This window comes from Phyllostomus discolor, chromosome 4 (assembly GCF_004126475.2).
Source record: "Phyllostomus discolor isolate MPI-MPIP mPhyDis1 chromosome 4, mPhyDis1.pri.v3, whole genome shotgun sequence".
In the NCBI taxonomy this organism is placed as follows: Eukaryota; Metazoa; Chordata; class Mammalia; order Chiroptera; family Phyllostomidae; genus Phyllostomus; species Phyllostomus discolor.
Window position 1 is genome coordinate 103,207,486 of NC_040906.2, and position 63,526 is coordinate 103,271,011.

The window sequence follows — 63,526 nt, forward strand, 5'->3', positions numbered from 1 at the left end:
GGAAGGAAGGAAGGAAAAGAAAAGAAAAATGGGTCGAGGATCTGTATATTCAGAGGACTGAGAGATGGACAACAGACATATGAAACATTTCTATTCATCATAAAAATGCAAATTAAACCACAATGAGATATCCCCTCACAGCTGTCAGAATGATTATCATCAATAAATCAACAAATAACAAGTTCTGTTGAAGAAGTGTGGAACAGGAAACTCAAATTCACTGTTGCTGTGGTTGTAAATGGGTGTGGTCACTAGGAAAACAGTATGGAGGTTCCTGTAAAAATTAACAATTTGCCATCTGTGACAACATGAATGGATGTGCAGAGCATTATGCTAAGTAAAATAAGTTAAACAGAGAAAGACAAATGTATATTTCACTTATATGTGGAATCTATGAGACAAAGTAAACAAACAAAATAGAAGCAAATCTCATATTAGATACAGAGAACGTTTTGAGTACCACAAGATGGGAGAGGGGTTGAGGGGATGGGTGAAACCTAATTGTAATTAAGCAGAGTTAAAAAGTACAAGTTTCCAGTTATAAAAATAGTCATGGGGGAAGGAAAATGGTGTTGGAGTAGGAAGGAGCAGATTTGGCTTTTCTCTGCACTTGGGAGAGAATCCTGGCCGATCTACGGAGTGGAGGAGCAAGCAACCAACACACCTCAGCCTATGTGAAAAGGGGAATTTCTGAGATTTTCCTGCCTGTGTTTTCCTCTAGGACTTTCACATAGGGGACCAAGGATTGTGGCGGAACCGAAAAACCAGTCAGTGAGAGGAGTGCTGCAATACGGTAGGGTCCCAGGGACCAGCACAGGGTCAGAGGGCTGCAGCCCCAGGCCCAGCGCCTGTGCCGGGTTTGCCACAGAGTCCTGGGAGAGAGCCAGGACAACTCCCTCCCCAACCAAACAGGGTCTGTGTGGCACCGAGAGGAACCCAGTTGCTAGCAAACACACAAGGGCTGTGAGCACCCTCAGAGTCTATGGACACTGGCGGGGTTGGGTTGCACAATGGGCCCTGACCCCCAACCCCATGGTCACTGGCCTGGCTAGAAAGTTGGGCTGTGGAAGAAGCCAGGCTGCAGTGTGGAGGGGTAGGCTTGAATAGGAGGAATTTCTAAAGAGGGTGGAGTGAAAAGACAGACACCATTTGGGGAATTCTCCTACAGCAATCACTGGCCTCCCGGCCACCCAGCCAGGCAGCAATCCTGAGTTTTCAGAGAGGGTTGTGCTTGTGTGGAGGACTATGCACACCCCCACAGCACTAGGAAAGGTGAGGCGGTTGGCCGAGGGTGCACACGCACGCACTCGCGCGTAGGAGTGCATCACTGCACCACAATCCACAGCAGTAACCCTGCAGAAAGACCTGATTCCCACACCCAGGGTGCAGGGCCCAGGAGCCACTATAGCTCCCCAGAGAGTGTGCACCACTGACCGAATGCAAATTCCGAAGGAAGAAAAGCCATACCAACCACCCCTCAGCCTGCCGCAGCCAGCAAGACCAGAAAAACCAGTTTGGCCACTTTGTGTTGGGAACCGCCCTGACTGGTATCAGAAGCTGAAACCCCCGCCTAGGCTAAGGCTAAGGGGGACGCCCTTGGAACCGTAAGCCAGCAAGGAGACAAAAGCTTATCTCCCTGGCAGGAATGCTGCTTCTGCTGCTTCATTCATAACTGAACCCCAAAGCTTGGTAGGTTAGCCAAAGACAGGTAAGATTCCCCAAGGGGGAAACAATCTCAGACAGGCACGATCACGTGGGAGGCCCCCCAAAAGAAGGACTTTGGGGGCTGCAGCAAAAGGGGGTGATGGACCCTCGCTCCTCGGCTTTGACATAGCCTGAGTTCTCATCCTCTGGGAGAAAATCTCCTTATCTCTTGGTTGCCTTATTTCCCTAGCTCCACCTAAGCCTGAAACAATGACAGGGTGGTGCAGCTCTGTGCTGAAAAGGGCCAATTCCCCAGGTGATCAGGCCTAAGAAAGAACATGTAAATTACTGTGAAACCTTCTTTGTTTAGAATGCTCTCAGATGAATGAGAAGGGTCCAAGGAGGAAGTTAGTTTGTTCCTCAAAGTCTTACAGCTCTTTGACCCCGACTCAAAATAGACCCTCAGACTTCCTTGTTTTCTATGGTTCCTTACTTCCCCCTAATGAATAACGTACTTTACCTGAATTATTATGCAAAACGAGCCCAATAAAAGCAGGTTTGGATGGTAAATCGACGCGATCCCCACTAGAGGGGGTGGCCATTCTGTCCCTACTTCTCCACAGAAACTAGTTTGTCTCTGTGCATGTTTTTTCTTGCGTATCATCGAGCCATCCACAGCATTCCGTGATCACTGCTGGCCGGTGACCCACGCATCAACTTTGAAACCAAGAGACTTTTTAATTTTATTCTATTTTTTTAAAAATTCTTAATTTTTAAATTTTTATTAGTTTTATTATCTTAATTTTTTTCCTCTTTCCTGATTTCTTGTTTTTTTCCTTCCTCCTTTCTTTCCTCCAATTTTATCTCTTCTTCTTTCATCTGCCTTTTTTACTGTTATTTTTTAAATACCTACAAGTGAGAGAAAAACCTGGATCTGTGAAAAGACCAGAGTTGAACCCAAAGAAGGGGAATCACAACAGCTGTGACAGTGAGACAAATTTCATTCTGCTATTAGAGAACCTGCAAGTTATTGCATATTTGTATTATTATTATTTTTCTATTATTCTTACATCTTTTATTAATAGTATTTTTTTATTCCTCTTTTTTCTGTATAGTATGTTTTGCTAGGCTGGTATATTGTATCACCTGACAGGATTCCCCTGATATCTCTTTTATAGTGTATTGCTAATGTACTGTCCTTCACTTCACCTGTGTCCCATTAGCACACTATTCAAGATTCTATACTCCCTATTCTTGTTATCCAGATCTCATAGATTCTGTCATATGATTGTTTCTCTAACATTATTGTAAATAATTGCTGTTCCATGCAATTGTAAATACTTCACAACACCCCTCCCAGATCTTAGCCCACTTCAAAATTTCCTGAACTCTATTATTGTAGTGGTTAACTCTATTCTCTCACACACTACATGTATTTACTATCCTTTACTCTCACCTTACCTCAAAATCTGACCTTCCACAACATCACTGCTTTCTAGATCCAACTCACAATCCTTCCTTCCCCAACAATAGTCTTATCTTCTTTCCATCCTTTCTAAAAATTAGCTAGCTGGGTGGAAAATCACAGTTAATACTATACATAGCCAAGGGATCCCCTATCTCTTCTCTTCTGGCTGCTACTGTAAATATCATAGAATACTCTCTTGCTGTCTTAAACTATTTTGCCCTCCCCTTCCAATAGATCACAAAAAAGTGTAGGTGGAAGCAGTGAACACCAGGATACCCACTGGAAGAGGGGACCCAACAACAAAGAAACCACTAACAGATAACAACAGAGGAAGGTGAAGGAGGGAGTGGAAACCACGCAAACCTCAATCCAGGACCTATCTGGAATACAACTAAACAGTAGAGACAGTACCCAGTACAAATAACTGAACAAGAGCAAGAGAGAAACCTCAAAACCTTATACACACAGAAGAACCAGCTTCAACACAACCTGCCCTCACCAGCACAACAAAATACAAGAGGTGGTGGGCAGAGTGACCTTCACTTAATCAGCTGGTGGGAAGGAACCACCAAAGAAAGACCCAACAACAATCAAAACCCAAAGACAAACACAGAGCCTACTTAAATGACAGCCCAAGACCAGTGAGCTCGGGAGATCAAGGAAACTGCACCACTGAAACTCACTGGTATTCTACTACAGAAGTTCACACCACAAGCCCAGGGAGCCAGAACAGATCAATTTAAGAAGCTGGGGCTAACAAGAAGAGTCTCACAAACACTGGGAAGACAAAGAAACAATCCCCAAATGAAAAGAAAGGAGGAAGCCTCAGAAAGAATGCTAAATGAAATAGAGGCAACTCAACTATCAGATATTGAGTTCAAAGCAATGGTTATCAGGAAGCTCAATGAGCTCAAAATGAGCTACCAGAAACTAGAGGGAAGCTACAATGAGCTCACTGCAAACTATATCAACATGAAAAAGGAAATACAAACTATCAACAAGGGACAAGAGGAAATGAAGAATACAATTTCTGAACTGAAAAACAAAGTAGAAGGAATGAAAAGCAGGATGGATGAAGCAGAAGATTGGATCAGCAAGCTAGAGGACAAAGTAGAAGAAATCACCCAGAAGGAACAACAAAAGAAAAAGAGGCTCAAAAAGAATGAAGAGGGATTAAGAGAAATGCAAGACAATAAGAAATGTAATAATATCTGTATAATAGGGATACCAGAAGGAGAAGAGGAACAGCAAGGGATAGAAAACCTATTTAAAAAAGCAATGATGGAAAACTTCCCTAATTCGATGAGAGAAAAAGTCACACAAATCCAGGAAACAGAGAGTTCCAATCAGGAGGAATCCAAAGAGGGTCACTTCAAGGCATATCATAATTAAAATGGCAAAATACCAAGACAAAGAGAGAATCTTAAAGGCAGCAAGGGAGAAACAGGAAACAACATACCAGGGAGCCCCAATGAGGTTAGCAGCTGACTTCTCAATGGAAACACTCCAAGCCAGAAGAGAATGGCAAGAAATATTCCAAGTAATGAGAACCACAGGTCTCCAACCAAGGCTACTTTACCCAGCAAGGCTCTCAGTCAAGATAGGAAGCCAAATAAGAAGCTTCCCAGATAAAAGAAGTCTAAAAGAATACACTTCCACCAAACCAGCTCCCCAAGAGATGCTAAAGGGCCTGCTTTAAGGAAAAGAAGAGAGGGAGGGAGGGAAAGAGAGAGAGAAACACAGGTATGAAAATGGCAATGAATAAGTACCTATCAGTAATAACCTTAAACGTAAATGGATTAAATGCTCCAATCAAACGACATAGAATAGCTGAATGGATAAGAAAGCATGACCCACACATACGCTGCCTACAAGAGACCCACCTCAAGACAAAAGATATACACAGGCTAAAAGTGAAGGGCTGCAAAGAAATTTTCTAAGCAAATGGACAGGAAAAAAAAGCCGGGGTAGCAATACTCATATCAGAGAAAATAGACTTCAAAAAAAGGACCATAAAAAGAGACCAGGAAGGTCACTTCATAATATTCAAGGGAAGAGTCCACCAAGAAGACTTAAACATTGTAAATATATATACACCCAACATAGGAGCACCCAAATACATAAAGAAATCTTAGAGGACTTCAAGAAAGGTACCTACAGTAACACAATTACAGTAGGGGATTTTAACACTCCACTGTCAAAAATGGACAGATCTTCCAAAAAAAATATATCAACAAAGATATTGTGGCATCGAATAATGCCCTAGAGGAAAATGGACTTAACTGATACATATAGAGCCCTTCATCCCAAAGAAGCAAAATACACATTCTTTTCAAACACACATGGAACAGTTTCAAAGATAGACCACATGATAGGACACAAAGCAAGACTCAACAAATTCAAGAAAATTGAAATTATACCAAGCATTTTCTCTGACCACAAAGGACTGAAACTAGAATCCAACCCCAAGGGAAGAAAGTCAAGACACTCAAAATCATGGAGATTGAATAACACGCTATTAAATAATGAATAGGTCAAGAATGAAATAGAGGAAGAAATCAAAAAGTTTCTGGAAACAAACCCAAATGAACTCACAACAACCCAAAACTTATGGAACACAGCCCAGGCAGTCCTGAGAGGGAAGTTCATAGCGATACAGGCCTACCTTAAAAAGATAGAAATATTTCAAACAACCTAACCTGATGTCTGCAAGAATTCGAGGAACAACAACAAAGACAGCCCAGAGCAAGCAGAAGGAAGGAAATCACCAAGATCAGAGCAGAATTAAATGACATAGAGACTAAAAGCATAATTCTAAGGATCAATGAATCCAGAAGCTGGTTCTTTGAAAAGATAAACAAAATCGACAAGCCTTTAAGCAGGCTCATCAAGAAAAAAAGAGAAAGGATCCAAATAAACACAATCAGAAATGAAAGAAGATAGATTACAACAGATACCACAGAAACACAAAGGATTGTAAGAAATTACTACAAAGAACTGTATGCCAAGAAATTTGAAAACCTAGGTGAAATGGACAAATTTCTAAAAATATATAATCTTCCAAAACTCAATAAAAAAGAAGCAGAAAGCCTGAACAGACCAATAACAGCAGATGAAATTGAAGCAGTAATCAAAAAACTCCCAACACACAAAAGACCTGGACCAGATGGTTTCACAGGAGAATTCTGCAAAGCATTTAAGGAAGAGCTAACCCCTATCCTCCACAGACTATTCCAAAAAATCCAGAATGATGGAAGACTCCCAAGTTCTTGTTATGAAGCCAGCATCATCCTAATCTCCAAACCAGATAAAGACATAACAAAGAAAGAAAACTTCAGGACAATAGCACTGATGAACATAGACACTAAAATCCTCAACAAAATATTGGCAAACCGCATCCAACAATATATTAAAAAGGTCATACACCATTACCAAGTGGGATTCATCCCAGAAATGCAAGAATGGTTCAATATTCACAAATCAGTAAATGTAATATATCACATAAACAAAAGCAAAGGCAAAAATCACATGATCATATCAATAGATGTAGAAAAATAATTTGATAAGGTACAGCACCCATTCATGATAAAAACACTCAGCAAAGAGGGAATAGAGGGAGCATTCCTCAACATAATAAAGGCCATATATGAAAGACCTACAGCCAACATCGTACTCAATGGGCAAAAACTAAAATCTTTTCCACTAAGGTCAGGAACAAGACAAGGTTGTCCACTTTCACCACTTTTATTCAATATAGTATTGGAAGTTTTAGCCACAGCAATCAGACAAGAAAAGGAAATAAAAAACATCCAAATCAGAAAGGAGGAAACAAAACTGTCATTGGTTGAAGATGACATGATAGTGTACATAGAAAATCCTACAGATTCTGCCTAAAAACTGCTTGACCTAATAAATGAATTTGGCAAAACAGTGAGATACAAAGTCAATATCCAGAAATCAAAGGAATTTTTGTATACCAACAATGAAACAGCAGAAGCAAAAATCAAGAAAAAAATCCCATTTGATATAGCAAAAAGAAAAATAAAATACCTAGGAATAAATCTAATCAAGGAAGTAAAAGACCTGTATACAGAAAACTACACCACACTGAAGAACGAAATCAAGGAAGACACAAACAAATGGAAACATATACCATGGTCATGGGTTGGAAGAATTAACATTATCAAAATGTCCATACTACCCAAAGCAATTTATAGATTCAATGCAATACCTATTAAAGTACCAATGGCATATTTCACAGACATAGAACAAACATTTTAAAAATTTATATGGAACCACAAACGACCCCAAATAGTTGCTGCAATTTTGAGAAAGAAAAGTGAAGTAGGAGGGATCACAATATCTGATATCAAACTGTATTACAAGGCCACTGTAACCAAAACAGCCTGGTACTGGCATAAGAACAGACATATGGACCAATGGAACAGAACAGAGAGCCCAGAAATAAGCCCAAGTCTCTACGGCCAATTAATATTTGACAAAGGGGGCAGCAACATAAAATGGAGTAAAAACAGTCTCTTCAACAAATGGTGTTGGGAGAACTGGACAGCTACATGCAAAAAAACGAAACTTGAGCACCAACTTACATCATACACAAAAATAAATTCAAGGTGGATAAAATACTTAAATATAAGCCATGTCACCATTAAAGTCCTAGAGAAGAACATAGGCAGGAAAATCTCAGATATTTCACGCAGAAACTTTTTTACTGATTCGTCCCCCAGAGCAAGGGACATAAAGGAGAGAATAATCAAATGCAATCTCATCAAAATAAAAAGCTTCTGCACAGCTAAAGAAAACAGTATTAAAATAAAAAGAGAATCAACCATATGGAAAAACAGATTTGCCAATGATACCTCAGACAAGGGTTTAATCTCCAAAATATATAAAGAACTTACACGAGTACACTCTAAAAAGACAAGCAACCCAATTAAACAATGGGCAAAGGACTTGAACAGACACTTCTCCAAGGAGGACATACAGAAAATCCAAAGACACATGAAAAGATGTTCAATATCGCTAGCTACCAGAGAGATGCAAATTAAAACCACAATGAGATACCACTTCATACCAGTCAGAATGGCCATCATAAACAAAGCAACAAACAAGTGTTGGAAAGGTTGTGGAGAAAAGGGGACCCTAGTGCACTGTTGGTGGGACTGCAGACTGGTACAACCACTATGGAAAACAGTATGGAATTTTCTCAGAAAACTAAAAATGGATCTGCCTTTTGACCCAGCAATTCCACTGCTAGGATTATATCCTAAGAACTCTGAAACACCAATCCAAAAGAACCTATGCACCCCAATGTTCACAGCAGCACAATTTACAATAGCCAAGTGTTGGAAGCAACCTAGATGCCCATCAGTAAATGAATGGATCAAAAAACTATGGTACATTTCCACAATGGAATTCTATGCAACAGAAAGAAAGAAGGAACTCCTACCCTTTGCAACAGCATGGATGCAACTGGAAAGCATTATGCTAAGCGAAATAAAGCAGGCAGTGAAAGACAAATACTATATGATCTCACCTTTAACAGGGTAGGAATCTAAACAACAAAATAAAGAAACAAGCAAAATATAACCAAAGACACTGAAATAGAGGACAGGCTGACAGTGACCAGAGGGGAGAGAAGAGAGAATTTCAAGGGAGAATGGGAAGGGTTTACAGGAACAAATTTAAAGCACACATGGACAAAAACTAGGAGGTGGGTGGAAATGGGAGGAGGGGAGGGTTGGGTGGGTGGGTTGGGATGGGAGTAAAAGAAAGAAAATTGTACTGCAACAACCATTAAAGTAAAAAATATTTAAAAAAATAAAAATAAAAATAGTCATGGGAATGTAAAGTACAGCACAGGGAATATAGACATCAATATTTCCATAACTATGTATGGTATCAGATGAGTAGTTAACTAATTGGAATAATCACTTTGTACTATTTATAATTGTCCAATGACTATGTTGTACACCTGAAACTAGTATAATTTTGTATGTAAAATTAAATTATTGGAAAATAAATTGATTTTATGGAAATGAAGTCTGCTTTTTTTTAGACACTTCTCTCTTTAGCAGGTTGGTAAGAGTGATCTTTCTTTTGATTTCCTGTAGGTGGCACTGAAGCACTTGTTTTTATTTTTTTGTACTGCTGGGGCATCAGGGATCTCTGTGAAGTGTCACCTTGACCATGGATAACACCCTGTATCTCCTGGGACTATGGGTGTCTCCTCTGTGACCAGGTCACCTCAGTCTCAGGGCACCACCCCTGTAGGGAAATGTGGTAGGTGATGTGGTTTCAGGTCCACAAGATTTTAGCACTGTTTCCCACAATAAATGCAGGAGGTGCTATCTGAGTTGTCCCAGGTGCTTCCACTGGGCCCTGCTACAATGAGTGGGAGCTGGGTGGGCTAAATGAGGCTGGATTATGTATTTGTGGCTTTGTTATTTTCCCAGTAATGGCGGTTGCTACAGTTTTGTATATCAGCCCCAGTCACTAGAATTAGCTGGAGTGTGAGTTTGCTACTTAGGTAGAAAAGTTTCTGCTTCTACAGTTCTTAGGGCTGCAGATACTGTCCTCTGTAATCCAACACTTCCAATGCAATAGTTTCTAATTAGACCCACTGCTACCTCTGGGAAAATGAGGAAATGGGAGCTCTGGGAGGGTACTGGGGGCACTGCTATGCCTATGTGGCTTTATTTTCTGCCTGGTAATGATGGCTGCTAGATCACAGTTGCTATACCTGCTCCTACTCTGCTCCTGTCCCTGGGTTCGGCTGTAGTATGTACTGACATGGTACATGCTGCAGTCTCAGGCAAAAATATTGATTCTACCCTGCTGCTTCTTAGGGCTGCAGATTTTACATGCTAAAATCTGACTCCTCCCCTGCTACCGAGTGCTGCAGTGATCTGTAGGCTGAATCTTTGGCACTTGTCTCTGTCCTTCCACCTTCCCTCCTCTCCTGTTCACTTCAATAAACCTCCCTTCAGATGTTTTGATGTAAGAATCTCTTAGATGTGTTTGTGTGTTGATCAGGGAATCCTTTGTTGAATTATAGCTGTCCAACTTCAAGTAGAATTATAGCTGTGTAACTTCAAGTAGAGAGACCTGGAGAACTTCTCACACTGACATGCTGCTGACATCACCCTGGAAAATAAATTAATTTTTAAAAAACTTAAAATGACACGGTTAAAGATCTGGTTACAATGTAATTGACAAAGAAATTTTTTTTCTCCAAAACATACAACATTTTAAGAAAATAACCATAATTACAAGAGATGACATTATACCAGAACACATCAGAATTTTAGGAACTTCATACAATTTTGGAGTACTCATATTAGTAATATTTACCCATACATTATACCCTAGAAGTTTATCATCATTTATTTTACAATGCTCTTTATATAATTTAACATGCCAAATAATTCTAATCAGCTTAATATTTCTCTTTTATAAAGAGAGAGGACAAATCTTTTGAGGTATTCCAGGTCAAGAAAAAGTTATACTCAAAATTCAAATTTTAGGAAGTTTGTCAAACATATAAAAACATTTGGACATTTTACTAAAAAAATCACAGGTCATTATGAAACAATTCTTAATTATTCATTTAACCAAAGTGACAATAAAAGAATTCAGAGACAAATACAAAAGGTTACATAATTGTTAGGAAAGATTTTGTTCTTATTATTGAAAAGATTCGATTTTCTTAAGTCATCAAGGACCTGATTAAGACAACATAAAACACAGGAAAGTTTGATAAAATATGGGATCTTTGCTTTCTAGGCAAAAAACTTTTCATAATATCTTATCAGGAACAAACCAACAGTACAGGAAAACTTAGATCTTTTACCAGAAAGAAAGCCAACCTTTAATTCTACATCACCTTACATTTTGATATTTAAGTTTTACTTAATTTAATTTATCTCAATCTTATTCAGCTTGGCCACTTACAAAATTTCTCTTTCACAATTCCTTTTTACAAACTTTCTACAATTTTCCTTGTCCAATTTAGTTTGTCTGTTGTTCTCTTACCCATTCAGAAATACCCAACTTTTTTAACAGGAGAAAATATCTAAATTTAATATGTATATATACATGGGGTTGCCATAAGTATGTAAAACCTGGCCCTGGCTGGTATAGCTCAGTGGATTGAGTGTGGGCTGAGAACCAAATAGTTGTAGGTTCGATTCCCAGTCAGGGCACATGCCCAGGTTGTGGGCCAGGTCCCCAGTAGGGGGCACGCAAGAGGCAACAACATAAAGAGGGGGAGATACTTCTCTCCCTCTCTCTCCTCTTCCCTTCCCCTCTGTCTAAAAATAAAAAATAATAAAAAAGAGAATTAAGATCTGACAACATATGGGCAGTTAAGAGTTACATGAGCTAAGGAAAATGGGGAATTTGTGATTTGTGACTTCAAAGGACAGAAAGGCAATTCAAATGGAGATAGGAAAGCAAATGTTTGGTAAATAAATATTTATTGGGCCATCTTTAACAAAGGGACATGAGAGGACTTTGAACAATGGGCCTTGCTAGGTTCCTCCCTATTACACACTAGTTCATTTTTTCAATATATTTTATTGATTATGCTATTACAGTTGTCCCATTTCCCCTCTTCATACCCCTCCACCCTGCACACCCTCTCCCACCCACATTTCCCCCCTTTAGTTCATGTCCATGTGTCATAAGTTCTTTAGCTTCTACATTTCTCATACTGTTCTTGCCTTCCCCTTGTCTATTTTCTACCTACCATCTATGCTACTTATTCTCTGTACCTTTTCCCTCTCTCCTCCTTGCACTCCCCTGTTGCTAACCCTCCATGTGATCTCCATTTCTGTGGTTCTTTTCCTGTTCTAGTTGTTTGCTTAATTTGTTTTTGTTTTTGTTTTTGTTTTTGTTTTAGGTGTGGTTATTAGTAATTGTGAGTTTGCTGTCATTTTACTATACATGTTTTTTAATCTCCTTTTCTTAGATAAGACCCTTTAACATTTCATATACTAAGGGCTTGGTGATGATGAACTCCTTTAACTTGACCTTATCTGGGAAGCACTTTATCTGCCCTTCCATTCTAAATGAAAGCTTTGCTGGATAGAGTAGTCTGGGATATAGGTCCTTGTCTTTCATGACTTGGAATACTTCTTTCCAGCCCCTTCTTGCCTGCAAGGTCTCTTTTGAGAAATCAGCTGACAGTCTGATGGAAACTCCTTTGTAGGTGACTGTCTCCTTATCTTTTACTGCTTCTAGGATTCTCTCCTTTGTTTTTATTTTGGGTAGTGTAATTATGATGTGCCTTGGTGTGTTTCTTCTTGGGTCCAACTTCTTTGGGACTCTCTGAGCTTCATGGAATTCCTGGAAGTCTATTTCCTTTGCCAGATGGGGGAAGTTCTCTTTTATTATTTGTTCAAATAACTTTTCCACTTGTTGTTCTTCCTCTTCCCCTTCTGGTACCCCTATAATTTGGATGTTGGAAGGTTTAAAAATGTCCTGGAGGTTCCTAAGCCTCTTCTCATTTTTTGAATTCTTCTTTCTTCCTTCTTTTCTGTTTGATTGTTTATTTCTTCTTTCTGGTCTACTCCATTGATTTGAGTCCCAGTTTCCTTCCCATCATTATTGGTTCCCTGTGCATTTTCCTTCATTTCACTTAGCATACCCTTCATTTTTTCACCTAATTTGTGACCAAATTCAACCAATTCTGTGAGCATCCTGATCACAACGCTTTGAAGTGTGCATCTGATAGGTTGGCTATCTCTTCGTCACTCAGTTGTATTTGCTCTGGAGCTTTGATATGTTCTTTAGTTTGGGCTATTTTTTTTTTTGTCTTGTCGTGCCTGTTGCATTTGAGGGGCTGAATCTTAGGTGTTCACCAGGGTGGGGCAACCCACATCGCTGGGTTGTGACACTGTATGTGGGGGCGGGGTCCGAGAGAGAATAATGGTGCTTGCTCCACTCCGTCGGATTTCAGTCCCTTCTACCACTTCCCCCAAGCAAACTGGGCCTTTCTGGTGCTAATTCCCATGTGGGTGGGCTTGTGCATAATCTAGGACCCTGTGGGTCTCTCCAGCGAACTCTCCCATGAGGCTAGGAGTCTCTCCCTGCACCTCAACCCCCACAGGTGTCACCAATCAGTGTCTTGAGGCTTTATTTCCCAACAATGGGACCCTGAGTTGCATGGTCTGTCTCACTCCCCAACCTTGCCTGGTTTATCTGTGCATGAACGTGGGACTGCCCAGTCAGCCAGCCACCTTGCACAGTGCCTCACTTCACAATTGTCGCCTCACTGGGTCTGCCCATTGCCACCCCGTGCCCAGGGTCTGCCCGCTGCAGTCTTACGTGCCTGGTGCGACCACTTTTTGTGCTGCGACCCCTCTCTGCCCACCTACTGGTCTGGATGAATATGTCTATTTTAACTCCTTGGTTGTCGGACTTCAATACAGTTCAATTTTCTGTCAGTTCTGGTTGTTATTTTGTTTTTAAATTATTGTTGTCCTTATTTTGGTTGTGTGAGGAGACACAGTGTGTCTACCTATGCCTCCATCTTGGCCAGAAGTTCCACTAGTTCATATTAAGCTACAGTTATCTATGATAATAACCCTTACTGGAACAGGTACTCTAAATTTCTTTTAGGCAGTTAGGGGGAAACTCAAAGGGTTTTCCTGAGTCATTTCTTAAATATAACCAACTTAAATCATTAATGTCCCAAAAGGCATATTTGGGGGGTGGCAAATTCTGCTTCCTCTCACTAATTAATGAGTCCACATTTTATATCAGCCTCAATTACACTCAGCCTGTCAGTCTGCAGTACCAGTGTGAGCTCCATCTGTTTTCCAGCACACTCATGGTTTCTTCACTTTCTATTAGATATTTGACCAGAAGGAACAAAGGAAAAGAAGAGCTACTGCATGGTGATGTACCTGGGAAAGAGAGGCTAAGTGAGAGAAAAAGGAAGAGAAATGTCCACCTGGTATGACTTGACAAGCACCCACAGTGAGTTTTCATAAGACAGGTTAGACCTCACTGATTTGACAGCTCTCATCCCTCTAGGTCTGGGCAGGAACAAGACATGGTCAGCCAGGGATCCCCAGGGAGTGTCCCTCTTCTGGGTTTCTCTGCATATCCAGGATCTGAAAGAATCCTTTTTATGGTTGTCTTGATTTCTTACCTCCAGGTAACACTCTGGTGGGCAACACACTCATCATCCTGCCCTCTATGCTAAACCCCAGCTTCTACTCTCCAATGTATATTTTACTCTCCAATCTCTCCTTCTTGGACATCTGATTCACCACAAACTGTGTCACCTAGATGTTCATCATCCCCTAGGGACCAAAGAAAGCTATCATCCTCCTTGGCTATTCTGTTCAGCTCTCTAGGTTCTTGTTTCTGGGAGCAAGAGTGCATCCTCCTGACAGGGATGCCCTTTAACCTCTACGTGGCTGTCTGTCAGCCCCTCCACTAGGCCACCATCATCCACCCTCACCTGTGCTGGCTGGCTGCTGGCAGCTGTGGCCTGGGTCACCAGGCTGCTGGAGTCAGTGGTCCAGACATCACTTACTCTCCACCTGCCATTCTACCCTCACCAGCAAATGGATGGTTTTGCGGGTGAGGTCCTAATAGGTTAAAGGGACATTGAGAATTCTCCCTGTTTATGCCCAAGCTGTGGGCTTTTATTGTAAGAATGAAATATAGGCATGCTGTCTCCCAGGGAGAACTGGCCCTTCTCCCTGGGAGATTACTACTTTTAATATTTAACTGTTCCTTTGAAAAGAACTGTCCCTTCTCCCAGAGGGACCTGTTGGTTAGCTAAATCACACAAGGCCCTTGGCACATAGCCACTTTTGTCTAAAACATATTTAAGCATAGCCCCCAAAGTGAGACTTTGGAATCTCACCTGAGGGAAGGATGCTTCACTTGGAACTTTCCCAGTGGGACCTGAATGCTGTCTCCAAGATTCCCCAGCATCTATGTTCAGGTATTGGTGATTTCCTGTCTGGTGATATATGCTCTTGATTCTTGTTTTCTCTTTGCTTTTCCTTAATAAAGTGCTTAACTATTCAACTTTGACTTGGGGTTTTTATTGTCTGTGAATCTGAACCTCTAAATTAAGTGCTCACAATCCATATGTGCCCCCTAATGGCACAGGTACTGGTTTAAATTTGACTCTCCAGTAGGGACTCCACCTACAATGAGATTTGCACTGTTGTCAGTGTCTTCATCTTAGTTGTGCCCCTCAGCCTCATCCTTGTTTCTTACAGTTCCATTGCCCAGGCAGTGCTGAGGATTAACTCTGCAAAAGGGTGGAAGAAGGATTCAGAACCTGCTCCTCTTATCTCACAGTGGTTACCCTGTCTTTGTTGTCTACCTTCTTCCCCAAAATCCCTATGCCCATGAAAGGAGCAAGTTCTTTGGTCTCTTCTATCCAGTGGGCACTCTTTCACTTGACCCTCTCAAATACACCCTGAGGAATGGGGAGGTAAAGAGGTCATTTGGAGGATTGCTGGAGAAGAACAAGAATTCCAGGAGAGTGCTTTAATGTGCTTTCAAATTGAGAGGAGATTATTCATGCTTCTGTCAAAGAGTATGTATTCCTCACACCTCTGCCTTCCTCATACCCATCATGCCACAGTAATGAATGATAGCCACATGTATGTGCATGTGTATGTTTACGAGTATGCACGCATGTGTATGAGAGACAGACTGAAAAGTTGATAAGAGGAGGAATATATCACTATATAAAACATTATATGGAGGCAACATATCAGGCTGCAAAGGTGGCAAGAAGTCTTTAAAGCAGCCCAAGAAGCAAAGAAGATGAATGAGATAAGGCATTAAAGCAGAGAGAGGGAGGGAAAAAAAACTCAGACCATGAGGAAGGTCTCCTTGGCCACAGACAGAATGAAGAAAACTGGCCAAAAGTGAACTGTTCCTTGTGCCTGGGGCAATGGTAACTCTTAATTCCACTTCTGTTTCAACATCTGGGTTCCCTGTTATCACATCTGTTTGCCACCTACAGCTAGAATAAAATGTTGTCTTGGAGTCCATTGTAGATCTAGAGGTAAGTTTTTGTAAAAATAATGATAATAATCATTAAACAGCTCATCTCTTTAGTTCTCCTCACTCTGAGGCCAGCACAGAATCCTGCCAAAGTGTGTTCTTCAGTCTTTGTTCTATCCTGAATTCTGGAATTAAGCCAACTTTTGGGGGGAAATAATTATATGAATCAAATTGAATATTTTCTTTCTTCTGTCTTATTTTAATGGTCTTTGCCTCCATGATGATGTGATTATTTTTATCATTTCTATTTCTAACTCATCTCCCCTGACATATCATCACTATTTCTTCACCTCCGTTTCTAATATCTACCATTTGATCTTTGCTTTTCTTTTGAGTCTTTTTCTACTTTCTTATATGTCTGTTTTGCATTTTTGTTCTATTTTATCCCCATAAATGACAGCAAGGAGGGACACAACTGAAACTGTTCAGAAAGCCATAACTTCCTGTCAGGTAACCTCTCAAATATACCCTCTTGCTTTCATGCCACAATCAAATTTCCCAGTATCCTTAGGCCTGAAGCCAGATAGACCTCATGGAGAAAGTTTAAATTCTTTAATCCCAGTATTTCTTTTACAGTGGACACAAAATGTAGGTAAACAAACAGCTGGGAGACCAAAATGTCTTAATGTCCAGGCTGTCAGGACAATTTTGACAATGGGGACCTTGGTGCCATCTCCTGGCAAAACATGGCATTGAGCATAGCATCCCTGACTCCTGACCTAAGACTTCTCTTTAAGGTCATCCGTCTTGTACTCTGCTCAGAAAGGTAATTATTATTTTATTGTTATTATTGAGTATTTATATAATGACTATGATATTCCAGTACCATTTAAAAGTAATTTACACACATTGACTCATTAATCCCTTTAACAACACTATGAAGCATATATTATTCTTCCAGATACAAAAACAGTTTAAGTAGATTTAAAATGTCAGAGATTTAGACCCAAAAGGACTAATTCAAGTCTCCATGCTATTAACCTTGGCTTTTGGTACAAATAGTGCCTTCCCAGCCCAACTGAGGGGTCTCAACCTTTCAATAAACTTGGAGGGAATCATCCCAATCTAGAAATGCATCTAATTCAATCATCCAGCCAAAGGAAGTTTGCTTCCTTAGAATAAGAGTTTATTAAATGTCTGAAAGCATCCTATGGACACGAAAAAATAGCCCACTTGAAAGAAGTTCTATGACACCTCATGGTATGTGTTCCTGGCTTAGTTCCACCACTAGATTTCATACTTCCCTAAGGAAAGAATCAGATTTATGCAGAAAAATTGGCACCCAGTTACTTCTATAAATTAAGGAGTGAGTGAATAGATGAATGACTGAAGGAATGAATGAATCTTTCCAAAGAATGTGGAGCTCTGGAGGTCTTGATCCCATAGTTGTCTTTTCTAACTTTTCCATGGCAATGGCAATAATACCAAGTTCTCTTTGGGTATATTTTTCTCTTTGAGACAAAATAAGAAAAAGGAAAATCCTAGCTTTATTGTAGTCTGAATACAAAATGTCTTTGACTCAACACTTAACATGGCATCAGCACAGAACATCAGCTTAACTCTCTTTTTTAATTCTAATCTTCATTTTAGCCATCCATGTACTAATCTTATCTCCTCAGCCTCATTTTTTGTGCCCTGATCTTAATATAGACCCTCATTTTATATTTGATAACCCTAATCTCACCCTATGAATAATACTAACCCTAATTTCACTTTTTAAATCACTTATGTAATACCTTTTTCTCATGACCACTTCTATTCCCTCTTTCTGAGTGACCCGAAAACCTCTATTGTTTTTGCCTATTTATCAGTTCCCTAAGCCCAGAGACCCTAACATTTATGTAAAGTCCTTTCGTCACATATTCTAAAGGAAATACAACAGACAATTAAATTAAGCAATCTAATAGAATCTGTTGTAATAAAACCTAATTTGTTGAATAAATTACTTAACTTTAGAACTAAAGTGACTTAGATGCATTTACATCAACTTTAGAACTAAAATGTTATTCCTAATTTATTCTATGTGGAGAGTTATCTATTGGATGTTCTAGGAGAAAATCCAACAGAAGTTTACCCAGTCTCAATCTTCAACATGTCTGAAGAAGACAGAGATAGTCACAGACATATTTCCAGCATTACACAGCTTAGCTGAAAACAAATAAGAGGCCAGAGGAATACAGGATGTGTTAAGGGAAAAAAATTCATTCTTCTTGTCAATGCAGTAAAGAATTACAGATCAGCCTGTCTATTGTCATACAAGCCAAGTTCATTAGTGATACATTCTCACAGAAGATAATAGGAGGAAAAAAAAGAGAATGCACCTTGCCAGGCTTGGGAAGAAAGGCACAGGGCACAAGTAAATGCAAGGCAAGGGCAGCAAAAAGCATCAGGTCCTTTGTCCTGAAGACATATAATTGTGGGATACAGTGACAGAGTTACATATGGATTGGTGGGTAAAGGTGGTACCAGCTTCCTCTGGGGAACATGACTATCTAAATGTAGGTATGTGTGGAGGGTTGTTAGCCCAGATTCTTGCTCGACCACATTCATTCATCTTATTGGCAGCAGTTAAAGTTAAGGTAGTTACACAAAGTTATTTATGGGCTCTTTCTGTAAGCACCAGGGGCCCCATAGTAAAACAGATAGTGACCAAAGGCAGGCAATTAACCAACTGTAGTAAGCAGCTGTTTTATGGGCTTCTTCTTTGGACACTGTTGACATCCTCCTTTTCCCCTTTCCAGGCCTTGGGATAAATACAAAAGTTCAAAGGCTTTCTCTCAGATAGTGGAAATGATACATACAAAATTTCAAGGGTTCCCTTCCTCCTGTGCTTCTTGGTGTTTCTTGAGATGTTGGAACACCCAGCAATCTTATCCCACCAGGATGAGGACTGCTGAGTTACTGAGACATGTCTCCCTCCTTCTCCCTGCCTTGGTTTACTATGTATCCTACCAGCAAAAGAATAAAGTGTGTAAGTCCTTGGGTGATGTGGTGATCAGAGAATTGGATTCTTTTAACCCTCACCCAAAGATATGTTTATTGATTTTAGAGAGAGGGGAAGGTAGGAAGAGAGGGAGAGAGGGAGAAAAACATCCATCATTTGTCTCTCCTACATGCCTTGACTGTGGACCCACAACCCAGGCATGTGCTCTGACCTGGAGTCAAATCTGAGGGACGATACTCCAAGCAACTGAGCCACACTGGCCAGGGGGCAATCAGAGAATTCTTGCTAGAGGTTTAAGCCACGGCAGAGGGAAAATAATGTGAAATATTTGCTGATTTACTGTGTGGAAAGAGCTAAAGTATGCTGTGCATTAAGAATGGGAAGATATGGAGGAAGGAGTTACATCAGTGAAGTCTGAGAAGTAATACTCTGAGAAAAAAATATATTTAATACAAAATAGGTTGGTGAGCTAATTTGGACTAATAGCCACAAAAAGGAAGTCATATAGCATCCTTTTAACCAATATAAAAATTACTTAGCCTAGAGCCTGTTGGAGTGCAGGAAAAATAAATAACCAAGACAGCAGAAATAATAACAGCATACAATGAGTAAGGGTAACAGATGTATAGCTTCTACTCCTGCAGAAGCTATAGAAGCTACTAAGATAACCTAATGGCACACAATAAGGCTTTTTCGCCCACAAAGTGAATGACCAACCCCAAAACTAGACAAGGTGATTCCAGGAGGGAAGCAGATTACTAGAAGATAAAAATTAACTCGTTACCTAATCAAGAACAATCAGTTACTCATGATTGCTTGTAATTTTTGCTCTATAAAACCTTTTGTCTGTAAGCCATTGAGGAGTTTGAGCTTTTGAGAATGAACATTTCCCATCTCCTAGATGATACCATTCATAATATAGCCCATCTTTCTCTACTGTGAAGCCTGGTGTCAGCTCTCATTGTAGACTATTTAAGAAATATATAGGACTCCTGATCAAGATGGACACATAGATAGTTACACTTTGCTTCCTCACACAACCAAAAGAAGTATAAAAACCAATATATATATATAAAAAACAGAACTGCCAGAACTGTATAGAAGTTCAACATTCAAGGAGTGAAAGAAGAAACATTCATTCAGAGAGGTACAAGGGGCAGCGACGGGAATCTGAGGTGGAGATGCGTGGCAAGGAGGTGGCTGGCAGACCGGATGGGCAAGGTGGCCACTGGGGCTGGCAGACCAGGCGGTCCCACAGTCACATGTGGATAAACTGGGATGAACAATTAGGGAGCAAGATAGACCACATAACCCAGGATTCCAGTGCAGGAAACTAAAGCCTCAAAAACCTCTGGCTTAAAAACCTGTAAGGGTTGTGGTGGTGGTTGGAGAAACTCCCAGTCTCACAGGAGAGATCACTGGAGGGGCCCACAGGATCCTAGAACATACACAAGCCCACCCACCTGGGAATCAGCACCTGGAAGGGCACAATCTCTTTATGGGAAGGGTGGTAAGTGAGGGAAGTGACTGAAAATGGGATGAGAGCTGAGAAAATGGCATTGCTCTCTCTCTGACCACTCCCCCACAGACAGCACCACGATGCAGCAAAATGAGTTGCTCCACTCTGGAGAATACCTATGGCTCCGCCCATTACAATGTAACAGGTGTGCTGATACAAAGAAATACGGCCCAAGTGAAATAACAGGTCAAAACTCCAGAAAAAGAACTAAGCAGTGAAGAGATAGCCAACCAATCAGTTGGAGAGTTCAAAACACTGGCTAACAGAAATGATTGAGTACAGTCGCAAAACAAAGGAAGAAATGAAGGCTATACAAAGTGAAATGAAGAAAAATATACAGGGAACCAACAGAGATGGTAAGGAAACCAGAACTCAAATCAACAATTTGGAACAGAAGGAAGAAATAAGCATTCAACCAGAATGGAATGAAGAAACAAGAATTCAAAAAACTAAAGAATGGCTTAGGAACCTCAAGGACAACTTTAAACATTCCAACATCTGAATCATAGGAGCACCAGAAGAGGAACAGCAAGAAACTGAAAACTTATTTGGACAAATAATGAAGGAGAACTTCCCTAATCTAGCAAAGGAAATAGACTTCCCGCAGTCCAGGAAGCCCAGAGAGTCTCAAAGAAGTCAGATCCAAGGGAGCATATACCAAGACACATCATCATTACATTACCCAAGATCAAAGATAAGGAGAGAATCTTAAAAGCAGCAAGAGGAAAGTAGACAGTTACCTACAAAGGAGTTCCCATTAGACTATCAGCTGATTTCTCAAAAGAAACCTTGCAGGCAAGAAAGGGCTGGAAAGAAGTATTCAAAGTCATGAAAAGCAAGGACTTACCACCTAAATCACTCTATCCAGCAAAGATATCACTTACAATGGGACGGCAGAAAAAGTGCTTCCCAGATAAAGTCAAGTTAAAGGAGTTCATCATCACCAAGCCCTTATTGTATGAAATGTTAAAGGGACTTATCTAAGAAAATGAAGATCAAAACTATAAACAGTAAAATGACAACAAATTCACAGCTATCAACAACTGGACCTAAAAATACAAAAACAAAAACAAATTGAGCAAATAACTAAAACAGGAACAGAATCACAGAAATGGAGATCACATGGAGGGTTATCAGCAGGGAGGGGGAGAGGGAAGATTTGGGGGGGAATACAAAGATTAAGAAGCATAATTGGTAGGCACAAAATAGACAGGGGGAGGTTAAGGATAGTATAGGAAATGGAGAAGCCAAAGAACTTATGTGTACAACCCATGGACATGAACTAAGAGGGAAGAATACTGGAAGGAAGAGGGGTGAAGGGTGGAGGAGGATAAAAGGGAGAAAAAAATGGGAGAATTATAATAGCATAATCAATAAAACATACATAAAGAAAGAAGTATATAGAAAATACTAAATGGAATACAATGGGAAAGTATATGGGAAATACTAAATGGAATACAATGGGATCCTTTACACATGCTTTAAAGCTACAAGATTTAGGTCATGGGGGTGTAGAGTACAGCATAGAAAATATAGTCAATAATACTGTAACAACTATGTATGGTGCCAGGTGGGTAGTAGAAACACCAGAAGGAACACTTTGTAAAGTATAAAGTATATGATTCTCTAATCACTATGCTATATACCTGTAACCAATACAAATTAATATTGAATATAAACGGTAATGGAAAAAATAAAATTAAATGATAAAATTTAAGAGAATAATAACTTCCAGGATTTAAAAGAAAAAAAGACTACATGATTTAGCTCTTATGAGGGAGGGCACTTACCTATCCACCTAATACAACCCTTGAGCTGGGAGCTTTAAGGGATGTTATTCTAGAACCTCTGTTTGAGTTGCCTATTCAAGTTACAATCACCAGTTCCTTCTGGAGGGCTCACTGAGTCATGGCTAGCCCAAACCCTATTGAATCCCTCCTACCCCCAGTGAAGCCAGCCTTCCTGGTTTCCCCCCTGCAGAATTAATCACTCAACCCTAGAGTACCAGAATATACCACCCCAAAACAGGCTTCTTTGGCATGTGGAGCTAAAGGTTATTGAGAACCTGCATATTCAGGAAAAGCTCTAAAAACAAGGCACAAGCTTTTCTTTAGTAAAGGAAATTTACATTTGTAAAGGTGCCTGCATGTCCTATGGCAGGAAGAAGGCATTGACTTAAAATCTATTTCAGTCCTTTCTAAAGGACCTTTGTTCACTTTTCCTGATCACCTTCACATTACTTGCCTCCACTGCCTGGAAGCCCAAACCCTTTTTCTTTGTTTAGCCTAAAATGGTACAGAAGCCCCAATTCTAACCACTCCTTTGGATTGATTACTCATCACTGGGTGCTACCATATGTATATGTGTGGCATACCTGTTAATAAACTTCTCTGTTTCTGTTACTAATCTGTCTTTTGCCAGTCTAGTTTAGAGGGCTACAGCTGGACAACCCAACATGGGTAAAGAGAAAAGGTTATTTTTCCTCCCCTCCCCTCTACACACACCTGGAGAAGGCATTCTACATGCCACTGGAGAGTGACTTCAGCATGTCTGTCTCCTTAATTTGACTGTATCAGGCCCTGGCAGAGTGCCTGGCTCACATAGGCCTCAGTGTTTCATCACGTGGGCCAGTGGTGCTGGGGGTTTATCTTCCACGAGAGTTTTGTGGCTGAAAAAGGGGTTACATAAAAACTACCTTTGGAATTTCAGAGTAATCTTCTTTTTCCCTTTTTCCAGATCCCTCAAGGCACACCCACCATACCTAAGCAGAAACCATGAAACCTCTCATCGTTATCTTATTCCCCACATACCAACTCTATGTGCTAAAAATATCATTAACTATCCTGTGCCCACCAATGTAAAAAGAAATGTCTGCATTTTACTCTTTATCCAATCACAACTGTCCTGCTTTGCTTTCTCCCACCTCCCTTGTCCCCAACAGATTTCATGTAACCCTGTCTACTCCTTTGAATCCAATGTATAAAATAATGTGTAAAACTCCCATTCTCTGGAGCATTTCCTCAATCCATTGAGATTTTGCTTCCTAGCAATTATCAACACTTAGGCTAAAATAAACTCATAAAAATTCTCTATAGGTTTGGATGTTTCCTCAACAGTCTAGCAATTTCCTTTCTTGCTTCAGTGAGTCAGGTAAGTAGATGCCATACTTGCCAAGTATGTCAAATATCACTTGTTTGGGGCATCACCTGACGTGAAGCTCATCCTGATTCCCCTTCAGTTAATACACCATGAAGTGCAAAGTAACAGAACTCCCTGCTTCAAAACCCTGAGTGAATGAAAAAGGTGTCCATCCAGAGTGGTCTGAAACTACACAGGACTATGGGAAGAGCCACAGCTGCAGAAAGGGCTAGGTGTGGGAGAACAGCTGGCCCCGAAGTGTCCAGAGAGGCTAAAAATCAGTGAAGAGACAAGACTGGCCATTAGACAAGCAGTGTGGCCAAGGAAAGTGAACACTTGCTCCAGAGCAGGCAGACCACACGTGGTAGATCATTTTTTCCAAAGAAGGCTGACCCCATGACCTATCCCCAGTGCTCTTTTTACAATGTGATTGATGCTTATCTCATCAAGAGATTGGGGGTCTGTATTTCCTTCCCCCAAATCTAGATGCAGCCTTGTGACAGCCCAGACCATGGGGTTCCACATAAGTGATGCTATGTGACTTCCAAGGCTATGTCAGAGAAAAGAGATGGCTACAACCTGGCTGGATCTCTCCTTTCATCTTTCTCTCTCTCCGGACACTCACTTTTGGAACCTAGTCATCATGTCATGAGGAAACCCAGGCCACAGTGAAAGGCCACTGGAGGATCTCAGCTGATGGCTGATAGCTACCTGTACACCCTTCAGATGACTCCAGATGCCCCACAGTAACTGTGATAATGCTTGTTTTGGGTAACAGACAATAGGTAACAATACATACACCATGAATGCCAGCTGTAATCCTCATTAGTTGTGTGACCCTGGACAAGAGTCCTCCTCTCCCTGAGCCAGTTTCCTCGCCAGACAACAGGTAAGAACACACCTTCAGGGTGTGTCCTGGGTACCAGAGCTGATGATTACAAGATGCCCAAAAATCCTGGTTGCTCCAGCTATCTTCTTTATCTATTTTACCTGCTTACTGGCTTCACCTTCCGCCTTGAAAATGTACCTTCATGAAAGGCCATTCTGCTCACTGCTGTCAGCAACTTTACCAATCAAAACACGTTGACTGAAATGAAAAGATAAAACAGAGCATCAATGTGCTCACAAAATGCCAAAGTGACTAGGGTAGGGAGACAAGAGTCTGTCAGGGTAGAGCAGGGCCATGAAACACTGGCAGGCAGTCTCAAGTCCAGGACACTCTAAAGTCAGAAAGAGATCTGAAGCCTGAGGGTGACACAGGTAGGGCTGGTGACGCCAAGGGAGTCACTCCCCACAAGCCTGCTGAGTGGCAGTCTCACCACCGAGCAGAGATCCCCACCCACCAGGAGCTTCCGCTAACCCTGCCATGTGGCATGGTCTCACACTGCTGCCAACAAAGTGTCCAATTTGGCCTTGGCCACAACAGAAACTCCATCCTTTGTAATACACACTAGGCCTAAGTGCAAAGAAAGTTCAAAGTGGTAATTCTGATCTTTTAGGTCCTACCCAGGGCTGGTATATACAGCTCCTGCTGCTTCTGAAGGCAGCTAGCTGCTCATTGTCTATGCTGAAGGCTCATCTAGTCCATTGGCTTCCTTCCCCTTTGCTTGAGAATGTTCCATGGCTGGAAGAGGGGAACCTCACATTAAGTCCAAATGGTCCAAGGCAGATTATCAGAGTGGAAGACCTGGTCTAAGAGGTAATGACCATTGCTTTCATGGAACTACAGAAACTGACTCTGAAACAGGACAATGAAATGATATAGCCCACTCAACCCTTGAGCTCTTTTACAAAAATCACTTAAAAGAATCAGTGTGAAAGGGAAAGTTTGAGCTTCAGAAAAACCTGTCTCAGGGAGCATTTGAGATCTTGCTCCCTGGCATATGTTGTCATTTTGGCTCAAATAAACTTTATAAAAATTCTCAAAAAAAGAGAAATAAAGCAAAAGCACTTCTCCAAGAGAACACGAAGAATTATAAAAGTCCCAGGCAAATTTGTTTATTTTTTTCCAATAGCCATTTAATACTTTCTTTTTATTTGGATAGCAAATCCTTCCAAGATGCTACGAGTTCTTAGACAAAGACTTCTAAGTTTGGAAACACTCAGGGGCCAGCTCATCCACTACCTCCTAGCAATCATCATTTTGTTGTTCTTAGTTCCTAACAAGGAGAGTCCTCACATCTGTTCAGCTACATGCTCTGGGCTCCCAATACATGTCAATCACTGTGAGAGAACTCATTAAATAGCAATGACAGTGGCTAGCATTTACCCAGAATCTGCATGGTGGTGGTGGTGCTGGAAGATAATTATTGTCTTCAAAAATAAGAACTTAGAGAATACAGAATACAGAAGTTTTTGCATGTTGTAGAACCTAACACTCTGGTAGTCTGACTCCACATTTTTAACCACTAATGCCATCACTCAGCAATGGCAGCCCTGAGCATGTCCTGCTTTGTCCTGCTAAGTCCTCACAGGATCATTAAAACACCTCTTTATACACCTCCCCTTTCATGCCTTTCCAGTGCTATGAAGCCCTCCAAGTGTCTGTGGTTGGACTGAAGTCCACTGTTCCCAGTAAGGGACAGGTGCTAAGTCACACTGTTCACTGGTTTATTGAGATCCTTTCCCAAAAGATACCACAGTCTGAAACGGTTACCATCTCCTGCTCCATAGTCCCATCTATCCATGTCAACAGTCAGGGGTGCCTTCCTTTGCTCAAAATTTTCACCAACTATCCACTGGAAGCAGCTCCCAAATCTCCCCATATTTTCTCTCCTTTAATTGCCCCAGAAAAACATAAAACTCAAGGAAGCAATCTTGGGAGGTAGTGTACAGAAGGGAGAGGTGTGTGTATGAGGCTGCTAAGGAGCCAGTGAGTGAAAAGCTTCAAGGAGGTACCAACTAGATTACTAAGTAGTGACATAAAATCATATGGAGGAATAAAAGAGAAAAGGGTCTGGTTCTCAGAGCAATGGAGACCCAGAGAACCTCAGGAGTCACAGAGGGGCTCTATTTACAAGAGGTGGAATGGGGCAGTCTGTTCTTCCATCTGGGGATAGGGAGCCCTGCTTCTCCCTATCCCTCCCCCTACTGGCCTATCCTCCCCACAGACCCCTCACTTGTAAAGCAAATGGACTCGACTCCCATCACAGCTAAGCCGGTCAGGGAGCTCAGGGGGGCCCCTGGGTAGGACCCCAGGCCCTTCTGGGGGTGTCAGAGGTGGGCGCCGAGAGCGGAGCTGCTGCCGAGACTGGAGCTGATGGCGCAGTTCAGAGACTCGCTCCTCTTTCTGAAAGAAAAAAAAATAATTAGGAGATGGGGAGAAGGGGAAGTCATGAAAGGTGGGGGAGAGAAAGGGGGACAACAGAAAAAAATGGAGGTGGGGATATAGAAGTAGGTGGACAAAAGAAATTGAAATGAGAAATCCAGAAAGAACAAGAAAAGCCAAAAGAGCATTAATGGGAGTACCACTGAAGGAAAAGATCAGGGAAATAAAGGGAAAGAGAAAATGAGGAAGGGGGCAAAGGTTAGTGCACACTGCTTCCAACATCTCATACAGATTTGTGTCAACCCAGTTTGAATATGCCCTGCACTGTCACTGCACAGCCTGGGGCCCAGTGGACACCATGGACACCTGCCCATCCCCTTTCCTGGAGGGTATGTTCAACATTAGCTGCTGAAGGCTCACCACTGCCCAGCAGAACCCTCACCTCCTGACAAGGCCAACACTGGATCTTACCTGGCACAGAATCCTTGCTCCTTGCCCTATCCCTTCCCTTCCCTAGTCTGCTGCACTCATTCCCAGGCAGGTTTCTCTTGTGATGGGGCTTCCTGAACCCCTTCTGCACCCTGCATCAGCACACCTCAGCGATGATCTTTTCAAGTTCCCGGTTCTCCTTCTCCAACAGCCGGGACTTCTCCTCCTCATGGTTGTTGGTCGATGATCCTGTCTTCATGGTGTCCTGAGCCTCCGACTGCCATTCCCCTCGGGTAATCAGTCGACGCATCTGGGGAAGAATGTTTGGGGCATGGGAGGGCCAAGCAGGGACTGTGTTAGCAATAGACTGATGGTGGGTTAGAACTGGAAGGAATGAAAATAAGAGGAACAAGCTCAGCCCCAAACAGGGGGAAGGGAACAGGGGAGCAGAGTCCTGAGAAGAAGGGACGGGGAAGGTAGAAGCACACCCAGGAGCTTACCTTCGGCACAAAGAGCACAACCAGAGTGATGTAAGAGGAGAAGACGATGGCAAGAGAGGCAAAGGCGAAGGCTGCATCCTGCTGGCTGGACAGGATCATGGTGACAGGGGCAGTGATGAGGCACAGGACCTGGGGGCAGTGTGTTTGGGGAGTCTCAGCTCTGCAGGCTCAGACAAGGTCCAGGATTTTCTTTCCCCAGGAGAGAGTCTATGAGGTCAAGCTCCTGTTGAACTTTCCATTTGAAAAGGATCCAAATAGGATCATCCTCAACTCTAGCTTAAAAAGAATCACAAATAAACTGTCCGAAAGCAGTTCACAGCTCTAGGTCAACCCATCCCTCAGGGCAGGAGTGCCCGTGCTGTCTGGACACATACCCAGAGTCCTGAGGAGTCAATCTGGCAGGAACTCTCAATTCAGATTCCAGCCTGTGAACCCCAGACAAGTAATTTAACCTCTTTCTTTCTGCCTTCTCATCTATGTTGTGTGGACACTAATATCCACTTCACTGGGTAGTTGTGTGAGGATTAATAAAGTAGTGTCTGTGTGTGTTTTATAAACTATAAAGTACTTTACAAATCTGAAGGATTTAAAATCTCTTTAAGACCTCCATCCAACTGATCTAAGATCCAGTGCCTGATCCTTCCCATGCCACCCCATCTGGGTTGCTGTAGTCAGACGCTCGGGTCAATGCCAAGTGTCCAGGCAGCTCACCGCCACATTGTAGATGGCCATGCCCACAGCCCGGTGGTCATTGATCTTCTCAGTGGATACACTCTTCGTCTCATAAGCAAGAAAGATACCCAGTAGCAGCAGCAGCCCCTTGTAACCATAGAAAATGCCTGCAACAGCAGGAAAGGGTCACATAGGCAGCATGACCTCCATGGTCCCATTCACTCCCCATCCTCTCTATGCCAGTCACCCACCATGGATCCTTCTCATAGTTCCCCAATGAAAACGGAGCCTCCTCCCCAATCAAACCATCTGACCTAGCATACTCCTCCCTGTCCACTGCCCCCAGTGTCTACCCAGTTCACCCCCACCTCACCACTTCCTCCTGGGACTAGGAACCATGTCACACAGGAAGACGATAGTCAATAACGGCTGTTAGGCAGGCAAGGGCCTGGGCCACACAGTGCCTTCTCACCTTTAAGGTGGGAAGACAGCTTTTCAGACTGGGGACAGGTATACCATTTGTGATCACAGATCAGAGCAATTTTATAAAGGCTAGAAGGGACCTAAACCCATGCCCCTAGTCTTACTCTAGGGAGCTGTCTAGATGTAGACCTGTCAGGTCTGAAGATGAGAGTGAGGCTACTCCCACTGGTCTCTGCTTCTGCTGGACCCAACTTGCCTTATGCCTTCTTTAGGCTCTATCCTCCCTCCGGCAAAAGACCAACTGTCCCCTACTCTCAGAAAAGTTCAGTCCCATGACAGCAAAGGACATTCAAACTGCGTTCACCTCTTCCTCTTTTTCTAAAGATGTTTCTTCCTCCAAACCCACTGTCCTTGCCCCATCCCTCAGCCTGTCCCCCACATAACACACCAAGCCATGTATTCATTTTCTTGGAGCTGCAGTGCTCCAGCTGGGGCAGAATAGACACATCAATATCTTCCTTCGGTTCCTCCTTGGCAAAAGTCTAAGGGAGAAATAAGGCCACAGGAAAGATGGTTGTCATCCTCCCCTGTCCCCCCCACTTCTGCTCAGTCCCTGACTCCCAACTCGGCCCCCTTTCCTATGAGACCCCCAGGATGAGGCCAAGTTCCACTCTGGGCCAGAAAGCATTCACCTAAACACCTTAGGAATGCTTACTCCCCCTCTTTCCATGATGCTTGGAAAGTGTGCAAATCCTTCCCAGACCCCCCACCATTTCCATTCTTCAGATTAATCTAGAGGCCTCTGATGGAACTGCTTCTAAGGAGGAAAAACTCTGACATGCAGAAGGCAGAAAAGTACTCTCCTACAGAGGGGCTTTCCTCCTCAAGACCACATGCAGCCCTGAAGGCTGTGACTGCTCAGCCTTCTGACCCCAAGTGGTACCTCAATGGTCCGGTGCAAGGGGTCTACAATCTGCCAGATAGTGAGAGTGAGGACATCCATGCCCACCAGCAGGCCCACCGTGGTGTACAGCTTCCAGGGCTCCAGGGTCTGGGCAAACACAAAGTACAGGCACATAAGGGGAAGTCCACTAAGCTGACAGCCAAGGCACCAGGGGCTGAGGGATGGCAAACAGCTCACCTTCCTCCACTCCTTCTTCTCCTCCTTCTTTGTGAAGACCGTGTGGACCCACCAGATCTTGGTGAACATGGAGCCATAGCCCAGACTAAAGCCCAGACCCAGGAGCCAGAGGCGGGCCTAGGAAAGGAGAGAGGCAGGAGCAGAATAGGGCAGGGCTGCAGCAGGGGACAGATGACCATGCAGGCAAAAGGCAGCCAGCAGGGATAGTGGAAGAGGGGAATGCCCATAGGGGAAGGGCTCCCTACCTTCAACAGATTCTTCCCATCCATCTTCTACTTTGCCACCAAGTGATCTTGCTAAAACCTCCTGGTTTTAATAACCAGTCACTTCTGACCATTCCCCAGTGCCTAAAGGTTGCAGCCTAGAAATCTCAGAATATGGCAGGAGACTGTTTACAGCATGGTCTCACTCATCTTTCCAGGCTCAGCTCCCAGGCCCTTGCCTGCCCCACACTCTAGCCATGCTGCTTAACTGGCTCTCCTTTGGTCTGCTGTCTTTCGTGTCTTCGCTAGTCACATGATGTTCCTAGCTGACAAAATCCAGTGCATCCTTCAATATTTAAACATCACCTCTTCTTTAAGGTCTGCCCAAGCACTCCAAGCTGCTCTCTCATTTGCTCCCACAGCACTTTGCACAGATCCCTATTCAGACACCGGTCACACTGTACTGCAGCAAACTGTCTGCCTCCTCACTGCATTCTGGTCTCACTGGAAAGACACCACTCCTAATGACTGGAATGTGCATGTATGTGCAAATGCCCTGTGCAGAGAGTCATGAAGACAAGCAATGGGCAGAGGAAAGGGAAGTAGTAAGGTGGGCAGGGAAAACAGTGTGCGTTTCCTACCAGCATAACATAGAACCACACAAATACCACTGCTGAAACCAGCCTTTCCCCACAGCTGCATAATCTTTCACGTACCAAGAGTCCCATAGGGCCTCTCCCTGTGTAACAGTGGTCCCTTCCCCTCACTGTCCCAGCTGTCAATTCACATTTCTCCCTGCACCCTTCCCAAGGCCAACTAAGGCTCCCACAGGAAACCCAGTTCCTGTTCTCAGTCCCCACACCAAAGACAAGCCATCACTGTTTCTTTGTTCAGACCCCTTCCTTCATCTTCAATACCCTCTCTTCTTCTTGGCAAAGCATGCCATGGCAACCTGGGAACCAACAAGTGAGCTACAGAATGAAAAGTGTCTGGAGGCACAGAAGGATAGGGCAGAGACCGAGACAGATCAGAGCAGTGACATTAGAAGGAAAGGCAGGGAACTAGACAGCACAGGAGGTGCTCCTGAGTGGTGTGTCAGCCAAAGTCTGCATGGTATCTGTGCCCCCCTCACCTGGCAGATGAAGGGAAACTGGTTTCTTCCAATGTGGTAACCATCCAGCCCGAGGGGGAAGACAGCAGCTAATGCCAGCGAGCAGCCCACAGCTGTCAGGTTATTCAGGTTGGGCTGTGAGTTCTGGATATAACTAGGGCAGAGGCAGGAAGGGAGGGAGAGAGAGAAGAGCAGAATCACCCCCTTCTGAAGGGAGGCTCAGCTCTCCAAATGCCACAGACAAAGGAAGACAGGCCTGGAGCAGGAGGCAGAGCCTTGAGAGAAAGATGACTGGTCAGGGGCTATGCATGGACTTACAGAGCGCTTCCCTTCACAAACATTTTATCTGGAGCCCTGCACTGTGTTGCCTGCACAGTTAGCTGCTTTGAAGCAGTGATGGGAGTTCTAGTTGGTTTCCCCCCTTTCGTGCTCAGTGATCATTAAGAAAGCAGTAGGACAGTGTAAAAACCTCAATGATATATGGCTTAGAAGTTACACAGGTTTGATTCTCACTCCCTTCAATGATCATTATCTTGGAGAGGCAGAAAGGACAAGAAAATCACCAGAAGATACACTTACCGGACATGGGAGTTGTAGATGTTAAAGGACAGACAGACAACAGCTAGGACAATGCCCAGGCTGGAGAGAACCGAGACGGAGATAAAGAGTTTCTGTGACAGGAAGCGGAACGTCTTGATGACCAGGGTCTGGTCAGCAGGGGGGGACCCTCCTATGGCATAGGGGGAGGGGGAGAAAGGGAAAGAAAAGGAAGGGGGATGAAAGAATGAAGGTGGGATAGGGGGAAGGCAATGGACAGAGCCGCTGGTGGACACTCAGTTCTTTGGCTGTGAGGACAGGAGACCTAAGTGCCCTGAGCAGTGCTGCTGCGGGTGCAAACCTCTCAAGGGACAATGAGAGAAGCGATCGGAAAATGGAGTACATGTCTGAACTAGAGGCTGACAAAGGCTGAGATGTGTCACCAAAGTTATAGTCTTTTTTTGTTATTGTTTGTTTTTTGTTTTTCTTGCAGGAAAGGAAAATGGGAATGGAAATAAGGGGAGAGCTGAGAAAATGATGAGGTTTCTTATGACTTAAATCAAAAGCTGCAAAAAAACTTAATGATTGTAAAATCATAAAGCTAAAGAGCCCCCAAGTATCTAGTCTGCCCTCCTAACTTTAGGAAAAGAAGAAACAAAAACTAATCTATGATTTTTAACTCTGACAGGCTGGTATTCCCAAAGGTGTTTTTCAGTTATTACCAAGCACTAAGAGGAAGCTTAAATTTGTGAGTTTGCAGAGCGGGGTGGGGGGGGGGGTAGTTTTTAATTTGGTTAGCTTGGGGAAAAGTGTAAGTGTAATTTAGGCCATGCAGCATTTATAGCTGTACAGAACACTGCCCTACATTCAAATTATAAAACATTTCAGAATTCCAGCAGGGATGGGAGCTACTAGACTCCAACTGGGCAGGTGAGTGGCAGGGGTCTCCCATGGTTGTGCCTCCCTCCATTCTTCAAATGTCAAGCCTTTATTTTACCAGGAAGACCTTCCTTTTGCCTACTGTTAGTATCTTTCCCATTTCCTATTATTTTAGCCCACCAAGCAAAGAAATATTGGTTACTTTCCCCTTTTATAATGCACATTTTAGTAGAAGACGATTTCTATCCTTCCTATAGTTTAAGCAATTGTTTTCTTCAGAGATAAAGAGGCAACTGAAGCCTGACATATCAAGGCACCAGAACATCTGGGACACCCAATGGAGTTTCCCTTTCCCACCCTGCCTCTGACCCACTGCTTTTAATAGTGAATGCTACCAACTGTCTATTCTGTTTCCAAATACACCAGTCTCCCCTACCCGCGTCTTGGAGATTCTATTTCCTTTCTCTGAACCCCAGCTCCTGGTCCATTCTCTGGAGCATTTCAACTTAATGGCAGCTACCACCCCACCTGCATTCAAATGCATGACCCTTTCCATGATTGTACAGAGGGGATGAAAGGAAATAAAATAGGATCTACTTACCAATCCACTTATCTGTTTTGGACCAGGAAAGATCATCCTTGGTGCTGTCATAGTAGCCAATCTTTTTGTAGCTGCCACCTGGACAGATGACAATAAAAAGAGTGACCACAGGTTGAAGATCAGATCATGGGCATTTCCCAACTTTCTACTTTCCTAATGTAGCTTTCTATGGTTGTATCTGATTTTCTCTTCACCTGAGCCCCTGAAAGATAACTTGCAAGGATCTGAGGGGTCACATGAATAAGTAACCTGACTTAAAAGCAGCGTAAAGTGGGTCCCACAAGTCAATCTTATACATGTAAAGTTGTTCAGCAAAGAAGGTTCCACCATGTGTCTGCCACTCATTCCACTGCCCCACGCCTCTCTTAGCAAAATGTCTCACTTTGATTCTAGTTTTAAAGCTTTAAACATTTGTTTATTCTCCCTCTCATGATAGATAGAATCACAGAATTATTTTCCCAGTGGCTTTCCTTTTAATTTTATAAATTTATTTTATGTTGGTTGGCTTGGGTTTTAATTCCTTAAGTAAGTTGTACCTGCCCCTTAAAGAGTCACAAAGTAAAATTCAGTCACTCCTAAGATTTCTGTTCTAAAACTGTCCCAGTTACCCTGACTTTTCCATCAAAAGTCAACTCACATCCCTTTCACCATGGCTGAAGTCCATTCCCTCTTGTCTGAGATACAAAAGGGAACTGAGAGATTGTGGGAGGTAGGAGGAAGAAAGAAACTTTTCATAGGAAGCCAAGAAACAGCTCTCTTGACCGTGCTATGAAGGTGAATGTGGTGGAGTTGAAAAATTAACTCACAGTTTTTCAAATACATAATTGTGCTACGTTATAAGAAAATACAACCTAGAAAGGCAAACTGCACATACTGAAGAAATATTCAGAATGGTTACTCACATAGCAAGAAAATTCTATAAATTCTCTTTAAAAATAGTAGGTTTCCTAGATTCAACTTTCCTTGAGTCCATGGGTATGCAAGGGAGAGGTCATTAACCCCGCAACCCAAGCTACCAAAAGGAAATTTCTTCAATTAAAATCAAAGCCAGGCTCTGGCTGGTGTGGCTCAGTGAATTGAGAGCTGGCCTGCGAACCAGAGTCACCAGTTTGATTCCCAGTTGGGGCACACACTTGGGTTGTGGGCCAGGTCCTCAGTTGGGGGCACATGAGAAGCAACCACACACTGATGTTTCTCTACCTCCCTTCCTCTCTCTCTAAAAAAATTAAATAAATAAAATATTTTTAAAAATAAAGCCAGCCCTGGCTGGCGTGATTCAGTGGATTGAATGCTGCCCTGCAAGCCAGTTCAATTCCCAGGCAGGGCACATGCCTCAGTTGTGGACCAAGTCCCCAGGGGACCTAGGGGGCATGCAAAAGACAGTCACACGTTGATGTTTCTCTCCCTCTATTTTTCCCTCCCTTCCCCTTTCTCTAAATATAAACAAAATCTTTTTAAAAAAATCAAAGCCAATGGAGACACAGAGGCTGTTTGCAAAGTGCATGCCACTTTTCAAGAACACAACCACTGCTGCTCAAAGAAATCTACCCATATATGAGTTGTTTTTACTGTTTATTATTATTATTAAAGATTGATGAACACAGTCAAAAGAGGAAGGCAGGAGGTGGAGAGGCACTCAGGCTGACTTGTGATACCATCTGGTGTCCTAGACCAGCTCCAGCTGCTCCCCATGCCCCCACCCTATGGTCCCCATGTCCCCAACTTATGGCCCTGTGCTCACCCTGGAGTTGCTCAATAAGTGTCCATGCCATCCGAGAGCCACTGGCATCAAACACCACATGGCCCTGAGGGAGAAGAACATGAGCAGGAAGGCAAAGAGGACAAAGGCAAGAGTGAAAGAGAACATCAAAGACTCTTTGAATCCTTAGGTTTTTTTATGTTAATTGAGCTTCAGAATGAATTCTATTTATGGCATTTGCCTGCATATAGGACATACCCCAGATACTCATACCCTAGATTTCAGAATCGCTATTCTTTAGAAAAACTTCACCCATGAGATAGATAGGAATGGGATAAATCCCCAGGTAGAGGGAGCACCAGGAGACCTGGCTTATGGCTGTGTGACCTGAGCAAGTCACCAAATCCCTCTAGATGCTAATTTCCCCACTTTAAAAGAAATAAGGAGATGATCTGTTTCCTCTTTCAAAATCCTATGATTCTTATGTGACTCATCAATGTCTGGACTGAAAAGAAATGAGGGATGGGACTGAAAGAAATAGAACAGACCCCTTTTCGCCTTCTAATCCCTGGTGGATTTTCAGGTTTGGGGGTCCCTACTTCCTTGGTCTGACACTGATTATTAGGAGGTAACAGATAGAGAACACACGATTCCAGGAGAGGGTATCTCTCTCTCAGTGGGAGGACAGAAGAGTGTGAAGAAGTCCCTGGAACTCACAGAGACACCCTCAAAGGATGAGGAGTTCATTGCCCGGTAGATTTGGTCAGTAATGGTCTGGTTGTTGTAGTTGAAGTCTTCCAGGCGCACACCTGAGCGGCCATCCCCTCCAGATGTCTTGTTCAGAGCCAGTGCCAAGGCCCAGATAGCATCATAAGCCAGGGGTGCCTCCTGGAAGCCACCTGTCTCCTCAGGGTGTCTTTTTAGTCGCTTGGTCAGTTTCTCCACAAACTCCTGGGATGTCTGAGGAGGAAAGAATTAGAGTGTGATAGGGAATGGGTGGTGGCATATGATTCTGGTTCTGACATTATGACTTGACTAGATGGTTTAAGTTCATGTTGTCATGTCGAGCACATGTACATGTACATCTTTAACTATGACCATACCCAAGTGTCTGTCTTATATCAGAAGCTATACTAGATCAGAGCAGAGATTAGTTGGGTCCAATGGTCTTAGTGTGCATAGCAGCTAGCTCAGAACTGCAGAGTTGTTAAAGAATAGACACTTTGCATAATAAATGGCAAAAGATAAAAAGTAGAGATAGAGAAAAGCAAGAGAATGGATATTCCCACGGAGAGCTGTAACACTGTGCTCTCATTCAGACCTTCCCAACGGAACTGACCTAGGACCAAACAGCTCCTCCAATTCTGAACGATCTCAGAAAAGGTGGCACCACACCTTTTTCATCTACTTGTCAGCCTGGAAGATTTTTCTTTAGTGTTTTGACTTTTCATCCTCATGTGCTTTCAGGTCACTGACTCTTAGATAGTTTTGAGAAGACTGAGTACTGTGGAAATAACCTTAACATTTTTAAAGCCTGTTATTCAATTCCTACTCACAACGCTTGCTCCCAACCCTAAACCTTATTTTTCCAAGAAAGCTAAATAGAATGACAGCTCCTTTAACTCTGTCATGAAATAGGTTGACAGATCTGAATTTCTATACTTGGTAGTAACCTTACTTAGCTAAATGACCATAGGCAAATTGCTTTAAGTTTTTCAAAATGTCTTCCATAATATAGAAAATCACACCTGCCCTTCCTTACACCCCAGAAACCACACACAGAAAGGCTCAGTAGCCACCTCATGGCAAGGCACAAGTAAGACACAGGCACTACACCCTCTATTTAGATTTGGAATATATTAACATACACACACTCTATAAAGAAATGACGAGACAAATGAAGAACAGGTAAAAATATCCATTCCCCATGCCCTGCTCATTTTTCTTTCTATTCAACTTTCTGGAGACACAAAGGAGTGGAAAATGCAAAGGACAGGCAGTTGTGGTGCAGCGGAAACAGCCTGGGCTTTCAAAACAGATAGGCCTGTACTTTATTATCCTTAAGGACAGGATCAGGTTCTGGTCCTCTCCTTAGCCTCAGAACTGAGCATTATGCTCAGTTGATAATGGATATCCATTGAATTAGGGCAGTGAAAATACTCTATATGATACTATAATGATGGATATAAATATGTGTACATATACACACAGATACACACACACATACACATATATGGTCTGTACAGAAGGTATCCAGCCATGTAATATGAATAGAGACATTAATTGAACAAGATACAAGACACATTGTACATAGGACAATGACACCTCAGTCCCCTTCAAAGTAGGCACCTTGGGACTTCCCACAGTTTTTCCAATTGTCATTAGCTGTCAGGTTATATTTTCCTGAATCTCATCAACAATCTGAAATCTCTTCTCTTTCAAAGGTTTTAATTTTGGGGAAAGCCAGAAGTTACAGGGTACCACATTTGGGCTCTAGGGGTGCTGAGTCACCTGGGTGATTTGATGTTTTGCCAAAATACTCTATACGAGATATGATACATGTGTGGGTACATTGTCACGATGAAGCTGTCAATCACTAGTTGTCCATAGCTGTGGCCTTCTGAACTATCCAAATAGTTTACATGGAGGAATGTTCAAATTTATTGCAAAATTTAATACAGATTCATTGCTCTACTTGCTCTGTCATTTTGAATGTGATAGCCACACAGTACACATATTCACTCAACAGCATCTACTGCTCCCACTGACTAGTAAAGTGAAGTTGCCATTATTCATGCCTGCACAATCCAGTCCACTCCCCATGCCTACCAGGTTACATTGATGTCTCATAAACCACTCTCATTACATTAACAATGGCTGGACTTGTCAGAAAGAATATATAGATATAGATATAGATATAGATATATAGATATATATCTCAGACTATATATCTATCTATCTCAGAATGTATAACTCCAGAGGCTTCCAGCCAAGATGGAGGCATAGGTAGATACTCTTTGCTTCCTCACAACCAAAAAGACAACAACCGATTAAAAAAAAAATAACTGGAACTGCCAGAAAATCAAACTGTATGGAAGTCCAACAACCAAGAAGTTAAAGAAGAAACATTCACCCAGACTGGTAGGTAAGGAGGAGATGGGAAGCTGGAGCAACGAGGGTGCATGAAGAGCAGTGGCTGCCAGACCAGGGCAGGCAAGGCAGCAGCTACTGGACTAGGATATCCCACATTCACATGCAGATAGGCCAGGAGGAACAACTGGGGAGCGAGACAGACAGCACAACCCAAAGTTCCAGTGTGGGAAACTAAAGCCCCAAAACATCTGGCTATAAAAACTTGTGAGGGTTGCAGTGGCGGTGAGAGAAACTCCCACTCTCACAGGAGAGGTTGTTGGAGGGGCCCACAGGATCCTAGAACACACACAAGCCAACCCACCCAGGAATCAGAACCTAAAAGGGCACAATCTGCTTGTGGGAAGTGAGGGAAGTGACTGAAAGCGGGGGAGAGCCAAGCAAGCAGCATTGTTCCCTCTCTGACCACTCCCCCACAGATAGTACCACAACAAAGCGAAGTGGGTTGCCCCACCCTGGAACAATGGTAAGGGGCTCCACCCCTTACAACATAACAGGTGCACTGAGACAAAGAAATATGGCCCAAATGAAATAACAGGTCAAAACCCCAGAAAAAGAACTAAGCAATAAAGGGATAGCCAACCAATCAGATAGAGAGATCAAAACACTGGTAATCAGGATGCTAACAGAAATGACTGAGTACAGTTGCAAAACAAAGGAAGAAATGAAGGCTATGCAAAGTGAAATGAAGAAAAATATACAGGGAACGAACAGTGAAGGGAAGGACTCTGGGATTTAAATCAACAATTTGGAATAGAAGGAAGAAAGAAATACCCAACCAGAAAAGAATGAAGAAACAAGAATTCAAAAAAATAAGGAATGGCTTAGGAACCTCAAGGACAACTTTAAACATTCTAACATCTGAATCATAAGAGCACCTGAAGGAGAAGAGGAACAGTAAGAAATTGAAAACTTTTTAAAACAAATAATGAAGGAGAATTTCCCCAATCTGGCAAAGGAAATAGACTTCCAGCAGTCCAGGAAGCCCAGAGAGTCTCAAAGAAGTCAGATCCAAGGAAGCACACACCAAGGTACATCATAATTACATTACCCAAGATTAAAGATAAGGAGATTATCTTAAAAGCAGCCAGAGGAAAGGAGACAGTTATCTACAAAGGCATTTCCATAAGGTTATCAGTTGATTTCTCAAAAGAAACCTTGCAGGCAAGAAGGGGCTGGAGAGAAGTATTCAAAATCATGAAAGGAAAGGACCCTATATCCAGGATTACTCTATCCAGCAAAGCTTTCATTTAGAATGGAAGGGCAGATAAAGTGCTTCTCAGATAAAGTCAAGTTAAAGGAGTTCATCATCACTAAGACCTTATTGTATGAAATGTTAAAGGGACTTACCTAAGAAAATGAAGAAGATCAAAAATATGAACAGTAAAATGACAACAAATGCAACTATCAATAACTGAACCTAAAAAAAAAAACAAAAGCAAAAACAAACTAAGCAAACAACTACAATAGGAATAGAGTCATAGAAATGGAGATCACATAGAAGGTTATCAGTGGGGTAGGGAAGGGCGGAGATTGGGGGAAAAAGGAACAGGGAGTAAGAAGCATAACTAGTAGGTACAATATAGACAGGGAGAGGATAAGAACAGTATAGGAAATGGAGAAGCCAGAGAACTTATATGTAGGACCCATGGGCATTAACTAAAGCTGGGAATCCTGGAGTGAGGGGTAGTGCACGGCAGAGGAGTATAAAGGGAAGAAAAAAACCTGGACAACTGTAATAGCATAATCAATAAAATATACTTAAAAAATGTATAACTCTAAAAATGAGCCCTCATGTAAACTATAGGTGACAATGATGTATCAATGTAGGTTCATCAATTGTAACTACTCTGTGGAATGTTGATAATGAGAGAACCTATACATGTATAAGGGCAGGGGGGCATACAGAAAATATCTGCCCCCTCCTCTCAATTTTGCTGTGGACTTGAGCTGCTTTAAAAACAATAAAGTGTTTTTTAAATGTTCATTGGATGTATAAATATAGGTGCATGAATTCCAATTCTAACTAATTCATTTACCTGCTATTACTCTCAAGTTACTAAACCTTAGTAGTTGCTTATTCGGCTTTAAAATGGGAATACTACTACCTTGAAGAGTTATTATAATGATGAAATAACACATATATAAAACGGTGGGTATAAAGCAAGTTATATTTTTGTAAATTCACATCTTCATGATTTTTTTGTCTCTCAGCTTCATCTTTGTCACTATTACTGAGCTCTATAATCCAGCTTGGTGTTTTAAATCCTATATCTCCAATTAAAAATATCTCCTGGCTGGCGTAGCTCAGTGGATTGAGCGCGGGCTGGGAACCAAAGTGTCCCAGGTTCGATTCCCAGCCAGGGTACATTCCTGGGTTGCAGGCCATAACCCCCAGCAACCGCACATTGATGTTTCTCTCTCCCTTTCTCTAACTCCCTCCCTTCCCTCTCTAAAAATAAATAAATAAAATATTAAAAAAAATATCTAAGACTGAGCTCAATTTTCATCACTCCCCAACATTTCCCAGGACATGAGATTAAATCCTTAGAATCACCTGCAGGGGTGTACAACCTGTAGCCCACTGTACGCAAGTGGCTCAGGATGGCTATGAATGTAGCCTAATGCAAAACTGTAAATTGACTTAAAACATTATGAGATTTTTTTGTGTGATTACATGTCACAATGTATTTAATGTGTGGCCCAAGATGACAATTCTTCTTCCAGTGTGGCCTAGACACACCAAAAGTTTAGACATCCCTGTGGGCTTACATTCTTTCAAATCACCAAGTTCTCTTAATTCCTTTGTTGAAATGTCTCATTAATATCATCCCTCCCTACACAGAATAGCAGCTAATATTTATATTGTTCATACAATGTACCAGGCACTTTTTTAAGATACATGTATCAACTTATTTAATCCTTAAATAATCTAATGAGGTTTATGGCCCTTTCTAGAGATAAGGAAACTGAGGCCCAGAAAAGTTCAACTTGTCTGAAGTACTGCTAGTGCATAGCAGCATGCAAACCCAGGCAGCCTGACATCAAGGTCGCGACTCTTCCCAACCGCCCGACACTGCTTCTGTAAGCTGAAACATCTCTCTTCTAGAGCATCTACTGAACAAGCAGCAGTGAGCCTGAGGCTTTCTTTTTCTTTTACAATTTTTTTAATTTGATGATTTTTTTTTAGAGAGGGAAAGAGAGAGAGAAACATGGATTTGTTATTCTACTTATTTATGCATTCATTGGTTGATTCTTGTATGGTCCCTGACCAGGGTTCAAACCCACAATGTTGGTGTATCAGGACAATGCTCTAACCAACTAAGCTACCTGGCCAGGGCAGGCTGAGGCTTTCTGAGTAGTCCTTCAGCCACCAAGTCTAACTAATCTGCAGTTCAAAGTAAATGCTACACTAGGGGAGGACTCATCCACCCTGCATGATGCCACCCTCACATCTGGTGCCACCAACTGACCCCTGCATAACTAAAGTAAACAAAAACATCTTCCCCCTTGGGTTGGCAAATATAGAGCTGTCAATTTTCAAATGGAAATGTTATTAGGCAGTTTAAGAAAAACAGAACAATAAAAATTCCATAATCCACAGAAATTAATGAATTAACTAACTGCAAATTTATGACAGTAACTCTTTCCCAGCTCTGTCTGGCTGTTTCTATATGTGAGAATGAATGCTCAACAGTGATCTAAAATACGTACACTGAGGTAGGTTTTGGGGTTTTTTAAGATTTTACTTATTTATTTTTAGAGAGAGGGGGAGAGAAGGAGAAACAGAGGGAAAGAAACATCAATGTGTGGTTACCTCTCACCCACCCCCTACTGAGGACCTGGTCTACAACCCAGGCATGTGCCCTGACTGGGAATCGAACCAGTGACTCTTTGGTTTGCAGGCCTGCGGGTTTTTATTTTATATTGTCCCCAGATCTGATGGGACCTTTATCCAGTCAGAATTTGCTCATTTTACTCACATTCTTACCCCCACCACCCACCTGCCCCTCTAGCCCAGAGCTATAACCTTTCTCCAGAGCCCCTCTAGCCCACTCTCCCACATCTAACTCCTAAACTCTCTTTCTCTAAGCCAGGGTTTCTCAGTATCTGCACTACTGACATGTGGTGCAGGATAACTCTTTGTTGTGGGGGACTGTCTGGTACATTGTAGGGTGTTTTAGAAGGATCACTGGCTTACCCATTAGACAGCAGATGTAACAACCAAAATTGTCCCTAGATACTGCAAGCTCTGTTTGTAAACCACTGCTCTAACCAAGAGTCCTCAGAAGCATCAATTTCCCCAGAGAACTTGTCAAAAATGTAACCCTAAACCCAGGCCTACCCCTGAATCAGAGCTTCTAATGGAAATGGCCCTTTTCCCTTATTAACTGACCTTCCAGGTAATTCTGATAGAAGCTAAACTTTCAGAACTATTAATCTAAACTTAAGGCCATCCTTGTAGAGTAAAGAAAGGCAAGTCTGCTTCTTTTCTAAATTATCAAGGCTCTGGGCACCTAAGACCAACCCTTGCTTCTGATCTACTTTTCTTGGACCTATAATCTCTCCTCTAGTTAACTGTTAAGGCTGCTTCTACCCTCTGGTAAATCTTGGCTTTTGCCCCTGGCATTTTAGGTTACTGAGCTTGCCTGGTGTCACTAGAAGCCCTATGAGCTCAAAGGCAGGCAACATTTTTCTCTAGAAACCAAGAGTCAGAAGGAGGCCTCTATCTAATTCATTCTGCTCAAATGTCCCTCTGTACCCCTAACCACATCCCTGCTTCCTGTGTGGGGCTCCTCTAGCTCCCTGGTAAGAGGAAGAAGCCACAACACTAAGGTCCTGGGCTCACGGCACCAACAAGCCTTTTCAACATCACTTCCCTAGGTTCTTGAGGATGACTCACCTATCAAGTGACCTTCCAGAATTGTTCCAACGTATTTTCAACCAAAATACCTTACCTATAGAGTCCCTTAGAATGTCCCAGGATAGTATCCATAATCAGAGCCCACATAGCAAATGACTGGCCCTTCATCACAACACATTGCCGGAATAAATTTCCTGACTCTTCTTTCTCTCTTATTCACAAATTGCCAACACTTAAACTGTGTTAGCCCATAAAAGTTAAAATTTTTTAGTCTGACTTCATGGTTTCCCATGGAAGGTGAAGAGGGCAGAGTTGTTTGGACTCAGATTCAGTTAGGTTCAATTCCAGCCTGACCATGCAGTAGTTTCATGACCTGGGACAATTAAGTAACTTAACCTCTCTGAGTCTCAGTTTCCTAGCCTATAAAATGGAAATGAAAAATCTACATCAGAGTATTGCTGTGAGGATCACTGAAAGTATGTATGCAAGCTTCTGGTTTACTACACAAAAGCAATTATTACTACAACTTTGTTTTAATGAGATAATTGGAGGGCTTTATAACCATTAGCTCACTCCTAGCAACCTGTCCAAAGCAGGTATTCCAGACCTGGGGCTGCCCTTGGTATAGTAAGCAGACACACAAGTAGCCTTATCCAGCTCATCCAAGGTTCCGTGTTCCCTAAGATGTAGTGCTTCTTCCCCTCATACCCTGCTCACTTGCGCCCCACACCTGCAAAGGCTGCCTCAGCCTTCCTAAATCAGAGGATGTGTCTTCTAGCTCTAGGTCTGTCACTAACCAGCTATCTGGAGCTAAATAATTTCAAAAGTCTCCTTTACATCTAAAATTATAAGATCATTTAAAAACCATCAGGAAGAGCCAAGCTAATGGAGCATCAACCAGAAGTGAATATAAAACACCCTGTCCAGGTATCTCAGTTGTTTAAAGCACCATTCCGCTATGCCAAGGTTACAGGTTTGATCCCCAGCCAGGGCACATAAATAAGTGAACAAATTGATGTTCCTTTCTCTTTCTCTCTCTCTCTCTCTCCACCCTGCCTCAAATCAATGTAAAAAAATTTTTTTAAGTAGTTAGTATCAAAAAGCTCTAAAATCACCAAGAAAATAAAATATATTTCTGGCCAGGAACACTGCTCCTGTAAAGGTGTGCTTATGTATACAGCACCTATCGATAAGTTATCATTAATAACTCTCCCTCATTTCATTTCTTGCTAACTGCTCCTTGCTTCCATGAACAGCCTTTCTACTCATTACACCACTCTCATCTCCTCTCTTCCCTGCCCAAGGCAGTCAGAGCAGAAGTGGAATCCATGGAAATACGATGCAAAAAGAACCTCAAAGGGGATTCTCGATGTAAAAAGAACCTCAAAGGCCCCTTGCCCCTCTGTATCTCCGAACTCCACACCTGTTCCCCTCCCCTTTGAGGCTCCCTCAGTCCTCCCCACCTGCCCAAGTACCAGCTTCTAACTCAGTTCTCACAATCTCACCATGTTGGAAATGCTGCGGGTATTGGCAGGGTTCAGCATGACGATCTCAGTGGTGATGTGACCCTCCACTGCCTCAGTCATCTCGTCCACTGTGCAGTTGATGGACGGGTCATAGATCTTGAACCAATTGTCAGCATACCACCCAATGAGGAACCAGACATACTTCTTCCCGAAGAGCCGCTCCTTGTACACCTAAATACAAAGAAGGAGGAGGACTGAGTCTCTGTTCCTTTCTTTTTTTTTCTTATCTCACTTGTCACTATTCAGCCTCTTAGGAATCAGAGAAGAGCACAGAACTGAAAAGAGAAATCTACAAGTCTTGGTGAGGTGGTAGGAAAGGCTCTACTCCTCCTCCTAAATTCTTCCCTAGCCTCTATTTTCAAGTGGCCTTTCATAGCCAGTAAGGAATGACAGGATCCACAGGCTCCGCCAGAAATACAAAGTAAAAGGAAAATAAGATCTGTGCCATGTGTGTGAGAAGCTAAGAGATGGAGTCAAAGCCAACAGATGGGGACATCATATTAATCAACACCTCATACCATTTGCTATCAACTTAAGCAGAGACGTGGAGAGAGATCCCATGACACACCCAAGGCAAAGAATCCACCCAGTCCCCCTCCCTCTTCAGATTCCAACTCCACCTCACAGAAAACTTTGCGGGCTTCAGTTTCATAGAAAAGTCCCACGATGATTCGGGCATCCTGGCGCTACAGAATGGAGAGAGAAACAGTGCTAAGTATATCTGGAATGCTGGAGGGGCTAAGCCAAGTGCTCTTACAGCTATGATTTCCCGACCCAAAGTGTTTAGTGCACAGTTCTATTCAATAAGGGGTGGATATCAACTGAAAGATGGAGATAAACTTCCCCAGGAGATGACTGTCATGGAGGTATGAGCCAACACAGTGGTAGTGATACTATAATCTGTAAGTACATCAAATCAACATGTTGTACACCTTAAACCTACACAATGTTATATGTCAATTACATCTCAATTTAAAAATAATATAACCAACATTCCCCCACCTGACTCTCCTCTCCAACCCACCACTGTCACCCTGCCATTCCAATCACCCCACCTTAAGGTTTTTGACAGGCACAGCTGGGTCTGAGAAGAAACTCTGGCGGAAAGTAATCTCAATTCCAGCCTCCTTTACTCGTTCCTCTAGATCGTCCAGAGTCTTGAGTGGGAATGAAAAACAGAGAAAACATGGGGTGCACAGTGGGCAAAGACCAGAGATCTTACCTGCGACTGCACATTCAATGAAGGAACAGCAGCAGTGTGAACCTTCTTCCTCCAACATCCTCTGTCCAAGAGTGCTCAAAGGAAAGCACCTGGAGTCTCAGGATATAGCTCCCAAGTGAGGAGGAGCATGGAGTATGGCGAGCCCTCCTGAGCTTCTATGTCCACACAAGTCACACCCACTCACCCCCCCCCTTACCACTGACAGCAAAAATAGGAGAAAAGGAAACAGAGGAACCAGGAAAAGACAAGACAGGATCTGATATAGATTATATCAATCTCAAGAGGCAAGTGAGCAGACAGACAAAAGGACCACAGAAGAATGTCCTGAATCACTAAGAGAAAGTTGAGGGGAAGATTAAAGGGCCGCTGAACATAAGGGTGAATAGAAGATTCAAAATAGAATAAAAGAGAGGAAGCCAACTGTCTTCTTCAGGTAGATCATGTGTTTCCTCTCTACTTCCACCTCGCCTTGTTTGTCAGCATCTCTCTGAGTCAGCTACCTGACCCATGTTCACATATTTGTCTTTCCAACTGTCTCCTCTCTTTCTCTCCCTCTCCCTTTCCTTTGCTCTCTGTCTCTGTCTCCATCTTTCTCTCCCTCTCTCCTCCTTCTCTGTGCCTGTACCCACTTCCACAGCTCCATCCTGCTATTCCCATTCACACCCACCCACCACCCCCATGAGCACCTCTGGAATCTGCTACCTGGGTTCCTATCACATATTCTCTCCCTTACTGTGTCCTGACTTTGGAGTGAACCTACTTTAATAGACCTGGGTCATTTGCGAACTACCTGTCTGGAGAACAAAGCATCCAAGTGGGGAAAAAGCCCTAAAACCAAAAAGTTGAAGAGGATCCTGAAAATTAGGCTTGTTCGTTCCTCTAGCTATAAAAAGAACATGCACTTAACCCCCTTGTGTTCTCTTGTGATAAAGAATCAGGATCTTTCCCCGGAATGGATTCCACGTCACATCTCTCTGCACTGCAGTTGGAGTGAATGCCCATTTATTCAGGTCCTCCTCACCGACGTGAAGACTTCGGTGGTCTGCTGGATGGTGGCAATCTTCTTCCAGCCCCACTTTTCAAAAAGTTTCACACGGGTTGGATTGTGCAATGTGGCTGATGGGTGAGTTCGAAAGAATGTGGGGAAGCGCTGGCGGTTGGACAGGGCTGGTGAGCTGGAGCCATAGGAAAGCTATGAGGAACAGGAATAGGGCAACAGGGGATGTCACACGTGGACTCCACCACACGTGGGCAGCTACCAAGAGTTGCCAAGAGAGCTTCCAACCTTTCCCATTCTCTCCAAGTGTCTCTACTTCCACCCTAGGAAAGCAATTCCCGAAGGCCCACACATCCTCACAATCAAGATGCTCCTTCCCTTATCTGACTTCAGTTCCTTCTGGTGGCTGCAGCACAGCCAGGCCACTGTTGCTAGGAGGCTAGTTAGTTCAGGTCTGCAAAAAGCTCTGAATCTTGGAAGCTGTCCTCTTAAATACACCCAAAAGAGAATGGCCTATCTTCTGACCCCCAAGCCCCACTTACCACAATCAGGTTCCACATCCTGGCAGCCTCAGCCACGAGTGTGGAGACAGAGCTGCAGCCGGGCATGAGGATGATCTTGATGGGGTCATTGTAGAGCAGTTCATACAGGTACTTGGTGGCTTGGCCTGGGTCACACTAAATGGGGAGTGAGGGAGAGGTAGGCTCTCCTAGAGGTGCTCTGATCCCTGCAACTCTTTTATTTTTCCCATAAAACCTAGTTACTTCCCCCAACTACCCAGCCCTCTGCTGAAACCCTCTTATCATTACTGCCATGTTCCTCTCCTTCCTGGCACCTGTTCCCATTTTCTTGGTTCCCCGCACCTGCTAAATATCCTGTCTTCCAGCTGGTGCTAACTCATATCCTTTCCTCCACATCCTTTGGTCAGTATAAATGCATATACCCCTTCCCTCCTTCCAGCTCATCAAGCTTATCCCTACCACCTTCCCTCCATCACTCCTACTCCTTACCATGTTTCTATGCTCCAAACACCTGTGCATAGAAGAGTCTACAAGAATATGAACAAACTCTCCACAAGTCCCCAGATAGCCTCCTCAAAGCCAGTTTAGGAAAATTCCTCCCTCACCTCTGCAAACTCCCTCTCCCCACCTTCCTTTTTTTTCTCCCTCTTCTCTTCAGAGGGTAGTGATAAACAAGAGAAAGCAGGAACAAGTCCACTAGGGGGTCTAACTCAGCATCCATCCCCTCCTGCTGGGTCCTGACATTTGATGGGTCCATTAGAAAAAGAGACACTTAAGGGTGGAGGAAGAAACAAGGATGAGGGGAGAATGGGGAAGAATAAATAGAATGATGTTTAAGAAACTAGATATTTTCAGGGGTGACTGAAGGAGTGCCATAGAGATGGGAAAGTGATCAATGCATAAAACTAGAGAGGAAAGGAATACCGGGAGGAGGGGAAGTGGGGGAGGAAGATCAACGGGTCTCCAACTGCCTGTTGCCCTCCTGCTGAAAGGTGACATTTCAGAAGCTGCTGGAGCCCCAAAGGAAGTGAAGAAGAAATGGAAGCCAGTGGGGAGCCAGGGCAGAGGGGACACAAATAGGAAGCACAGGGGACTGGGAAAGGTGAAATGGGGAGGGCAAGTTGCAAGGAAATAAAGAAGGCCCCCTAGCATCTGCTCGCTTCCCACTGAGCCCTGACATTTGGGACACTGTGGGAAGTTGGAGAAGGGAGACTCAGGGAGGCTGGCAGAGTCTGAAGAGCCAACAGGAACCCAGAATTCTGCTGCACACCTGCCCCCACTGCCAAGGGCAGTGATCAATGGCTGTCTTTTTTTGAGATTCCTCATCTCCCCTACTCGGGCATCTTTGTGTATCTTTACATTCTCAGGTCCCACCTACCTGACCTCTCCCAGTATCTGTTACTCCAGATCCTTCCTACCCCAGCTTCCCACAAGGCCCCTCAGTGACCCTCCCTTCTTTGTCTAAAGTAAAGGTGGTTGGGAACAACAAGGACATATAAGAACATATATAAGGTACATACAAACAGGGCAATGTATGCTCCCCAGATGTCTCTTCCGTTGTGTCTGTATCCCTCCCTACCTTTTCTCACATCCCTTTGCCCTTCCACACCCAGTGTATTCCTGCAGACTTCCTCCACCACGATTCTCACCCAGCCCTAATACATACCTCCTCTGTTCTCCCGCTCCCCTGTTCTTGCAAGGATCCATATTTGCAGGCAGGAAACAACACATTCCAGTTTGTCTGCCTTTCCATCTCCCCTTGCTGCCTCTGCTATTTTCTCCTCCATCTCCCTTCTCTCAGGTCCCCCATCTGCTCCCCAACACCCCCAGGGACTCACCTGTCATCATGGATGAGTCTGAGCTCCCTGTGATCCCCATCACAAAGCTTACATCCATCCCTCCCTGTCTCTCCCTAGAGTCCCACCCCCATAGCCAATTACTTCTCTGGCTTTCCTAAGCTGGACCCTTCCATCAGCTTGACCCTCTTTCCCATGCTGCCTCCTGCCCTAAAACCTAATTCTCTTCCCGAGCCTTGTTACTCTTTCCATTAACATCTGGGGTTAGCTATGTAGGCACCGATCAGGACAGATTTTTATTGATAAAAATGCAGACCCTTGGGACTCATCCCTAACCAAGGAATTAGAATCTGTACATTTAACAAAGTCCTGCAGTGATTCTTATGCAAAATGAAATTTGAGAATCACTGTCAAAGTGTCAGAGACCTGAAGTTCCCTCTCCAAGCCCCTGTGCTCTCTTCTCCCCAAGCCCTCTTCCTTCAATCCCACTCAGCCCCTCCTCCCTCGCATACCTATTTCTAGATATAGATTACTGTTCTAAAACATGAATATAAATCCTCAGTTCACTCCAGAGGTGAGGTCACCAAATCTTTACCTCTGTACTTTATTTCACTCACTCCCAACCCCTTAAGTCACTGTGCCACAGGTGAGAGAAGATAAATGTGAGGTCCCAAATTTCCTTCCTCCCTGTATCACATCCTTCCCCACACGCCCAGTTATTTAGGTAGCAGATAGGAGAGGGAAAGGAAACTTACAGGACCATCCCCTGCTACACCTAGACCTAAATTTCTTTACCTTCCCCCCTCCCTTTTCCTCACCTCTTTAACCCTACATCCATTTCCCATTTCACATCTTAGAGGCCACAATACTAAGTTCCTCAGGATGTGCCAGGATCTCTCACCACTCAGCTTTCCTCCTTGCCCCTCCTTCACTGTCATCCCTTCCCAGTCCAGTTCTGCCGCCTGTATCCTGATTTCTCTCCACCCCCACACTATTGTGGGGGCTCCCATGTGGACCTCTAATCCAATTCATTTTCCCAGTGTCTCTGCCCATCTCTTGACCATGAATCTGCCTTCCCCAACCACATATGCTACATAGTCTCACAGTCCAGGAATCCTCCACAGGATTAGGGTTGAGAAGTGAGAAGGGGCTCCTCATTACCTACAATTTTTTTGTGATAAACTAGAGCTATCAAGTCCCTCCCCAAAATGTTTCTCATTTGGTCCCTATTCCTTCCAGCTCAAAACCGATGCCAAGATTTACCTTGTTACCATGGTAAATGTAAACCCCATACAATTCCCCACCTGACATTCTCTCCATCCCCCAACCCATCCCAGGGTTAGCTTACTCCCCAGAGAATCAGGCTCAGCTTGTACCCTAAATCCATCACCAGCTTCCCCAAACTCCAGCATTTCCATGGGTCTCTGAGAACAGGAGGGTCTGCCTTGCAACTTGACTAACCATCTTGAACCCCCTAAACCCTTATCTTGAACCTCCAGCCCCTTTGACCCTCCCCAAGCTCCTGTACTCTCAGCCCTTCTCCTGCTAGTCACATATGGGAGGGGTCCGCCTATAAATCCCAGAAATGACTTAGACTGTGATGGCCTGGCCCCTGCTCTCCAATGCTCCCCACCCATCCACTCCCATGTCCAGGGCTACCTTGCTGTCGTGGTGGATGAGCTTGAGCTCGTAGTCCGGCAGAATGTCCCTGCGGCTGTTCACGTCCTCCAGCGCCATCTCCACCGCGGGTTGGCAGGCCTGGCCCCCTGGCCAGCCCCCACTCATGGGAAACAGCGCCCCGATGTACACCGCGCGCCGTTCTGAGGAGGGGTGCGGGGGAACCCGCAGGTGAGGCCGAGGGAGATGGGGAGAGTGGGAGGCCCATACCACCGGAGCCACCCCCACTGCTATGGCCACCAGGAGGGACAGTGGCCACCCCACCCGGGTACTGGCGTCCCCTGGACCCATGGCAGGGAGAGAGTGGGAGGTAGCTGCTTGGGGAGGAGGAGCTCAGGGGGGACACTTGTCCTGGGGAGGGCTGCTGAAGGGGTGTCGAGGAGGCCTCTCCATCCCTGGTTTTGTGGAGCAAAAGGGACAAGGGCCTCGAAGAAGCAGGGAAGATTGGCTTCCTAAGGTCCCCACAGCTCTAGCTTCCTCCACGGCCACCGCCAGCCACCACCTCTCCTCGCGACTGACTGACCAACCGAGGGGAGGAGGGAGAGAGAGAGATGCTGGGATGGAAGGGGCTCTGACGTCACTGGAGACGCGGAGGGGGTGGGGGCTGGAGTTGAGGAGGGGAAAGGGGGGCGGGGGTAGAGATGAGCGCAACTATGGGAAAGGCAGCGGCGGGGCGGAGCGGAGCCGAGGGGAAGAGAGGGAGATAGCGACACCCGGTTGAGAGAAAGGGAGGAGGAAGGGGCCTTGTGGGAGCAGAAAAGAGTGGGAGGGGCCTGCCAGGAGTGCGAGGCGCGGAGGCTGGAGCTTTGAGCGGAGGGGTGGATTAGGCGAAGAGGAGTGGGACGCTGGAGGAAAGGGGCTGAGCCAGAGTGTGTCAATGGGGGAGCAAATAGACGGTGCCAGGTGAGGGCTGGGATGCGGAGGGCGGGGGAAACGGTTTTGGAAAGAGATAGCTGGGTGGGGAATGGGGTGCAAAGGGGAGTGATGAGAACAGAAGTAGAAAACAAGGGGCTGGGAAGCTGTTGAAAGGGTGATGGGAAGTGGAACTGAGATAACAAAAAAAAAAAAAAAAAAAAAGGATGAAGGGAAGGAACGGGTAAGGAAGGAGCTAACAGAGGGAGGTGAGGCTGAGCCAGAGGTGAGAAAGGTGGGACAGCTGACAGAGTCCTCAGGTGAAATCCTAGAGAGGGGTGGGCAGGAAAACGTTCTCGGCCAGGAAAAGGTTCTCGGGAGGGTCTGAAGGTACCCCAAAGGGAAGACAAGGGGGAAGCTCAGGGCATCCCGGCCCCCTGCTGCCCCCTGCTGGGGCTTTGCCATTTGGCCGAAGCAGAGTCTGGGAGAAGGAGGCGCAGAGGGAAAGGCAGCCAGGCAGGGAGATGGGAGGAACCACGGCCTAGCGAAAACCGGGACTAGAGGCAGGAAACAGGTAGGGAAAGAACAGCCTGCCATAAACTGGAGTGACTGGGGGAAGGTGGGAGGACTCTAAGGGCAGAATCCGGGCGGGTGGAGGGTAAAGAGTGATGGGGCAGGGTATTGCAGTGCACGCGATAAGGGTTTCTCAGCTCACCTGAGTGTGGCGTTCGATTCACTGGCAGCAGGAAAGACGGGATCAAAGAAGAGTTACCACTGGCGCCCAGCTTCCCTGGCCTCATCCCCAGCCCCCTCCCACACCTGTTCATGCCAAAGACAGGGGAGAGGAGGAGATTCTGCTACCTTTCTCTGGGGAGGATGCCTTTCTGAGGGTAGGGTGCCTGGATAAGAGCAAGGCGGACTGTGGGTCAGGACTTCCTAGTTTTCTTCTTTTATTTTTCATAAGACAGCAGAATTTAAGACAGAAATGCCTACAGCTAAGACATGGGCAGATCCTGGTTTGTAGAGCTTAAATATTATAAAAGTTGGGAGTCCGTCTTTTAGAGAAAACAATTACAAATACAATTGGTTTTAAGCTATTGCTGTTAAAACATCTTAGGCAATTTTTATAAAATACTTATGACCATGTGAAAACATTATTAGAGCTCTGTACATTATTAGAGCACAAGAGACCTGTCTAAATGAGGAAATCTAAATCTTAAATTTCATTCGTTTCATAGTTAACCCACCCCTCTATGAGACTCCTAATTTCCAGAATGATAAACTACATGCAGAATAGTTAACTGAGAATCTGAGAATGTTGAAAGAGTCTACAAGGGAAGAAGCAGCAAAAAGTATGCGTGCATCCCAGGAGAGGAGGCTACAGAGGGAAAAATCTATGTGACTAAGAAAGGGGGAAACTTGCCAAACTAGACGGCAGGAAAGGTGAACACAAGACCACCTCCCTCAGTGAATGATGGTGGGTGTCTGGAAGGTACAAAGGAGGGCTGATTCCCATTCCTGGGTTGTCCTTAATGCTGTGACAGTTCTACTGCCCAGTTTTAAGCCTTTTTCATTTTATTTTGATAATTTGCTACCCCAGATATTCTTTCCAATCTTACTAACTTTTCTAAGTATGACATGATTTATTTCTAGGTCTGTAAAATAATTGTTATACAATGAATGGAGAGGGATCAATTCTAGAAGAGGTTTATGCATAGAAAGTTCTAAGTTTAGAGAAAGGGAGTGAGAGCAGGGAAAATTGGAGTATTTAAATCTTAAGAAGGGTGATGGAGGGTGAGATTCATAACAGAAAAGAGAAAATGTGAGGCACAAGAACTATGAGCAGGAAGAAGATACAAAAAGAGAAAGGTAAAGAAAGGAAGCCCTAAGCCAAAATAGGTAAAGTGGAAACTGGAGACTGCAGGAGGAAGTTTGAGGCAGAGGGATGGAGAAAGGAGTTAGGCTTTCACTTCTGCCTCCCCAAAGCCCCAGTTTTGTATAGCACCCATTCTGTCCATCCATTCCCAGCCCACTCTATGCTCTCATCAGCTGCATGCAGGCAGCTGTTCCCCTCACCCTGGCAGTGGGGCTTGGGGCTGCTCCACTGGCCCTGACTACAGACACTCCGGGAGCCGCCCACCAGATGGAAGTCAGGGTCACACCGAAAATCCACCCGGGCTCCGTCCAGGGCTGGGAGATCCCCACCCGTCAGGAACACCTTCCCATTTTCCAGCATCAAATAAGACTTGGAGCAGATTCGGACTGTGGAGAGACAGGAAAAGAGAGAGACAGGCAGGTTGGAGAAGGCTCTGTCCCCTTAGAGAGCAGGAGGCTCAGCTTTGGGTTCAGATCCATAAGCATCCTACAGTGCAGGAAGTCCAGTGTAAAAAGGATTAGCCGCTCAGTCTCCAGTCCTCCCTTAGCCCTGGAAGTATCCACATTCCCACAGGAAAAAAAAAAAAAACATTGCCATGTAGGGACCCAAGATGGAGCTATAAGCACATAAAATGGGACCTCTTCAGTGGGTGGTTCTCTGGCTTTGGGGGGGGGGGGGTTGAATTTAGATGCACAGTCAGATTTGCATTTCTTATTCTAGTTGGCTTGTATTAATGTTAAACTGGATTCTGTTTCTTAGGTATGCAGCCTCTGCATTGGAGACAGAGATATTCAGAAATGTGATGAAATCACATCACACGAGTCAGGCCCCTGTACCTGATGCCCCCTTCCCAGGGCGGGTGTATGATCTGGCAACCTGAGAGGTGGGTCAAGAAGGAGTAAAGAATGTTTTTGCATAAACTGCCACAAATAATACTCCAAGAAAATAACTCACAAGATGAATAATCAGGTTATTTTATAAATGGTCAATGGCCTAATGAAGGAAGGATGCAATTAAATGTGCAGGCTGCTAACTTTACTGGCTCACACTGCACACAATAAAGTCCCTCTTAAGTAGATGTATTTGTGAGTGTAATTACACTGGATTTGAAGTGCTGACTTGCAAACAATAATGTTAAGTTTGAGGCAGGAAGAGGAATGGTCTTGAAGAAGGGAGGGACTTTGGGAGGCTACTCACCACAGCGGCTGGGTGTGTCCATATCTGTCCAGGAGCCATTTGCCAGGCACTTTCGGACCTTGGGCCCCACCACCTCTCGCTCTCCCCGGCACACATACTCAATCTCATAGTCCACAGGCAGGAAGTTGATAGCCTTCACCTGGTCACGAGTCAGGCCCCTGTACCTGATGCCCCCTTCCCAGGGCGGGTGTATGATCTGGCAACCTGAGAGGTGGGTCAAGAAGGAGTAAAGAAAGGAATGGTGGGGAAAGGGAAAAGGTAGGGTCATTGGGCAAAAATGCAGGAGACCCTAGGGTGTGGTCAATGGACAGGTGGAGGACAAAGGGGATGGGATGGGATGCTTGAGGGTCGAAGGAGAGATGGGTATGGAACGAAACTCTGCTCAGAGCTAATGTTCTGCTCGGAGAACTCTGGGTAGACAGTAATGAGTCAGGGATAAGTCTAATGAAAGCCCACAAGTTGGGAAGAAAGGGTGCTGATTAGAGGTAAGGAGAAAAGTAACTGAGAAACCGTAGGGGTGTGAGAAAGGCTCAAAGAGGACGTTTGAGTTGAATTAGGATGAGATGAGACGGGGGTCTTACAAGGCCACCTGGGAGAAATGTGGAACTAAGAAAAGGGCAGAACTGGGGTAGTGATGGGGGGCCAGAAAAAGGGGTGTAGTTGAGAAAATAACGCAGGGTCACAGAGAGGTAGCCTAGTACTGATGTGCGCTGATAGAAAAGCTGTCAGGGGTAGTCCAGTGGGCTAAGCAGACGTGGTTGCCTGACTGACGGGACAGGAACGAGGACCAGGAAAGATGGAGGGATGCCCGAAGTCGCGGGAGAAGGAAGCACCTTCAGAGGTGGCGTTGGGGGTCTGCGCCCCGCCCGCGCCCGGGGGGCTGAGGAAGAGTGGCGCCAGCAGCAGCGGCAGCGGCAGCAGCAGCATCTGAGTGAGAGGCGGCCGTGAGGACCGCATCGAGCCCCGCCGGCACCACCCGGACCCGGAGGTGGCCCGGCCTCTCTGCCGTAGCTCCTGGGCTCCGACTCCACTCAGCCTGGGTTCGAGGAGAGAGCCCCGCGAGGGAGGCGGGGGCGGAGCCCCGGCGGGCGAGGGGAGAGGAGGAGAGAAACCGTGTCCACACCCTCCTCCAGACTCCCTCGGCCCCCCACCCTCCCGGGACTCCACCTCTTCCCCCCCTGTGCCCCGCGGCTCCACGGCCCGGCTCGCCCAGCTCCCCGGCTGCCGCCCCGCCGCCCCTGCTCTCCCGCAGCCTCGGGCTCCCGGCTCGGCCCTCCCCGCGTCCCCCCCCACCCAGCCCTGCTCCGGGGCCCCGGCTCCTACCTCGGCGCTCCGGCCCAGCTCCCCGCCTGTCCGCGGCCTCAAGGCTCCAGGCCCGGCCGCTGCGCCCCGCTCTCCCTCCACTCGCCTCCACCTATTCCCTCCGCCCGACCCTCCTACTAGAATTCGGGCTCCGGCCCAGCCAAGGTCTCGGCCTCCTCTCTGGCTGTCCCCGACCCCACCCCCGTCTATCCTTCCCCGGGGCGGCGGCGGCGGCGGAGGCCGCGGGAGCCGGGAGCGAAGGAGGCGGCGCCGGGGACCCGGAAAGCTCCGGGGCGGAGGGACCAGGAGGGTGCGGTAGAAGACCGGGCGGGGGGAAGAGCGGGGAAACAGTGGGGAGGGAGGGCGGGGGAGGGGAGCCCGGCGGGGAGGGAGGGCCCCTCCCACATCCCAAGCCTAGGGAGCCGCCCAAGCCCCCGGCCCCGCCCTGGACCGCGGGGAGCGCCAGGGGCGGTGGTTTGCGCAAGGAGGACGCTGGTGCAGGTGCGCTCTCCACTGCGACCCGCGGCGGAGGCCGCTGGACGAGGTGGTAGAGGCGAGGAAAGCCGTGCCCGAGGCGCAGGAGCTGGCGTTGAGACAGGGAATCTAGGATGCAGGTGGAGGAAAACGGTTGCACAAAGAGAAGGCCGCTCTGGATCTGGGTGAGAGGAGAGAAGCAGAGGCTTGGAGGAGAAGACAGGTGGGAGAGGAAGAAGCCAGGGTCAGACAGCGGAGAGGAGCGCAGGAAAAGGAGGGGGTGAAGTCCCCGAGCCTTCTAAGCGCAACAGAAGTTGGGTGGAGACGAAAAGAGCCAGGAGACCAGAGTGGTTTCACGGGTTCAGCAGCGTTTCTACTAGCCTGCTCTGAGAAAGGAATGCGGAGAGAGGACTGGAAGCAAAAGTTGGGGAGGGGAATACCAAAGGGAGAAATTGAGATAGTAGGAGGTTGAAAAGCGGGGCGGGGGGGGGGGGGGTGGCACAGACAAAAGGGCCTCCAAGAAGTGGACAGGAACCTGCATTACCTTCTGCAGTCCAAAAGGGCCTGACATTCAATATTTATTCACTGAGGAAGAACTGGAAGCTCTTGAGACAGAATGGGGGAAGTGCGGGCCTTTTGACAGTTCTAGAGGCTCTTGGCTAGGGTCTGGTGGTAGAAGGTGTGTCGGGGTGTGTGTGTGTGTCTGCTTGTGTGGCTGTTCATGTGAGTGAATTTGGGCGAGAGGAGACAGGGCTTTTTGCGGGGGAAACTCCACTTCTTTCTGGCTGATCCTGGGAAAGAGGTAGGGAAAAGCCAAATACTGATTAGAGTTGAGGTTCTCAATCTTCAGCCGTTTTTATAACAAAATATTTTGTAATGACTCCTTTATTATGCTGACTTGAAATTCACAGATACTATAGCCTACCTACATACACAGACCTTTAAAAGAACCAACATCCTTCCCTGTCTAATGAAAAGCAATTTGTAGTAAAATAGCATGCACAATATGTGTGAGTGTTGAGGCCTGACTAAACTAGAAGCTGGGATAAGCACACAGCCACTGGCACTTATCCATAGAGCCACAGGGATGGAGCTGCTGCACACCGGCTACTACAAGTGAGACTACTTCCAGCATGTTGTCATCAGTGAAGCAACTTAAAATGTTGGACAGCTCTCTTAGCAAAGTCAATCTTCCCTAAGTTTACACAAAACTGTAATTGCATTCCCAGAAAGTTAATTGTATATTAAAATGTTTTTTAACTATTAAATTTTAGACTCAGATAATTAAGCACAGGTTTCACCTACAAGAAATGTCCTAGGGGACATTTGAGAATCTGGTTGAGGGACAATTCTTCATTATGCAGACTAGTTTGAAGACTATCTTATACCCCTGCACTACCCATGAATGCCAATTGTGCCTTCCTCCATCATCATAATTACAAAAAGAAAGCCCACGCATTTTCAAAATGCTCCCAAGGGACTGGTTGAGAACCACCCGACTAGAAAAATGGGCAGAAAAGGAGTAGAATGGGGCAGGATTTCTAACCACTCAAAATGACAGCCACCTCTCCTCTAAGTGGCCTGTCCTCCTAGCAGGGCAGAATCAAAATAAGTGGGCTTCAACTAAAACAGAATCATTGACACCAAGAAAATGCCATATGGATAAGTTTCTTAGACTACTTTGGAAAAGATGTTTCCTGTCTCTGTGCCCCATCTACAGGCTAGTTCAGCTGCCTGGCCAGTGGGACACCCTCCCTCTGTGCTCCTACATGGTCCTGGCATAGCTGAGTACTCAGAGGACATCCTTCCCAGACACAGAAGGGCTGGAGAGTATCTGAGTGGGTGCTTTCCAGGCAACCTACAAACAAGCCCCCAAGGTCTTTCATTCTGGCAACTTGTCTCTGGCTCCCTTGAAGTCCTGTGTAAAATGAGGGTATGGAAGCATGGAATCCCCCCTGGAAAAGAGGAATCTATGATTCTAGGAAATTGAAAATTATCTTGGTGATATTCATTACCACATTGTTAGTGCTAAACCAGACAAGGAAACAATCTTAAGGTCCAAATCACAGGTACCTGACTCAGTAAGTTGGAATATATCCATTCAAAGGAATAGTTATGAAAACATGTTTAAAAGAGTATCTTCCAATGATACTAACATTGAAAAAATGAGAATTTGAGGGAAAAAAGGATTCAAAATTCATACAACTGTGGCATATATATGTTAAAAAGCTGGAAGAAAATACATCAAAATGTTAGCAGAATTGCCTCTGCGGCCCTACATGGAAACCATGCCTCTATTACAGTGGGTGAGATGGTCCCTGCCCTGGCCCAGGGACTCAATGCCCATTCTCATGCAGCAGCAGGAAAGCCTAGAGCAGATGGGAAACAAGCTCTGCTTCAGCAGCTCGAGTCAGCAAGTTTCTCCAGAGTTTTAACCTTCTTTCCCTGTCTTTCTGAGTCATCACCCTGAAATTCAAAGAGCTAACATGACTAACATACACCTTCAAATGTTTTTGGTATTTATTACACTTAGATCAGCACAGAAGCATAAGACCTTATTGGTGCATCCTTTACAAAAATCTAACATTATGTCTCTTAATGCTTTCAACTATTTCTGTGTGGTAGTATCTCCATGATAAAAAACAACAAAACTACAGCATAGGAAGTTTAAATTAATTGCCCAAGGCCACACAATCAATAAGTAGAACTGGGTCTCAAACCCAGGTCTTGGGTCCCCTTCTCTCTCACAATGCGCCAGCAATGCTGGCCAGATTGCATTCTTTTAACTTGCTCAAATACTTTAAACTCTGGGACCAAGTATACCCAGCTCTCTTTGCCTGGAGGTGTCCCCCTTGGCCTCCCCACCCCATGTTCATTTTTACCTCATTAACAGCTTAAGTGTCACCTCCTCAGGGAAGCCTTCCCTGAAATTCTTGAGACTAACCTAGACCCCACACCTCACTCTCCTGGTCACTCTCATAGCACATTGTATTCATCATTCAAAGCACGTATCTCAGTGGTAATTAAAATAACTGTGGAATCATTTGCTTAATATCTACCTTCCTGATCAGAACTTAAGCTCCACAAAGACAGGGCCCCTAAGTACAGTGTTCTTTGCATCCCCACACAAGAGCTGCACAGTGCCTATTGTCCTGTTAGAGGCTTAATGAAAGATCAACAAAAATGTCTTCTGACTCAAAGATCACTTGTTACTGCACTGTATATAACTTCTTTGGTGGTCTCTGTTATTTGTCAAAGACATAGATATTGGTGAAAAGAGATGCTTTCTTCCCTGGGCCTTAGTCATGACACACTTTCCACACATTTAAGTCCTTACATCCTATGAATTACAGGGTGATAATAGTAGCATTTGTTTTATTATAACCATTTGGTGGTAGTGCACTTTACTAAGAGTATCTTTTTTACTCCTTATAACATTCTTTGAGATAGGTATTTTTATTTCCATTTTGTAAATGGGGAAACTGAAACTTGCCCAATGTCTCACACATAATAAACCAAGATGAGAACGCTTATTTATCTGACACCAAAGCCCCTGCTCAGCCTGATGACCAGCTGTTGGAAGCATCTTCCAAGCCCTTATGGGTCTGTCTCCTTGGGGTCTCTGAGTAACAGCATTGCTATTGTGGATAAAACCACAGGGGTAATCACTACATGGGTAAGATTCCTGTTGGAAGTAGATTACCTTGATGTAAAGCAGGGGGCTCCAGGAGTACTTCTCCAGTGTTCATCAGTATGTTCCACTTTAACAATATCTATACCCACTGGTCTTATTTGCAGGTGCTGTTATTTTGCTATCCATGATGCTGGTATGCCCAGAACCTTTCCTTATGGCAAGCCTTTCATGATTGTTTCTAGTATTGCATGTGTCATCATTTGTAAACTGATGACCATTTATGAAAGATCCTAGCAGTCAGAGAAATTCATCATTACTCAACTAGAAGAATTATCAAAGCATATAAATAACCAGGATCAAACTGAGGCTTTAGCAATGACAACAGACACCAACTCAGTATGATCTTTTAGAAAACTTGAACATCTTTGGGCCTTTTTAAATTCCCTTGAACATCTCCCCGAATAGCTGCTGCAATTTTGAGAAAGAGAGTAAAGTAAGAGGGATCACAATACCTGACACTAAACTATACTACAAGGCCACTGTAATCAAAACAGCCTGGTACTGGCATAAAAACAGGCACATGGACCAATGGAACAGAACAGAGAGCCCAGAAATAAACCCAAGTCTCTATGGTCAATTAATACTTGACAAAGGAGGCAGCAACATAAAATGGAGTAAAAATAGCCTCTTCAACAAATGGTGTTGGGAGAACTGGACAGCTATGTGCAAAAAAATGAAACTCGAGCACCAACCTACACCTTATACAAAAATAAATTCAAGGTGGATAAAAGACTTAAATATAAAACGTGACACCATTAAAGTCCTAGAGGAGAACGTAGGTAGGAAAATCTCAGATATTTCACGAAGAAACTTTTTTACTGACTTGTCCCCTAGAGCAAGGGACATAAAGGAAAGAATAAACAAATGGGGCCTCATCAAAATAAAAAGCTTCTGCATGGCTAAAGAAAACAGTATCAAAATAAAAAGAGAACCAACTGTATGGGAAAACATATTTGCCAATGAAACCTCAGACAAGGGTTTAATCTCCAAAATATATAAAGAACTTACATGACTACACTCTAAGAAGACAAGGAACCCAATTAAAAAATGGGCAAAGGACTTGAACAGACATCTCTCCAAGGAGGACATACAGAAAATCCAAAGACACATGAAAAGATGCTCAATATCACTAGCTATCTGAGAGATGCAAATTAAAACCACAATGAGATACCACTTCACACCAGTCAGAATGGCCACCATAAACAAAGCAACAAACAACAAGTGTTGGAGAAGTTGTGGAGAAAAGGGGACCCTAGTGCACTGTTGGTGGGACTGCAGACTGGTACAACCACTATGGAAAGCAGTATGGAACTTCCTCAGAAAATGAAAAATGGATCTGCCTTTTGACCCAGCAATTCCACTGCTGGGACTATATCCTAAGAACACTAAAACACCAATCCAAAAGAACCTATGCATCCCGATGTTCATAGCAGCACAATTTACAATAGCTAAGTGTTGGAAGCAACCTAGATGCCCATCAGTAAATGAATGGATCAAAAAACTATGGTACATTTACACAATGGAATTCTATGCAACAGAAAGAAAGAAGGAGCTCCTACCCTTTGCAACAGCTTGGATGGAGCTAGAAAGCATTATGCTAAGCGAAATAAACCAGGCAGTGAAAGATAAATACCATATGATCTCACCTTTAACAGGAACCTAAACAACAAAACAAAGAAACAAGCAAAATATAACCAAAGACACTGAAATAGGGGACAGGCTGACAGTGACCAGAGGGGAGAGAAGAGGGAATTTCAAGAGAGAATGGGAAGGATTTACAGGAACAAATTTAAAGGACACATGGACAAAAACTAGGGGGTGGGTGGTAATGGGAGGGAAGTGGGGAAGGTTGGGTGGGTGGGCTGGATTGGGAGTAAAAGGGAGAAAACTACTTGAACAATGATTAAAAAATAAAATAAATAAATAAATAAATAAATCCACTTGAACATCTTTAAATAAAAATATAAATTCTGGTTTTAAAAGGAAAGTAGCCTTTAGTGTTAGCAAACTGAAGCTTCCTCTCCAGCATTAGGCATAGCAAAACCTCTGTTTATCTCCTATCTCCAAGGAGTCCACTAATGGCATTACAGATAAAATTTCCAGTGTCTGCATAAGTTCTCACCCACATGATAGCACTAATAGTGGCTCAAGTCTGACAGCAAGATGTTAGTAGAAAAATCAGAGTTCCAAGATGGCGGCAGAGTAGCTGGATGCTCCATCTACTTGCTCCTAGCCCTGGACTGGTCTTACAGCTAAACTACAGTGAAATCAACTTGATAAGTCAGTTGAGTGTGTGTGAGAGAATGTGTGAGTGAACATGTGAGCAGGTGATGTGTGCATGTGTGAGTGTGCAAGTGTCTGTCCCTTTGTGTGGGTGCTCTGGGACAGGTGGTCTGGGCTCCCCCCGTGGAGTCACTGCCACTGCCGCTGTCCAGCCTGGCACTTGTGGCTGTGCAGGTTTAGAGTGTGTGCCACTTTGTGAAATTTACAAAATCCTCCTTGGGAAGAATCAGCTGGAACAGGCAAGCAAGCCTCTGTGCCTGCCCTCTCTACCACACCCTTTGTGCAGGCCCAGCCTTGAGCCCTGCTGCCAGGAGCCTGGGTCCAGGGACTGATATTTTCCAGGAAGGGGGCGGTCACATCTGTGGCCGAGGGAGTCACTGGTTCAGGGAGTCGCTGGAACCATGAGCTGGACAGAGTCTAACTAAAGAGGCTGTGGATCGGCTGAGGAGCTGGGGGTGATGGGGGTAGAGAGAGGCCACCAAGGAGGAACTGGCTGTGGAGGCTATTGCTGGAGTGCAGCAGCAGGAGCCTGAGTCCAAGACACTGGAGGGAGTGGCGTGAACACTCCGCCTTCGTTCCATGTTATAATTTTGCTGCTGGACTCTTCCCACCCTTCCACCAGCCCATCAGGATGATGAGACTTGAAAGAAGACAATGCATACAGGATATCTATTGGTTTGAGAGAGAGAAGCATTGGTGTGAGAGAAAACATCAACATCAATCGGTTGCCTCCTGTACATGCCCTGTCTAGGGATCCAAACCACACCTAAAAGCCCTCTCAAGGCAGAAGTGGATCCTGCAGTCACTTGGGACGTTTACTGACACAACTCTGGACCTCGTGCTGATAAAAAGCC

At 44.3% G+C, this 63,526-nt stretch overlaps 1 protein-coding gene across 6 annotated transcripts; it reads right to left on the reverse strand.

Annotated features, from left to right (window-relative positions):
* Positions 1–25,751: 25,751 nt before the first annotated feature.
* Positions 25,752–56,668, reverse strand: GABBR1 (gamma-aminobutyric acid type B receptor subunit 1). 6 transcript variants are annotated; one of them, XM_028508383.2, is made up of 23 exons: positions 56,243–56,668; positions 55,753–55,955; positions 54,920–55,123; positions 53,923–54,108; positions 52,562–52,582; positions 50,977–51,137; positions 47,543–47,677; positions 47,025–47,195; positions 45,837–45,938; positions 45,402–45,467; positions 44,761–44,952; positions 35,959–36,201; positions 35,284–35,347; positions 33,543–33,620; positions 32,105–32,255; positions 31,547–31,679; positions 30,212–30,328; positions 30,014–30,121; positions 29,519–29,612; positions 28,687–28,814; positions 27,976–28,104; positions 27,642–27,785; positions 25,752–27,067 (listed from the first exon to the last, which is right to left on the reverse strand). In XM_028508383.2, exons 2-23 carry the CDS (start codon positions 55,874–55,876, stop codon positions 26,894–26,896), a joined length of 2,925 nt encoding a protein of 974 aa, XP_028364184.1. In that variant the 5' UTR covers positions 55,877–55,955; positions 56,243–56,668; the 3' UTR covers positions 25,752–26,893. The 6 variants fall into 6 exon arrangements, with proteins under 6 accessions (XP_028364184.1, XP_035879619.1, XP_035879623.1 ...); XM_036023727.1 differs by having other exon boundaries at positions 25,780–27,067; positions 55,753–55,846; positions 56,243–56,570; XM_036023726.1 differs by lacking the exon at positions 52,562–52,582 and having other exon boundaries at positions 56,243–56,570.
* Between the last annotated feature and the right edge of the window lie 6,858 nt (positions 56,669–63,526).

Excerpts from the sequence above, each read along its gene's own strand:
- GABBR1 (XM_028508383.2), bottom strand. The coding sequence starts at position 55,876 with ATGCGGTCCTCACGGCCGCCTCTCACTCAGATGCTGCTGCTGCCGCTG. Across the intron at positions 52,583-53,922 it reads CCCCAAGCCCCACTGCCAGG|TGAATCGAACGCCACACTCA; the intron begins GTGAGGGGAACA and ends TCCTGCTGCCAG. Across the intron at positions 44,953-45,401 it reads CCCGCAAAGTTTTCTGTGAG|GTGTACAAGGAGCGGCTCTT; the intron begins GTGGAGTTGGAA and ends CTTTGTATTTAG.